This window comes from Callospermophilus lateralis, chromosome 19 (assembly GCF_048772815.1).
Source record: "Callospermophilus lateralis isolate mCalLat2 chromosome 19, mCalLat2.hap1, whole genome shotgun sequence".
NCBI classification, from domain to species: Eukaryota; Metazoa; Chordata; class Mammalia; order Rodentia; family Sciuridae; genus Callospermophilus; species Callospermophilus lateralis.
In genome coordinates, this window is record NC_135323.1 from 30,361,432 (window position 1) to 30,433,520 (window position 72,089).

The window sequence follows — 72,089 nt, forward strand, 5'->3', positions numbered from 1 at the left end:
GGAGACAATAGATCACTCCAACAAAGAGATAAGAGACAAAATACAGGTAGCAAAAGATTACTTCAAGAAACATAGAGATACTGGGGAAAACAACAGAATCCTCAAAATGAAGGAATCAGTAAACCAAATTATAAATTTAATAGAAAGCATCACCAACAGACTAGACCACTTGGAAAACAGAACCTCAGATGATGAAGACAAAACATATAATCTTGAAGATAGAGTTGAGTCTGCAGAGAAGATAGACAGAAACCATGAATAGAACATCCAAGATTTATGAGATAACATGAAAAGACCAAATTTAAGTGTCATAAGAATAGATGAAGGAGCAGAGATACAAACCAAAGGAATGCACAATAATTTAATGATATAATATCAGAAAATTTACCAAACCTAAAGAATGGAATGGAAAATCAAATACAAGAGGCTTACAGGACCCCAGATATACAAAATTACAGCAGACCCACACCAAGATATATTAGAACGAGAATGACTAACATAGAGAATAAAGGTAAAATCTTAAAGGCTGTGAGAGGATAAAAATTAAATTGCATATGGGGGAAATTAATGTGGATCTCAACTGGTTTCTCAACCCAGAGCCTGAAAGGTAGGAGTTCCTAGAATAAAATATTTCAAGATGTAAAAGAAAATGGATGCCAACCAAGAATTTTACACCCAGCAAAATTAAGTTTCAGATTTAAAGATGAAATTAAAACCTTCCATGATAACAAACATTGAAAGAATTCACAACTAGAAAGCCTGAGCTACAGAACATTCTCAACAAAATATTCCATGAGGATGAAGTTTTAAAAAAGTGGAAACCAGCAAAGGGAGAAACTACAAGAAAGTAATATTCAACCAAAGGAGAAACTAAGTCAAATTAAAACCAGAAGTAAAATGGCAGGGAATACAAATCATATCTCAATAATAACCTTGAATGTTAATGGCCTAAACTTATCAATCAAAAGACCTAGACTGGCAGATTGGATTAAAAAGCAAGACACGACAATATGCTCACCTCCTCTATGGGCATGCTTTCCTCTTACCTCATGAGCTCTCTCCTCGAGTTCTCATAGAATTAGGAACCTGAAGACACCAGTGGTCTGCTTAGACCAACAGACTTATGTACATCCCAGGCATAGTGTGGAGTAGAAAGTGAGTGAGCAAATATCAGAAAACTTGCCTCCTGAGTTCCCACTCAGCATGGAGAGATGGAGAACTGCCACCTCTACACAAGGACAGGGCAAGTTCAACACTTGCCCTGAGTTTTCCCTTCTGAAAGTTAAGAATAAATCTTTCCATTGTTAAAATGCAATCGAGAATTTTAACTATACAAAAGTAGGTCACAGAAATGTGGATTTTGGGATACATCTACTGAAAAGTTCATTTGGGATAAATGGAGAGGAAATTATTGCTTTTTCAGAGAGAAAATGCATGGAGTCCTTCACTGGAACAAACAAAATCCTCTTGATGTGCCAGAGATTTGGGCTGTGCACCTGAGGCAAACACTAAGCTCCAAAGTAATAAGGTTAGAGCCCCAGGGAAATCCTGGCTGTACTCTGTGGAGCCCACACACAGTTTCTGAAACCTCAGCACTTCTTCCAGCATTTAAATGGAACTAAGTGGATCTTTGCAACCAGGAGAAGCAAAACGGGAACTGAAGCAAGACTTACCTTGCAGCAAGCCAGAATAGTTCCCCCAAACAACAGAAGTTTTGGTCCCAGAATCCCCAGCTCCTTAAAAAGTCCACATAAAGAGGTCCCATAGCTATACTGTAAAAGAGAAAGCCAGGTCACAGGAATTGTGAAAGTATGTGGGGCTTGCCTGTCACAGACTCAGGAACCAGAGCATGTCATATCCTGATACCCACAGCTGTGGGTTCTGGATCCTGCAAACCTCTTTACCAAGGAAAATGGGTATCATTCACTGTTATGTCCCTAGTGCCTAGCAGAATACTTGATACAGAGTTGGCATCCAGAAACTTTGGTTGAGTTGAATTGAGTGTGATGGCTGGGCACCTGCATGTCTTCCCTTGTAAGCCCTGGGCATCCATTCTACCTATTTAACAGAAGGTATCACCTATGCCTCATTCTTTGTCCCTGTAAGTTCAGGTGGATCCAGCAGGGTTCTCTTGACAAAGGGCCCTTGAAGAAGGGACTGGACATGGTTGAGTTGGAGTTGATAGCTGAGTGAGCACCATCAATTCATGGTGCTCTTTGGGAAGTCCCTCAAAGGTGTCTGCCACAGAAAGGAATTAAGAGTGATTTTGGAACAAAGAATGGCCCTATCTCTCTGGCATAATGAGAAAATGGACAGAAAAGAAGAATGATCTGTGTGGCCACTTGGACCCCAAACACCTTAGCTACCAATGCTGTGGAAGATGTCATTACAGGCAGCCTATACAGCACCTTGTAATCCATAAATGATTCTAGGTTAGGTGAGGGGTCCATGGGTCAGAGACAGTGGGTTCCAGTTTTTGATGAATGGTGATCACTCAATGGGTGATTAAGAGACCTGGGAAACTGGTCAGGGGACGTTGTGTAATTGATATCTCTGTCACTTGTGAGCTTCTACCACATCTCCAATGGTACAGACCCCACAAGTGAGTGTTTGGAGATCACACAAGCTCATTATTATCATTCTGACTTATGTCCTGAATAAGTTTATTCTGAAAAAAACATGATTCATGACAAGGAAAAAAACCTTCATAGTTCTTAATACATAACAAATTTGAAGACACTTGAGCTGCACTTAGCATGTCTCTTCCTCTTTATCTTTTCTCATCATTGTCAGACTTTCCACAGAAAACTATAGGTTATGCATGACCTATACTTAGAGAAACCAAGTTCCCTCCCCACATTGGTAATTGGAAAAGAATTATGTACACATTCAGTCTGACCTCCTTTTAGTGCTTATTCTGTGGGAAGTCAATAAACACCTCAATCAGTGTTATTGGTAAGTTCAGTGGTTACAGATCACCACTTCCATTTCATCCCATTATTCTGGGTTTAAGTATATGGGCTGCTGAACAGTGGCCTGTGTAGGTGGACATCTCAATACTAAATATCGGCCACCTCCTTTCTTTGCTTTGGAGCTTATAAAGCAGCCTGAAATGTTGAAGATCGTAGTTTGTCACTTTTGAGTGAAAGATTTCTTCAGGAGACACTAGATAGACACTACAGCTCCTCATTTAAAGTGCGATAAGGAAATACATCTATTTATCCATGCATTGATTCAAGGCCAAGGGAAGGTGTTGTACCAGGTAGAGTCTCCTGGCATGCAGTCTCCTTACCCAGGAATAGCTTTAGGTGAGCAGAAGACACATAAATGGGCTCAGATAGAGCCATACCTGTGGTATTCCTGTGGGATGTCTGAAAAAAATGACACTCTGCAGAGATGTGATTAAGGATAGATGTGGCAGAGATCTTTACAGACAAGGAAAAGGACAGGAAAGGAAAGCTGGCAGGCAATCACCAGGCATGGTGGGATTGATAGCCCAGGAAATTCTTACACATGCCTGACTTCTCTCCTTGACTTTAATGGACTCTGTTTCATAGAGTGAGGGTACTATCCCTGGTTCACAGAGGTTGAAACTGAGGCTCAGTGACTTCAAATGGCTTCACAACAGCTGTGGATCACAACAAAGTAGGATAGATAGAGCTAACATGAAGGGAGTTTGAAAAGTCTTCTGCTTGTCATTCTCAGTACTTGCCATTCCCTGACAGAGTCAATATCAGACATAGCCAGATCCATGACTGCAACAGCTAATCAGTTGAGATTAGGTTTCTAACCCATAGTTATTCCCACAGCAGCTCCCCTGTGGCATTTTTAGAAGTATGAACACCTCTCCCCCTTTCTCTCTCTCTCTCTCTCTCTCTCTCTCTCTCTCTGCCTTCCTCCCTCCCTCCCTCCCTTCCTCCCTCCCTACTTCCCTCCCTCAGCAGGGATAAAGAGGGAGGAAACTCAGGGAGATACTGAAGGTATTGATGAGTAGGATCGTCCTCTATGATCCCCACCAGAGGGGTTCACAGAATGCATTCAAACAAGGTCAGAGTGTCATCTCATAACCACTGGCAACTTAATCCCAATGCCTTCCTTATTCTTTTTGGAAATAAATCCCCTGTAGAAATTCATGTTTTCATTTTCCTCCAAAGCATATAATTACAAATACTGTGTAATTACCAAGTCCAATGTAATAGTTCCTCTGCCCTTGTCATTTTAGGCCCTAACCAGGGTGCTTAGACTTCATATACAATGGAATATTACTCAGCATTAAAAAATAACAAAATCATGGCATTTGCAGGGAAATGGATGGCATTAGAGCAGATTATGCTAAGTGAATTTAGACAATCCCTAAAAAACAAATACCAAATGTCTTCTCTGATATAAGGGGGGCAACTCAAAACAGAGCAGGGAGGAAGAGCATGAGAAGAAGATTACCATCAAACAGGGATGAGAGGTGGGGAGGGAATGGGAGACAGAAGGGGAATTACATGGAAGATGAAAGGAGACCCACATTGTTATACAAAAATACATATAAGAGGATGTGAGGGGAAGGGGATAAAAAGAGAGAGAGAAAAAATGAGTTATTGTAGAGGGGGTGGAGAGAGGTGAGGTGAGGGGAGGGGAGGGGAGGGGAGAGGGGATAGGAAGGGGATAGGAAGGGCAGCAGAATACAACAGACACTAGTATGGCAGTATGTATAAACGTGGCTGTATAACCAATGTGATCCTGCAATATGTACACGTGGGAATAATAAGAATTCATACCCCATTTGAATCAACTGTATGATATATGATATGTCAAGATCAATGTAATGTTTTGAGCAACTAATAAATTTCTGATGTTTTTTAAAAAAGCAATAGCTATCATTACTTGGGATGAAATGTAGTCAGAACTATTTCCCAAATGGTGCAAATGGTCTTACTCTACAGAGGGTAATAATAAGAGACATGTTCTTTGTGCCATTTGATTTCCCAGCATGTTTTCTAACATAAAAAGTTTGCAAACTGACAATTTATTTGAACATATACAGAAAGCACCCAAACCACCCCTTGTCTCCCATCTACTCTTTGTTGTATTGAAGCATCTCCATGTACTTTTAGAGGTCTGCTGTAAGTGCTGAGATTACAAAGATGACTAAGATTTAGGTGTTCTGTCCAAAAATGATGACAAACAGATAACTACACCAATCATGCAAGTATAATAAATGTCTTTGTCAACATTGAATATCTGAGTTTCTGTCTCAGTGTTCTTCATATACTATCAATAGTGGAGTCTCAAATAATATTCACAGGGTATTAGGCTCAGATTCCATCACTGGATTCAGAGTATTGTAAGGATCTCTGTGAATCTGATATTATATCTTACATTGTTAGCCCAAGTTTCTCCTCTTATGGGAAACCTGTCCTGATTTCCATTGTTTAAGTATTTGCTCTCATTGCAGGGAGGCAGTGTTGTGCTGAAATGATTTGAGTGTTAGATTCAATTTTCGCAATTTCTAATCTTGACTGTGCAAAAAGAGAGTAATTTTTTAAATGCAAACAAGATTTTTTCTAACTCTGTTCTCAAGAGCCTACACTTCTCAGTAGGGGCAAACTTGATTAGGTCTATTTGGGAAACAGGGTGGTATCTGGCTTTGATTGCTGAAGAAGGGGAACAACCAACTCTTGTGGGCCTCATGGTTGGATGTTGTAGGGAAAGTGGCAGGTCCCATGGCATTCTCTCTTGGCATTGGAGGAGGTGTGTTCCTTACCTCAGTGACACTGTGAATTGGCATGGCTGCATGCCTGCTGTGTTTGGGACATGCACCAGCACTGCACATAAAGGTCAGAATTATTGCTCTCATGGAGTTTAACATGTAACAGGAAAAAGATGCAAATCCTACAAGCACACAACAAATATTGAATTAGAAATAGAACTACTATATGATTCAGCATCCCACTTCTGGATATTTATCTAGATGAAATATGAATCAGAGAGGCAAGTGTACTCCCATGTTTATTGCAATATTATTCATGATAACCAAGAATAAAAATCAACTTTAGTGTCCATGAATTAGTGAATGCATAAAAGGAAAGGTGGAATGTATATAAGAGATAACACTATTCAGCCTTAAAAATGATGAATTTCTATCATTTGGGACAGCACGGATGTGACTGAATGGCATCACTTCTTTACAAAATATCCTGCCTCAAATTCTTCATTTTAGTAATAAAATACAGATTTATAGAGAAATTGGTAGTGAGGCATATGGTCATTACTGTAACTAAACTGAAAAAGTGGAAGCATTTTTAGAATTGAAAAATGCCCATAGGTTGGGAGAGTTGGGAAACAGCCAGATCAAAACATACATGGAATTTTAGAAAAAAGAGGAAGAAATAGTAACAGTATCGAGGGGAAATCATTTCAGGAATCCAGACACCATAGACACAAATCTATCACTCACACACCTGACCATGGGAATAAATCTATATTCTTCTTAGTCTAAACCTTTCAACTACATGTTCTTAGAGAAAGTAAGTGAGGTGACTGAGACTTGCAGCCAGCTGGAAGATGTCACAATTCCAACAAAGTCAGCAAGGATGACATGTATCCAATAGCTTTTTACAACACTATCTCACTAGCAAAACTCTGGTTGAATATTAAACACCAACCTCAGGTGACCACAAAAACCTCAGAAAGTGTAGACAATAACCAGTTCAGGAAGGGTAAGAATGGGAATTTGTGTCACCCAGGAACATGCTGTTAGGCATTGCTTTAGAGCCTGTCACTAAAAGTCAAGATTTCATTAACAATTTTTCACAGATAATATATATCAAAGTGAGTCCTAAAAGGCAGACCTTGACTGCCACCAATCATGACATGCACCTAATGTTTTTCTACCTTGTAGATATAATCCTGATTGACTATTAACTAACAACCTCAACTTACACATAAACCTTAGGAAGTTCATATTTTAATCACCCTAATCAGGCCCATTGAGATTGTGAAATCAGAAGACTGATTAACTGGTCACCTTACAAGACACCAGTTTGGGCCCAGATTCCACTTGTCATAAAGAACAGTTGAAACTCAAATCTTATTTGCTACGGAGAAGGCCCTGAAGAATTATAAATAATTCACACTCATTAAATTTTCTAGGATATTTAATCAATAAAACCCAAGGGTGATGAATTATTTTAGCAACAGCAAAGTCAGAAAGTTTCAGATACTTTACCAGAAAGAGAGAAGGGCTGCATAGCCTTCTGAGACTACTATAATGATATAGATAGTATTCTTTTTTTTGCTAAATATTAACATGAAACCATATGAAAATATCCAGAATTTTGGTAAAAGTAAGTATATGAACAACACTAAAAATCTATAAAATAGTCATTTTTGTTGGTAGATCTTTGCTCCTTTCTGTTATAGGTTATCAAAGCTAAAAGGTTAAAATGAAGATAAGTCATGTTAAGTGAAATAATCCAGTTCAAAAACATTAAACTTCAAATGTTTTCTCTACTAAGGGGAAGCTAATCCAAAGTAAGGCAAGTAAGGTGGAGATAAAAAAATACAAGAAGAAAAAGAGAGAGGGAACAAAAGAAGGGAGAGGTAATTTCATCAAAATAGAGGAAAGCTCAGTAGAATAAATGGAGGGGTTGAGGAGGAAAAAGAAGGGACAGAAAAAGGGAAGAAGAGTGGAATGAATCTCACTGAACATGGAATGTGCATGCATGGGTGTGGCACAGTGGGTCCCAGCATCACATGTTTCCACAGGACATTAATAAAAAAAATTGTAAATGGATTTGTTATGGAATGATTGGAAATTAAGTCAGTCTGACCCAATTTTGTTCAGACAATTCACCCTGGGCAGAATTGGCTCCCATTTCTGCATGGGCCACCCTTACCAACTTGATCCCTGAGAACAATGTCCTTAACTGTAGAACTAATGCAAGTTTACTTCCTGACTATGCACAAAAGGTGCCAATTCTGAGAACTTGGTGCTTTCCACTTTATGAAATATGTCTTATGATTGAACTTGCCTCTCCTGCCTCCCTTCTTTGTGCTTTTTTGTGTTTTTAAGCTGCCCCCCACCAGCATTCAATTCTTGGGCTGCAGAACTGGCCGCTTTGTGTTCCCTTGGCCCTGGCCAGAATAAATTCTTTATCTTTACTTCAAAAAGACACAGAGTTTTATTTGGGATTTTGGAATAGTGCCTTAACATTTGGAAGCCCCAGAGAGATATTCTCTGGAGTCTAGGCTGTGGCTCTTGGCCACCTGAGCCCCCAATGCCACAAACACAGAGAGAAGATCCTGGAACCACATATATCAAGCTCTGAAAAAAATGGGTGCCATTTGCAGGGAAATGGATGGCACTAGAGCAGATTATGCTAAGCGAAGTTAGCTAATCCCTAAAAAACAAATGCCGAATGTCTTCCCTGATATAAGGGAGGTGACTCAAAACAGAGTAGGAAGGAAGAGCATGAGAATGAGATTACCACAAAACAAGGAAAAGAGGTGGGAGGGAATGGGAGGGAGAAGGGGAATTGCACGGAAGATGGAAGGAGACCCTCATGGTTTCACAAAATACATATACAATGGTGTGAGGGGGAAGGGAAGGAAAAAAAAAGAGAGATAAGTGTCACAGTAGAATGAGAAGAGAGAGGTGATGGGAGGGGAGGGGGGATAGGGAGGGCCACAGAATACAACTGTATGTATACCCATAGAAGTATAGCCAATGTGATCCTGTGATCTGTACACGTGGAAAAATGAGAATTCATACCCTTTTTTGAATCAAATGTATGATATGTCAAGATCATTGTATTGGATTGAGCAAATAATAAAAAAAATTACAAATAAAAAATGGGTGCCAATCAAGAAACTTGTATCCAGCAAAATTAAACTTTAGATTTGAAGATGCAATAAAAACCTTCCTTGATAAACAAAAGTTAAAAGAATTTATAGCCAGAAAATTGGCTTTACAAAATATCCTTGGCAAAATATTCCATGAAGAGGAAATGAAAAACAACAATGAAAATCAGCAGAGGGAGGTAGTACCCTAAAAGAAAAACTAATCAAAGAAGAAAATCAAGTCAAGTTAAATAACCAAAATAAACAAACATGGCTGGGAATACCATACCTCAATAGTAACCCTGAATTTTAATGGCTTAAACTCACCAATTAAAAGACATAGGCTAGACTGGAGCTCAAACGCGAGAGATTTGTCCGCACGGAGGGTCATGCTGCGTATGCAGCAAATCGCCCTGCGGCCAGAGTCTGCGGCGCTCGCTGGGAAACGACGGTAAGATAACAATGCAAAGATACAGTGCTACGGATTCTGCAGGCTCCCGCCAGCTGTGCAAATACTGTACTCAGAGCTGAATTCTGGGCTTGAGACGGGGAAGGAAGCCATCCAATTCGGTTCTCCACATCGGTCAGACCACAGAGGAAGCCAGCGGCCACCATCTTGGAGAGCTGACGTCATCATCTCTGGTTTTTTTTTTTTTTTTTTTTTTTGACTGATCACAGCTCTTTCAGCTATAGATCAGCGGGGAAAACTTAAGGGCCCCTCCCAGCTCTCCTGTGAGTGCAATAGCCAGACCGAGGGCGGCACGGAGCCGGCGGGAGCCGCGGCTTTGGCGAGGGAGCCGGCGGCAGCGGCGGCTGCGGCGAGGGAGCCGGCGGGAGCTGGGGATGCGGCGAGGGAGCCGGCGGCAGCCGGGGCAGCGGCACAGGAGCCGGCCGGAACCGGCGGGAGCCGCAGCAGCGGCGCGGGAGCCGGTGGGAGCCGCGGCGGTGCTGGCACAGGAGCCGGCGGGAACCGCGCGGCGCGGGACTCCCAGCTACCGCTCCCACCAGTGCTGACAACTGAGGTCTCTTGCACCGACTCGCCTTGGCATGGGACTCATGGCTACAGCTCCCACCGGTGCTGACAACTGAGGTCTCTTGCATCAGATACGGGGGCGTGGCTACCAGAAGGTAAGCAAGTTTGCTGGGGGTGCTCAGCCCCAAGCTCTACAAACTAAGGGCCTGAGGGAGGCAAACAAGGAGAGTGTGCCCAGGCACTAATGAAACAGCTGCTCCACGCGTGTGCAAGGTAGGCAGAACTGTGACCACCGACAAAACAGGCCCAGTGGACTGCCAGACACATCGCTCAGGTTGGGGGAGGGGCAGAGCCGCCGGGCGCCTGCAAGTTACGCAGACCTGCGAATCACCAGCAGATCAGACCCAGCAACCGCGGAGCGGCAGAGCCACCCCCGGGCCTGCAAGGAAGGCGCACTTGCCACACACCAGCAGGTCAGGCCCGACAAACTGCGGAGGGGCACAGCTGCCCCACGAGCCTGCTAGGTAGGCAGTACCCTGACCACCAACAGAACAAGCTCAGAGGACGGCCAGACACATCGCCCCGCCCCAGTTGGGGGAGGGGCAGAGCCACCGGGCGCCTGCAAGTTACACAGACCTGAGACTCACCAACAGATCAGGCCCAGCAACCGCGGAGCGGCAGAGCCACCCCCGGGCCTGCAAGGAAGGCACACTTGCCACACACCAGCAGGTCAGGCCCGACAAACTGCGGAGGGGCACAGCTGCCCCACGAGCCTGCTAGGTAGGCAGTACCCTGACCACCAACAGAACAGGCTCAGAGGACGGCCAGACACATCGCCCCGCCCCGGTTGGGGGAGGGGCAGAGCCGCCAGGCGCCTGCAAGGTAGGCAAACCTGCGTCTCACCAGCATATCAGGCCCAGCAACCCGCGGAGCGGCAGAGCTACCCCCGGGCCTGCAAGGTAGGCGCACTTGCCACCCATTGGCAGGTTAGGCCCAGCAACTCTCGGAGGGACACAGCTGCTCCACGCACGTGCAAGGTAGGCGGAACCGTGACCACTGACAAAACAGGCCCAGTGGCCCGCCAGATACATCGCCCCGGTTGGGGGAGGGGCAGAGCTGCCACCAGCGCCTTTTAGGTAGACAGACCTGCAACCAACAGACAGAACAGGCCTAGTGGCCAGCGGAGGGGCAAAGCCGCTGCTCACGCCTGCAAGGTAGGCGGACCTGTGACCACCGAAAGAACAGGCCCATCGAAAGTACAGGCACAGCGGCCTCCCGGCGTGGTAGGCACATTGCCTCATTTGGAGGAGGGGGAGAACCACCGCCAAAGCCTGCGAGGGAGACTTTGCAGCTATACAAGAGCAATATAAATATATAGGGGGAAAAATCAATAACACAACAGTTTCACCAAGCAGAAAGAAACGCGATCAATATGAAAAGACAAGGAAAGAAAGGACCACAAGCAATGCAGGTCAACTCAACTTTAGAAGAGGTAATTTCTGCAGCAGATGGAATGTCAGATAAAGAATTCAGGATATACATGCTTCAGATGATCTGGAGTCTCAAGGAAGACATTAGACAGCAAAATCAGTCAATGAAAGACCACTTCGACCACTTTGACAATCAATTACATAAACAAATCCAAGAAGCAAAAGATCAATTATACAGGGAGATAGAGGTTATAAAAAACAAACAAACAGAAATCCTGGAAATGCAGGAAACAATAAACCAACTTAAAAACTCAATTGAGAATACTACCAGCAGAGTAGAACACTTAGAAGATAGAACATCAGACAATGAAGACAAAGTATTTCAACTGGAGAAGAACATAGACAGCTCAGCAAAGCTGTTAAGAAACCATGAGCAGAACATTCAAGAAATATGGGATAACATAAAGAGACCAAACTTAAGAGTCATTGGGATACAGGAAGGTACTGAGGTCCAAACCAAAGGAATGAGCAATCTATTCAACGAAATAATACGAGAAAACTTCCCAGACTTGAAGAATGAGACAGAATCCCAAATCCTAGAAGCCTACAGGACGCCGAATGTGCAAAATCATAAGAGATCCACACCTAGACACATTATAATGAAGATGCCCAACATACAGAATAAGGAGAGAATTTTAAAAGCTACAAGAGAAAGGAAGCAGATTACATTTAGGGGTAAACCAATCAGGATAACAGCTGATCTTTCAACACAGACTCTGAAAGCTAGAAGATCCTGGAATAACATATTTCAAACACTGAAAGAAAAGGGGTTCCAACCAAGAATTGTGTATCCCGCGAAATTAAGCTTCAGGATGGAAGATGAAATTAAAACTTTCCATGATAAACAAAAGTTAAAAGAATTTGCAGCTAGAAAACCATCTCTTCAAAACATCCTCGGCAAAATATTACAAGAAGAGGAAATGGAAAATATCAATGAAAACCAACAGCGGGAGGTAGTACAGTAAAGGGGGGGGGAATAATCAAAGAGGAAAACAAACCATGTTTAGTAACATAAATAAACAAATATGGCTGGAAGAACAACCCATATCTCAATAATAACCCTAAATGTTAATGGCTTAAACTCACCAATTAAGAGACACAGGCTAGTAGAATGGATCACAAAACAAGACCCAACAATATGCTGCCTTCAGGAGACGCATTTGATAGGAAAAGACATACATAGACTGAAGGTGAAAGGTTGGGAAAAATCATATCACTCATATGGACTTCGGAAACAAGCAGGAGTGTTCATACTCATATCAAATAAAATAGATTTCAAGCCAAAGTTAATCAAAAGGGATGAAGAGGGACACTACATACTTCTTAAGGGAACCATACACCAACAAGACATAACAATCATAAATATATATGCCCCAAACAATGGTGCAGCTATGTTCATCAAACAAACTCTTCTCAAGTTCAAGAGTCTAATAGACCACCATACAATAATCATGGGAGACTTCAACACACCTCTCTCACCACTGGACAGATCTTCCAAACAAAAGTTGAATAAGGAAACTATAGAGCTCAATAACACAATTAATAACCTAGACTTAATTGACATATATAGAATATACCACCCAACATCAAGCAGTTACACTTTTTTCTCAGCAGCACATGGATCCTTCTCAAAAATAGATCATATATTATGTCACAGGGCAACTCTTAGACAATATAAAGGAGTAGAGATAATACCATGCATCTTATCTGACCATAATGGAATGAAATTGAAAATTAACGATAAAAGAAGTAAGGAAAAATCATGCATCACTTGGAGAATGAACAATAGGTTACTGAATGATCAATGGGTTATAGAAGACATCAAGGAGGAAATTAAAAAATTCTTAGAGATAAATGAAAACACAGACACAACATATCGGAATCTATGGGACACATTGAAAGCAGTTCTAAGGGGAAAATTTATTGCTTGGAGTTCATTCCTTAGAAAAAGAAAAAACCAACAAATAAATGATCTAATACTTCAACTCAAAATCCTAGAAAAAGAAGAGCAAAACAACAGCAAAAGAAGTAGAAGACAAGAAATAATTAAAATCAGAGCTGAAATTAATGAAATCGAAACGAAAGAAACAATTGAAAAAATTGACAAAACTAAAAGTTGGTTCTTTGAGAAAATAAATAAAATCGACAGACCCTTAGCCACGCTAACGAAGAGAAGAAGAGAGAGAACTCAAATTACCAGCATACGGGATGAAAAAGGCAATATCACAACAGACACTTCAGAAATACAGAAGATTATCAGAAACTATTTTGAATCCTTATACTCCAATAAAATAGAAGATAGTGAAGGCATCGATAAATTTCTTAAGTCATATGATTTGCCCAGATTGAGTCAGGAGGATATTGACAACCTAAACAGACCAATATCAATTGAGGAAATAGAAGATACCATCAAAAGACTACCAACTAAGAAAAGCCCAGGACCGGATGGGTATACAGCAGAGTTTTACAAAACCTTTAAAGAGGAACTAATACCAATACTTTTCAAGCTATTTCAGGAAATAGAAAAAGAGGGAGAGCTACCAAATTCATTCTATGAGGCCAACATCACCCTGATTCCTAAACCAGACAAAGACACTTCAAAGAAAGAAAACTACAGACCAATATCTCTAATGAACCTAGATGCAAAAATCCTCAATAAACTTCTGGCGAACCGGATACAAAAACATATCAAAAAAATTGTGCACCATGATCAGGTAGGATTTATCCCTGGGATGCAAGGCTGGTTCAATATACGGAAATCAATAAATGTTATTCACAACATCAATAGGCTTAAAAATAAGAACCATATGATCATCTCGATAGATGCGGAAAAAGCATTCGACAAAGTACAGCATCCCTTTATGTTCAAAACTCTAGAAAAAATAGGGATAACAGGAACATACCTCAATATTGTAAAAGCAATCTATGCTAAGCCTCAGGCTAGCATCATTCTGAATGGAGAAAAACTGAAGGCATTCCCTCTAAAATCTGGAACAAGACAGGGATGCCCTCTCTCACCACTTCTGTTCAACATAGTTCTCGAATCACTGGCCAGAGCAATTAGACAGACGAAAGAAATTAAAGGCATAAAAATAGGAAAAGAAGAACTCAAATTATCACTATTTGCAGATGACATGATTCTATACCTAGCAGACCCAAAAGGGTCTACAAAGAAACTATTAGAGCTAATAAATGAATTCAGCAAAGTGGCAGGCTATAAAATCAACACGCATAAATCAAAGGCATTCCTGTATATCAGCGACAAATCCTCTGAAATGGAAATGAGGACAACCACCCCATTCACAATATCCTCAAAAAAAATAAAATACTTGGGAATCAACCTAACAAAAGAGGTGAAAGACTTATACAATGAAAACTACAGAACCCTAAAGAGAGAAATAGAAGAAGATCTTAGAAGATGGAAAAATATACCCTGTTCATGGATAGGTAGAAGTAACATCATCAAAATGGCGATATTACCAAAAGTTCTCTATAGGTTTAATGCAATGCCAATCAAAATCCCAATGGCATTTCTTGTAGAAATAGAGAAAGCAATCATGAAATTCATATGGAAAAATAAAAGACCCAGAATAGCAAAAACAATGCTAAGCAGGAAGTGTGAATCAGGCGGTATAGCTATACCAGACTTCAAACTATACTACAGAGCAATAGTAACAAAAACAGCATGGTACTGGTACCAAAACAGGCGGTTGGACCAATGGTACAGAATAGAGGACACAGAAACCAACCCACAAAACTACAACTATCTTATATTCGATAAAGGGGCTAAAAGCATGCAATGGAAGAAGGATAGCATCTTCAACAAATGGTGTTGGGAAAACTGGAAATCCATTTGCAACAAAATGAAACTGAATCCCTTTCTCTCGCCATGCACAAAAGTTAACTCAAAGTGGATCAAGGAACTTGATATCAAATCAGAGACATGGCGTCTGATAGAAGAAAAAGTTGGCTATGATCTACATACTGTGGGGTCGGGCTCCAAATTCCTCAATAGGACACCCATAGCACAACAGTTAATAACTAGAATCAACAAATGGGACTTACTCAAACTAAAAAGTTTTTTCTCAGCAAAAGAAACAATAAGAGAGGTAAATAGGGAGCCTACGTCCTGGGAACAAATCTTTACTCCTCACACTTCAGACAGAGCCCTAATATCCAGAATATACAAAGAACTAAAAAAATTAGACAAGGAGATAACGAATAACCCAATCAACAAATGGGCCAAGGACCTGAACAGAAATTTCTCAGAGGAGGACATACAATCAATCAACAAGTATATGAAAAAATGCTCACCATCTCTAGCAGTCAGAGAAATGCAAATCAAAACCACCCTAAGATACCATCTCACTCCAGTAAGATTGGCAGCCATTAGGAAGTCAAACAGCAACAAGTGCTGGCGAGGATGTGGGGAAAAGGGTACTCTTGTACATTGCTGGTGGGACTGCAAATTGGTGCGGCCAATTTGGAAAGCAGTATGGAGATTTCTTGGAAAGCTCGGAATGGAACCACCATTTGATCCAGCTATTCCCCTACTCGGTCTATTCCCTAAAGACCTAAAAAGAGCACACTATAGGGACACTGCTACATCCATGTTCATAGCAGCACAATTCACAATAGCAAGACTGTGGAACCAACCTAGATGCCCTTCAATAGACGAATGGATAAAAAAAATGTGGCATTTATACACAATGGAGTATTACTCTGCATTAAGAAATGACAAAATCATAGAATTTGGAGGGAAATGGATGGCATTAGAGCAGATTATGCTAAGTGAAGCCAGCCAATCCCTTAAAAACAAATGCCAAATGTCTTCTTTGATATAAGGAGAGTAGCTAAGAACAGAGTAGGGACAAAGAGCATGAGAAGAAGATTAACATTAAACAGGGATGAGAGGTGGGAGGGAAAGGGAGAGAGAAGGGAAATTGCATGTAAATGGAAGGAGACCCTCAGGGGTATACAAAATTACATACAAGAGGAAGTGAGGGGAAAGGAGGAAAAATATAAGGGGGAGAAATGAATTACAGTAGAGGGGGTAGAGAGAGAAGAGGGGAGGGGAGGGGGGAGGGGGGATAGTAGAGGATAGGAAAGGCAGCAGAATACAACAGACACCAGAATGGCAATATGTAAATCAATTGTTGTGCAAATGATGTGATTCTGCAATCTGTATATGGGGTAAAAATGGGAGCGCATATCCCACTTGAATCAAAGTGTGAAATATGATATATCAAGAACTATGTAATGTTTTGAACAACCTACAATAAAAATTAATTAAAAAAAAATAAAAGACATAGGCTAGCACACTGGATTAAAAAAAGAACAATATGCTGCCTCAAGGAGACTCATCTGATAGGAAAAGACATAAAGAGACTGAAGGTGAAAGGTTGGGAAAAATCATACCACTCACATGGACTGCAGAAGCAAGCAGGGGTGTCCATCCTCATTAAATAAAGTAGACTTCAAGCCAAAGTTAATCAAAAGGGATAAAGATGGACATTATCTACTGCTGAAGGGAAGCATATACCAATATGACATAACAATCATAAACATATATGTCCCAAACAATGGTGCAGCTATGATCATCAAACAAACTCTTCTCAAGTTCAAATTGAACACAACACAATAATTTTGGGTGACTTTAACACACCTCTCTCACCATTAGATATATCTTCCAAACAAAAATTGAATAAGGAAACTCTAGAACTCAATAATACAATCAATAACTTAGATTTAACTGACATATATAGAATATTTCAACCTGCATCAAACAGGTACACTTTCTTCTCAGCAATACATGGATCCTTCTCCAAAATAGACAATATGCCACAAAGCAACTCTTAGCAAATACAAAAAAGTAGAGAGATACAATCATGCATTTTATCAGATCATAATGGAATGAAATTGGAAATCAACAACAAAGTAAAAAATAAAAATTTCTCCATCACCTTGAGACTGAACATTATGCTACTGAATGAACAATGGGTTGCAAAAGACATAAAGAAGGAGATCAAAAAATTCTTAGAGGTAAATGAGAACATAGACAAAACATATTGAAATCTGGGACACTATGAAAGCAGTACTAAGAGGAAGATTCACTGCATGGAGTTCATTCCTTAAAAGAAGAAAAAGCTAATAAATAAATGACCTCATATTACATTTCAAATCCTAGAAAAAGAGGAACAAATCAGCAGCAAAAGCAGTAGAAGGCAAGAAGTAATTAAAATTAGAGCTGAAACCAATGAAATCGAAACAAAAGAAACAATTGAAAAAATTGACAAAACAAAGAGTTGGTTCTTTGAAAAAATAAATACAATTGACAAGCCCTTAGCTATGCTAATGAAGAGAAGCAGAGAGAAAACTCAAATTACCAACATACACGATGAAAAAGGTAATATCACAACAGACACTACAGAAATTCAGAGGATAATTAGAAATTATTTTGAAACTTATACTCCAATAAAATAGAAGACATTGAAGGCATCGATAAATTTCTTTTTAAATTTTTTTTTTTAGTTGTGAATGGATCTTTTTATTTATTTGTATGTGGTGCTGGGAATCAAACCCTTGCTTCAGGCATGCTAGGCAAGTGAGCTACAACCCCAATCCCAATAAATTTCTTAAGTCATACGATTTGCCCATTTGAATCAGGAAGATATACACAATTTAAACAGACCAATATCAAGTGATGAAATAGAAGACGCCATCAGAAGCTTACCAACCAAGAAAAGCCCAGTTCTAGATGGATACACAGCCGAGTTCTACAAGAACTTTAAAGAAGAACTAATACCAATCCTCTTCAAGTTATTTCAGGAAATAGAAAAAAAGTTAAAACTTTTTAGACAAAATTTCACCTATTGTATCAATCATCCACCTCATGCTTTGAATACAGTCTTTGGCTGCTTTGCTACTGAGGCTTATTTTAAAATGGACAGGATTTTATTTTCCTCTTCTCCCTCTCTGTCTTCATAACCTGGGGGTGAGGAACAAGATTATCTTTTTCCCATCCTAGGCTGAGTAATCCATCTGTTTTGAGCATGCACCCACCACAGGAACAAAGTAATTCAGATTTCAGGACTGGCGCCATAAGAATGGTTATCTTCCAAATTAACAGGTGAATTGAACTCTCACAGGGAACACCTGGAATGGATTGTGTCTTTAAAAACCATCTGTTCTTGGGTTGAGTCAGAGCACTTGCCTAGCATATATGAGGCACTGCGTTCAGTTCTTGGCACCACATAAAAATAAATAAATAAAATAAAGGCATTCTGTCCATCTACCACTACCAAAAAAACAAAACAAAACAAAACAAAAAAACAAACAAAGAGCAAACAAACAAACAAAAAAGGAACCCTCTGTTCTCCCTGATGGGTAGAATCACAGCCTCTGGGAAAGGAGTCCCCTGTGCTTCTCCTTCCTCAGTAGAACAATAAAACTTTCTCCTTTTCTCAAAACTGTCCTTTTTATTGAATTGACATCAGGGACAAGACTGAGCTTTCAGTAACACTATTGTTGCTTGAGGTACATTATGTGTGTGTGTTGGGCACAGTGATGCACATCTGTAATCCCAGGGGGTCTGGAGGAGGATCATGTGCTTGAAGGTTTAAAGGCCGATTCAGCAAGGTTGTAAGCAACATAGTGAGACCCTGTCTCAAAATAAAAAAAATAAAGTGTGCTGGGGATGTGGCTGGATGTTTAAGCAACCTTAGGTTCAATCACTGCTACTAAATCACCCCCAAATTGGGGTATGTGTGTGTGTGTGTGTGTGTGTATGCATGTGTGTTTGTGGGCAAATATGTGTTTGTGTGCATGTGTATGATGCCCTTTACTCTGTAATCCTAGTTGAGAAACCACTTTAGAATTTTAAAGCTAGGACCTCCTTGGCAGATGTCTTCTTCAAGGTCCAGTCTATTCCGCTGTCTTTGTGCTTCATCCTGTCCTCAGGAGTTCTTGGTTTCTGGCTGAACTGGAGGACCTGGGGGACTCTCATGATATGCAAAATAAAGAGAATAATGTGGAGGTGGAATATTTTTAAATACAAGAGAATCATAGAGGTAGGGAGAGGCAGGTGATCCTTGGGATCCTGTGATTTGAAGGATATTTACTGAGCCCCTTCTACAGTCAGATGAGAAATTAGAGCTAAGCATACCAAGTTCTCACACAACCAACCCCTCAAGTCCTGTGGATTCTGATTTCATAACTTACAAAGTAGGAGAGAGTTAAGGGGTAAAGGAGAAATCATGATATGGTTTGACTCTGGAATGTTCCCAAAGGCTCAAGGATTAACAGCTTGGTTCCCAGTGCAGCAATGTGCGGAGGTGGAGATTTGGGGGAGGTGATTTGATCATGAGCTTCCCTAACCTCATCTGTGAATGATCCATAGATGGATTCACAATTTTATGGCATTATCAGCAGGTGGTAGAGAGGACAGAGCCTAGGGCCTAGTTGGAGTTAGGTCACTGGGTGCAGATCCTGGAAGAGCTTATCAAATCCCTGGCCCCTATCTTGCCCTCCTTATGCTTCCCAGTCACCATGAGGGGAGCAACTTTGCTCTATGGTGCACTTCTGTCATGGCAATCTGCCTCACCACAGCCCAGAATCAATGGATCCAAGTGATTATGGACTGAAATCTCTCAAACTGGGAGTCCAAATATATCTTTTCTTCTTTATTTAATATGTTTCAGTTATTTTTTCTCTTATGGTTTTTAAATTTTTATTTGTGCATTATGATTAGATAGATGAGTGATTTTCATTGTGATATATTTACATATACACATAGCATACACTGTCTATTTCATTCTCAGATCCCTCTCTTTGCTCCCCCTTTTCCCTCCACTGTTTCCATTTCTCTACTGGTCCCTCTTCTGTTTACCTGAGTTCCCTTTCTTTCCTTTATTTCTCTCTAGCTTCCACATATGATAAAAAACAAAGAACCCTTAGCTTTCTGAATCTGGCTTATATTACTTAGTATGATGTTCTCTGTTATGGTTTGGGTGTATAGTGTTCCCCAAAGGTTGAGGAGTGAGACAATGCACGAAGGTATGGAGGAGAAATGATTGGGTTATATAGCATAGTCTTAACCTAATCAGTGAATTAGTCCCTGATTGGATTAACTGAATGAGAACTGTAGGCAGGTGGAGTGGGACTGGAGGAAGTGATTCATTAGGGGCATGGCTTTGGGGTATATATTTGTATCTGGCAAGTGAAGACCTCTCTCTCTCTCTCTCTCTCTCTCTCTCTCTCTCCTTTCTGATCATCATTGAGCTGGTTCCCTCTGTCACAATTTTACACCATGATGTTCTGCCTCACCTTGAGCTCCCATGGAATGGAGCTGGCCTTCTATGAAATAAGAAATCTAAAACGATGAGCCCTTAGATAAACTTTTCCTCCCCATACAATTGTGCTAGCTGGGTCCTTTAGTCACAGAAGAAAAAATGCTGACCAAATAATTCTCTGTTTCTATTAATTTTCTTGCAAATGGCATAACTCTTTGTGTTTATGGCTGAGTAAAACTCCACTGAGTACATATACCATATTTTCTTTATCCAGTTGATGGACACCTAGATTGCTTCTATAACCTAGTTATTGTAAAGTATGCTACCAAAAACATGGTTAGGCATGTGTTGATATAGTATGCTGATTAATTCTGTTGGATAAATATGGGGGATGATATAGCTGGGTCATATATTGATTTAATTTCTCATCTCTTGTCACATCAAACACCTATGTCAAACACTGCTGGGAAGTTCAACAAATTTTCTTTTAAATTTGTAATTTAATATTATTTGTGTATTTATTTGATTAACATTGCTCTCCTTTAAGGTTAAATTTCATAAGGGCAAGGATTCTGACCTGCTTATAGGTAGAATTTAACACAAGTCCTGAACACAGTAGCCAGACAGTCCTGCCAATCTACAGTGATACTCATGCTCCTCAACCTTCCCATCCATTAGCCCAGAAGAGTTGGTTATTTCCTCTTCTAGCCACCAAAGCTTAGATACCGCCTGATTCCCCAAATTAGCAAGATCAAGTTTTACCCAACTGAGAAGAATGGGCACTTAACTAAGTTAAATAATCTTGCTTGCATTTTTTTCATAATTGTAATTATAAATTGTGGAATTTGAACCTGAAACACAAATCATTCCAGAGCACTTCTGTGTCTTTCTACACCAAGAGAAATTTAGTCAGACAATTCCAGTCAAGACAGGCTTTCCATGGGAATAACAACTTGGGCTACCATTATGAAAGGATGGAAATATCATAATGATGGGGACCCTTACATCACTAAGTTTGTGGATCACCTGTTCATTTATATTATATCAGCCTGATGTTTTCCTGAATGTAATCTGAGATTGGACTTTTATCTGTTGTATATGAAAATAAGAAAGAAGATAAACGATTCATATTGATAAGGACTGTATGTTTTTCATTCTTGTATGATTAATTTTATGAGGCTGAACCATCCTTATTTATACTATGTCCTCATTTTTTGCTATCACTATCTGCAACCAAAATAATAACTGGGAATTAAACATCTGAATACTTAAATATATAGAACAGATCTTTAAAGTATGTGGTTAGTGCTTCACTAAATGTATAGAGGAGATGCCAGAGTCATGAGGGCAGTCTTCTGGCACATAATGCTTTCCTGGACATGCACAGCAAAAATTTAGTATGCAAATATCTTTGTGTTTGATGATATTACCTTCTATGGAATTAAGTTCATGAGGAACATGCCTCTCTCTCTCTCTCTCTCTCTCTCTCTCTCTCTCTGTGTGTGTGTGTGTGTGTGAGATGACTTCTCCCTGTGTTACCTGGCCTTGAACTCCTGGGCTCAAGTGAATCTCTAGCCTCATCCTCTTGAACAACTAGGACTACAGAAGTCTGCCACCCTGCCTGGCTAGAGCTTGGCTTCTTTGATTGCCCTTTGCAGAAAAAGAACTTTTGCATAGATTGGGGTCCAGCACTGGATGCATTTTTCATCTCAAGGAATGTCTAACCCATCTTTGTTGGTACAAATCCCAACCAGTCCAACCAGCCTCAGAGCTATGAAAGACGGGGAAAATAATAATAGCCCTGGATATTTTATTATAGTAGTCAAATACATGATTTGAAGGAAGATGAAATTATATTAGTTCCATAGAGGTTTTATATACAGAAAATATAAAAAAGATTTTGGGTTATGGTAAGATTGTTACTGACAACCTAACCCTGGGACCTGCCTTGATCCTAGCTGGCTGGATTTGGCTTCCTGCCCACATAATAAATAGACAAAAGATGGTAAAATGAGTATTGAACTTGATGCAGTTCTATCAACCCAGGAGGAAGTGGTTAGATTACTTCTCCTTACCTATCCCACAGACACAATTATAATTTACAGAAACAAAAGCCAGGTGATAGACATGTGTATATTTGGTTGATCTGAAGAGGGAGCATCTGGAAAAAAAAGACAGGAAATGCACAGATGCAGATTTAGTCTATGTTGTCCCAGATAGAATGAAATCTCCATTTCCATCCTCTTTGGTGCCTGTCAGGGTGGGAGGTGGAAGCCCCATGGCCCCCAGCTTCAACTCTCAACATAAGGAAGTCATTCCCAATTTCAGATGGGGTGCCTCTGAATTCAGTCTGTTTCAAGATTTTAATTGTCAATAGTTTATCAAATGACACCATAATCTCTCCTTGTTTGAATGCATGCCAGAGATGTAGGAAAGGTTGGTGAAGGGGGAGTATCGGTTTGCACAGAGTCAGAAGAAAGAGAGAAGGAAGCACACAAGCACAGCTTGAATGTCTTCTCATTCTGTTATGTTTTGAAAACTTGGAGGCTTTGTTACCTAAACCGCTCTTTCTCAGGCTAATCAGACAAAGAATTTGACTCAGACTTGAGATAATGAGCTGGTATAATTTCCAAACACTCAGACATGGCATCCTCACATCAGGAATCTGTTGAGAGTCTCACAAGTGACAATTGTTTTTATAAGACTCCTCCTACACCAGCTCCCAGGGTCTGCTCTCCATCCACAACCACCCATTTACCGAAAAGCAGGGAGCCACCTGCTCAGATACCTCTTGGCCTAACGAAAAACCTGGGATCATCTTTTTGGAGTTCTGGTGCTGGATGTGCTCTCTGTGGTGATATCTGCCATGAGATGGGTGGGTAGAGATTTGTGGTTCACTGGTCATGCAGGCTGCTGTTCTCCTCTTCTGTCCTTTCACACCCATTGATCATGGACATGCATTATTTTCAGAGACAGAGGTTATTTTTTGCTCTAAAATCTGTCTAACTTGCTGACTACTGCAGGGATCTCTTAATGGTGGCACAGGAAGTAGCCTGGATTGACATTACTCAGTGCATCCATCAGTGTCATCTTGTTCATCCCCATTTTTTTAGGGGACTTCTGGCCATCAGGGTACTGGCACACAGCCTGAATGTGCTGGGAAGGTGGCTGTGGCCCAATCAAGTCAAATCATCTTTCTGTATTAATAAACCAGGAAGATGAAGTGATCAGCAAAGACACACAGGGAAAGAACCTGAAGAGGCCCAGCAATCTCACCTGACTCAATGACCAAATGTCCCAGATACCAGCTCTTTGTAAAGAACTCTGCTAGGGACTAGGGGCGTAATAGTGGATAGTACAGAGATCTCGCTCCAGAGAAGTTCACATTCTGGAAAGTTAAACAAAGGTGGAATCCAACAATGTTGTAGGACAGTAAAGAGAACAACAACAAGAGAAATGTGTTCCAGGGAAAATAAGAGGTTGTCCAGGGGAGGAAGTGGCTCCGTGTGAAGAGGTGGTGTTGAAAGCCTTTACCAGATGAAGTTTTTCTTTGAGCTGGGTTTTGATGGATGATTAAGAATCTTCTGGGCTGGGGCTGTGACTCAGTGGTAGAGTGCTTGCCTTGGGTGTAAGGCCCTGGGTTTGATTCTCAGCACTGCATAGAAATAAATAAGGAAAGAGAGAAAGAAGGAAAAAAAGGTCCATCAACAACTAAAAAAAATTAAAAAAAAGTCTTCTATGAGCAAGAGGGCATTGTAAGCAGAGGAAAGTGCATGAGTAGTTATTTAGATATAACTTTTTTTGGGTGGAATTCAAGGATTTTGTAATGAGAAGACCCAAGGAGACAAAAACTGATTAGAGGACATTTAATTCCAATGTTTCACTTGAGTTTCTGATAAGAAGCAATAACCTTTGGGTGTAATGATAACTCTGATCGAATTTTTATTAATAATTTCATAAACCTGAGCTCAAAGATCAAAAAGGGCATGTCTCATGACTCATTGCCAACTGCCAAGGTGGAGGGGGCACCTGGCTTCTGCAATAGTGGGTGGGGCACAGGTGGTTTTTTCTACTGGCTGTATACCCAGCTCCACTTCCTTTCCCAGCCTATAAATATGCCAGACTGACTTCATTGACTCACAGCTGCTCACAGAAGGCAAGTTTGGCACCTTCCCCTGTGAAAAGATAGCTCACATAGCTGGAAGTCAAACTCAGAGGAGAAAATTTTGGAAGGAAAGTAGTGATGGATCTGATCCCAAACTTTTCCATGGAAACCTGAGTTCTCCTGGGAATCAGCCTGGTGCTCCTCTACCTGTGAGTAACTGTCCCAGTTCCTCTCCTCTTGAAACCTCCCATTTCTGTGACTAGGAGGTTTAGTGATATCATTTGATTTGGGGGATGAACTTCTGATTGAGTCTCAGTTTGTACCTAGATTAATCAGCCAGAGTTCTGTAGAGGCAGATTACAAACAACTGGACACCTTCTGAAAAGTGATGCACCCTCTGCAAATTTTCATAATTCTGGGAGTAAAGAGGAGTCTTCACAAGTTTCTGTGTCATTGTTTATCTTTTGTGTTCTATGTGCACTACAAGAGATGTGTAGGAGGCTTGTCTCCTGTGGAGCAGGTGGTTCTTGCTCCTTCTCCCCACGTCCTAGCACCATTCGTAAAATGCACCAATTGCACCCCAGGTGCTACCACAGGCTCAGACTCAGTTCTTCCCTCTGTTCTCTTCCCTTTCCCTGGAATAGCCCTCCCTCCAAAAACTAAATTCCTTCTCCCTGAAATATGCAACTACTGCTGAATGATGAAACTATTGAGCAAAGACCTGGGAGAAATTCTGAACTTTTATTCCTTAAGTTAGCATCAGTGTAGAGATTTGTTTCTTTCTTGATTTGAAATCTAATGGCAGCTTCAAGAGACAGAAGTTAACAAGCCCATTTTGTATTTTAAATATTTTCCCATGATATTCCAGTACAGGAGCATGAATAAAATAATCTAGTAAAAGAAGTCCTTTAAATAGTGGGATTCCTGGGCTGGGGTTGTGGCTCAGTGGTAGAGAGCTCGTCTGGCATGTGTGAGGCACTGGGTTTGATCCTCAACACCACATAAAAATAAATAAATAAAATAAAGGTATTGTGTCTGCCTACAACTAAAAAAATATTAAAAAATAGTGGGATTCCTGGTTTCATGGAGCATGGGAAGAGAGCAGTTATTTCTGACTGAGGGTAGAAGACATTGCCCCAAGGAGACCTTTGACTTCTATCTTAAATCCACTTTTATAAGTAGGGATTCATAATGATGTGAAAATAGAAAATATAAACCTGGTTGTAACAATTGAAGTAAAGGGTAATATTCAGGCTTTTGTTGGATCTATTTTCCCTTCAATGGCATTTTAAAATTAATGGAAATGTTTTAATTTCATTCTGTTCAATAGTAGAATTTTTTTGAGGTAAGTTCCTCACGTTCCTTCTGAAGGTCAAAATAGGACCCTTGGATTTTGTATTTGTGAAAACCAACTTTTTTAAAAACCCATCTTTTTTGAACAGTTGAAGGAATATTAATCTAATACATACATCCATGACATAGATTGCACATGTCTTTAAATATACCTGCTCAGCAGGTTATTCTTACTCAACAGTTTCCCATATGCCAGTGTTCTTAATTTCTCACATTAGATGAGTAAGAGAGAATGTGGACCAGGGATGCAATAAAAGGCATCCAGATAGGAGTTATGAAAAAGTGGGAGATTATTCCTCTCTGCTGAGGGAAGAAGGCCCACTGGAGGCCACTAGAGAGGCCAACATGATGGTATCAAGTCAACTTCCTAAACTGACACCAGTGAGTGAAATGACCTGGACGAAATTTAGGCTGAATTGCTCAGGAATTTTCAAGTTCATGTTTGGGGACTTATATCAGATATTTACTGTAGCATTGGGAGCCTAATGATGGAATTAGCTGCTCTGAGCTAAGTATTATGACTTTTGGAGTCTCTCAGGGAATGTGAGAGAGGAGATGATGAGCAGATGTAATTAGGGCCATTGGAGTTTTTGTTGTTATTTATGGCCTACATGTTACCTGCCTGGCTTCATGGTTCCCATTCTTGATCAGTGACTCATGAGCCACTATATACTCACAGTCACAATCCCTTGACCTGGGTTTCTCTTCCACTTTATAGATATGGGGCCTATTCACATGGATATTTTAAGAAGCTGGGAATTCCTGGGCCAACACCTCTGCCTTTTTTGGGAACTCTTCTTAATTACCGCTGGGTGATTGTCATTTGAGCTCCCAGTTTTGTCTCTTTTGGTTGCAAACATCTGCTTAGTTACATCAGTAGGAATTCAGCTCCATGAGAGAAGTTTCAAGATTTCTAAGCTTCAGAAACTGTGTGAGGGCCTCATCCAAAGCATAGTCAGGTTTACCCTGGGGCTCTGTTTACACCTCCTCCTGGCCTCAGGTTCACTTCTGTTGATGGGCTCAGGACTCTGGCACATCCACACTGTAAGCTGTGGACTTTATGTTCAGCAGACTGTGAGCATTCTCAGAGGATTTTCATTTTTCTCAGTGCAGATTCTAGGAAGACACACTCAAACCTCTGGGATGCTTTATTTGCACACTTAAAATATTACAAATAAAACCTAGCCTGAGGAAGATTAATTGCTTAGTTTCTATGATGAAAACTCAGAGCCAGTGTCTAACTATATGTGTCCTATGTGCAGAGAGGTAGCAATTTCCCTTTTCCAAGTTGAGCTACAACACAGGAAGGCAAGTCCACTTTTTATTTGCTCACTATGTCACTTACTTACTCAACAACATGATTGTAACAACATAAATCTCCTAGGCTAGAAGAGGTTGCTGGTGTCCTTAACTCCCTAATTCTACTAGAATTCTAGTTAAAACACGAGATAAATTAAAATGATACTCAATGAGGAGATAAAAGATCATGCGTGGCCCTGGGAAACACTCACTTTTCCTCACCCTGGGTTTCCTCATGTGCCCATGGAGGTGATAATTCAGAAGGTCCCAGTATTTCTGAGACAACATAAGTAGAAGAAAAAATATTGCAGAAGAGAAGCATGTTGTATTCATAGACAAGGGAAATTGGTTGATTATGTATAAAAGAAAATTCAAGTGACTTTACATATTTTATTTCAAACATTGCATATTTTCTCTTTTCTCCTCAGAAGCCTCTGAATAAGAGCTTCTCTCTAACCACCTGTGAGGAACAACAAGCCTGATTTCATGGGATTTGGGTCATTTGATGCAATGTCTGTACATTTGCAACAATAATGTAATTTCATTTTGTTCTTCTTCCTAGGGTTTGTCTAATTTTGACACAGAATGTTATAAAAAGTATGGGAAAACATGGGGGTGAGTATTCTGGAACTTTCTCTTTGGTAGACTTGTTATGATGTGGCGCCCCAACGCATGAGAACAACCTCAGCCCTGAGCTTTTGGATGCAACCCTCTGTGCTGCAAAGTCCTTGGAGTCTTGCCCTGCCAAAGGTTCTGCATGTCACCAGGAGTCTGGGTCTACAGTCTGACTTAGATTGAGAATGTTGCATGTTTTGGCTTTTCTCTTGCTTTTGATGACCCAGAGTCTCCAGCCTTACTTTGTGTCCAATGTCTGGCTATTTCTATCTTCCCCATTTTTCTTTCTTTTTGACCCCTTTGGCTGAATAAAATGTATTATTTGAGAATTGTTTTTTAAAATCATGGGCTTATAAATTTATGACATCATCTATTTCCTCCATTGATTTCCTTTTAATTTAAAGACAAAATTCTCTTATTTAAATTTCAGATTTAATGTATGCTTTTGAACAAAAGGCTGGGAGGTACTGGGAAGCAGATGGGAAACCATTTCTGCTCAGATTTTTTCATTTACTTAACTTTATTTCTTCTTTTTTATTGTCATCATTATTGTTGCTCATATGCCATTTTTAAGTTTTCAGCATTGACTTTTCAATGAAGCATTTCTTTCTCTCCTTCACCCATTTTATGTTAAGACCAGACATAGGATGTAGTTACACCAGTGAGTTCCCTGGTGAATTGATAGGGTTTATATTGGAGGGTGGCCACAGCTAACTGTAGCAAGTATTCCCTTTTAGAGCTGGTGGGGGGTTGGTGGGAGCCGTAGAAGAGGTGTAATCATTTTGCTCTACACTAAAAATAGTGGTAAAAGACATTGACTCTTCTTCTCCATCTTCTCTCATCAATCCCCATAAAGCCACAGGCCTGGCCAGAGTGTTCTGCTCAGTTGACATGGCCCAAGGACACAACATGTGATCCAAGGATACAACATGTCCCACTGGATCTCCAAATCCCCCATTCTAGCTACCACTTGCAAAACTTAGTAATTGTGAGAAGTTATTCAATTGTCTGCCTTCAATTTTTTCACAAACCTATATTTTGCTATGTAAAAATTTATGGAGACTATGGGTTGAGGCTGTAGCTCAGCGGCAGAGCGCTTGCTTAGCACGTGTGAGGCACTGGGTTTGGTCCTTAGCACCATATGAAAATAAACAAATAAAGGCATTCTGTCCACCAACAATTACAATAAATAATAAATAAATAAGTTATGGAAAGTAGTGTACGCAATACTATTGTATTCATCATCTAGATTTAACAAGTGTTCCAATGCTATTTCTAACTATGATCTCTTAGGTGGTGTATTTTGTCTCTTTCTACCTACTTTATCTACATTACCCTTTATGCTATGAAGACTGCAGTGGCTTCTGTGGTCAGAATCCCCAACTAGAACTTCATGTTGCTATGTATTGTAGGACTAGGCAGATAGAATAGGTAACATCAGGATCGAAGTCTGGATTTCTGCTGCAGAATCAGGCCTGTTAGATTTAATCAGCCCGATTTTTCTAACACAGCATATATGATGGTCGACAGCCTGTTTTGTTTATTACGGAGCCAAGCATTATCAAAACAGTGCTCATCAAAGAATGTTATTCTGTCTTCACTAACTGGCGGGTAAGCATTCACTTTTCAACAATTTTCACATTTAATTAGTCATATTTAAGTTTTAATTTATTCTTTTCATTTATACATGAACTAGAATGTATTTTGACATATTATACTTACATGACGTACAACTTCCCAAGCCTGTGTTTGGACATAATGTGGAGTTTCTCTAGTTGTGTATTCATATATGAAGATAGGAAAGTTATGTGTGATTCATTCTACAGTCTTTCCTATTCTCATCACCTCACCCTTCCCTTTGTTCCCCTTTGACTAATTCAAAGTAACATTTATTTATTTATTAACTCGATTTTTATCCTGAGATATTTATAGGTTCAGAGGGCATTCCTTGCCAAACAAATTATCAGGCAGTTGCATGTATAATTTATTCTGTTTTACCCAATGATAATTTCTTACATGACTATAAATTTATTAAGTTCCTATTTCTATAGTAACAGGAAATTGATACAATCTAGGCTTTTTATTTTCATTTTTCCTGTTTTGTGTGCCTATATGTATGAGTGTGCAGCTCTGTGCAAATGTATCACATGCCTATATTTGTGCATATTTAGATTGTGTTTTTAATATGTTTTCACAAATTCTTCATTAACCTTAGAAATGTGCCTGGTTTCTTGTGTGTTGACCACATTGGTCAACGTTTGCACATACAAATAGGGAAAATCCTGTCTGTATGCTTTTTATTTGTTTGTTTTTCTTTTCCTCTGACATTAGCTCAGAGTTCCAGTGTGAGATTGAATAAGAGCCAGGAGAGTGAACATTTCTTTTGAAGGATATAGACTTTAATCTTCCAAAGTTTACCCCAATTTTAGATGAGGCTGATGTGTGTGTGTGGATTCCCATACAATCTCTATATTCACTTTTTAAAAACTTTGGGGGCTAGATTTAGGTCAGTTGGTAGAGTGCTTGCCTTGCAGGCACAAAGTCTGGAGTTCAATCCTCAGCATCACAAAAAATTTTTTAAAAACTTTGATTAGTGTATGATAATTGTGGATGATAATAGAACTTGCTGCTATGTTCAATAATACATCTACACTCAGATGAACGTTTTTACTTGTATTTCTGTATATGACTGAGCAGACATTGTAGAATTGTTCCTGATGCTTGGGAGAAAGCATTCAGTTTGCCACCAGTAAGTGTATAGTTAGCTGAAAATGGATTTTTTATAGAATCTCTTTATCAAGTTGAAGAAACTTCCCTCTGTTCCTAATCTCCTAAATTTTTACAGTGAATGAGTGCTGGAAGCATATATTTATTTTTGGGTGCAGTGGGACTGAACATTGAACTCAGGGGCACTCAACCACTGAGCCACATCCCTGGTCCTATGTTGCACTTTATTTAGAGACAGGGTCTCACTGAATTGCTTAGCACCTCACCGTTGCCAAGGCTGGCTTTGAACTTGTGATCATCCTGTCCCAGACTCCCGAGCTGCTGGGATTACAGGCATGACCACTGTGCCTGGCTGGAAGCATACATTTTAATACAAAAATATATTTTATATGATGGAACTAAATTTCAGGGATTTTGCTTTGGTGGGCTAGCTCCCAGGTGAAAAATATAATTATCTTCCTTTCGCCCTCTGCCCTTGTAGAAAATATTGGAAGAACTTCCATTAATAACTTGTGTTTTTTTCTATATGTCTTTTATTTATTTGTTTTTCTTTTCCTCTGACATTAGCTGGGAGTTTTATGTAGACAAAATCTTTTAAGTTTCAAATATTATTATTTTTAAAATTATCATACCTAAGCACCCCTTTATCAAGATGCTTATGCTGTAAATGCATGTAAAGACAGAACTGGTCTTAGGAAACATACAGTTGACCGAACGTCTGGTATCTGTCACCAACCCATTTCTGCTCTGCATAGCCCTGGGGGTTATGCTAGGTTTTCTTAAGTCTTCTTCCTGTCTATTCCCCTGGAAAAAGCTTCCAACCAAGGGAAATTTTACATCTAAACAAGGGTTGGAATATAAAGTCCAAAAATGATGTGAGGTACTTGGTGTCTCTTCCAAACTCTCAGGTGGTTAGGCATTTGGAATAAATACTATTGAGTGTCTGACATAGAACTAGCTACCTAGTAGGCAGTCAATGTTATAGATAAAGCTTCATCCCAGGGTTTCATAAGCTGACTTCCAGACCACTCACGTATAATCGAATCAAGCCTTTATTGAGGCACACCGGTGGTGGCTGACCAGAACATAAATTCTTCCCCTGATCAGCCCCGAACAATTGCAAGTGCACTCCTTATAAGTTTGAAAACTGCAAAACGGGTGTTCAGGGGGTCTATCCAATGCAAGCAAACTAGTTTACAGAAGCGGGACAGTGTAGTCAAGTGGAGGGAAATCTAGCCAATCACAGTTAACCCAGTCACCCCAGTTACAGAAACAGAACCCTGTTACCCTAGTTATAGAAACAATACCCCATTAGGTAGTTCCATGTTCTTAAAGGTTTCTATAGTAAAAGGAAAAGAACATCTTGCCCCAGTCATGACTCTTCTACTTGGCATGGTTGTTTTACAGGATGAGGTCATAAAACAAAATGGAGTCACATTTATTCCTACTATCACATTCCCCACTGGTTTTAGTAGGTTTGATGTCAATGTTGCACATCATTAGGCTTAAGTCCAGGTGTTCTTTTTTTACTATCACATTCCCCACTGGTTTTAGTAGGTTTGATGTCAATCTTGCACATCATTAGACTTATGTCCAGGTGTTCTTTTTCTACTATTACACACTAAACATTTTTTTAAATAAATAAAGCTGTTTAACAAACTTTTGCACCTGTGGAGACCTCCACATTTGTGTAGACAAAATCTCTTTTTTCTTTGGACTCTAGAATTTGGTTCCAGTGGGATTTATGAAAAAAGCCATCAGCGTGTCTGAGGACGAAGAATGGAAGAGAATAAGAACACTGCTGTCTCCAACCTTCACCAGTGGAAAACTCAAAGAGGTAATAAAGTAGGAAGGCTTTTCATTGGAAACTTAAAGGATTAATCTGGGTATGGGTAGAAAGTGTGATAGATAGTTGTCCCTTTCAAACGGATAGTCCTCTGAATTTTAACTTCCTAAAAATATTCTTTTGTCTTTATGTTTTAGAAGAGATATAATGAGATTCATTATAAATGTCTCATACTTCTTCATCCTGGGAAAGCCATAGCGTTGGGGACTGAGTCTCCTCACTTAACTATGGGTGATCTTGTGTTTTGTGCTAGATGTTCCCCATCATTAACCAGTATGGAGATGTGTTGGTGAAAAACATGAGACTGGAATCAGAGAAGGGCAAGTTTATCAACTTGAAAGAGTAAGTAGCAGGGCAGCTCTGGCATTCCAAGCTCCAATAGGAGCCCGTCCAACTGCCTGCCACAGAACCGAATTCCAAATGTTGAGCTAGTGCAATGAGCAGACAAAAGCAAGGGTTTGGAGTCACAACTCCAACTGTTAATCCAAGAAGGAGCTGCTCCCAGAAGGAGACAGGGCAGCTGGGGGAGAAAGGATCTCTACTGTATCCACCAAGGTTTGTTTGGCTGCAAATATTTGTGACTTTGGATATACTAGAAGACAAAATACTGTCAAGGTCAAGGTCACCTGTTGTGAGTCCTCTAGGAAGACTTAGTTATTCCTCCCTTGTCCTGATGAAGCTCAGTTTGTACACAACTATTATTATTCACATTCTATTTGTGCTACTGTAGTGTGTCTGATTATGGATCTTATCCCTGTGTGGGTGAGCTTCTTGAGTTCAGAGGTGAGTCTAACTCACCTCACTGTCCCCATCACTCCTGGAACAAGGGCAGTACCTCATTTGCAACTCATAAAGGCCTCATAGTCAGTGTGAAGGGATCATGGACTCATCTGATAGTTCAGCAGATAACCGTGAGTGTGTGGCTCTCTGCTTGTCTTGCCTGGGCATGTGAACTTACTCCTACTTCTTGCTGCATGTATAGTGGAAGGATTGGGAAGAGGCACTGGTTTTATCTTTCCATATCTTTCTCTATTCAGCATCTTTGGGGCCTACAGCATGGATGTGATCACTGCTACATCATTTGGAGTGAACATCGATTCCCTCAACAACCCACAAGATCCCTTTGTGGAGAAAGTCAAGAAGCTCTTAAAATTTAATTTCTTTGACCCTTTGCTTCTCTCAATAAGTATGTGGAATACCATGTTATTTGTTCCCTTTCTTTATTTAAATAAGATCATTATTGATACATAATTAATAATCTTTTAATCACCCCACTTAATTATACAATTAAATTGTTTTCAGTACAAAGATATACTCAGCCACTAGTGACCATTTATCAACTCAGAAACAGGCTACCATTTCATTATCAACTCTCTATTCCCCAAGCCTAAGCAATCATGGATCTATTTTCTGACTCTATAGATTTGCTGATAGTGTGAATTTTCTTTTTTTCAAGAGATAGAGATAGAGATAGAGATGAGAGAGAGAGAGAGAGAGAGAGAGAGAGAGAGAGAGAGAGAGAGAGAGAATTTTTTTAATATTTATTTTTTAGTTTTTGGTGGACACAACATGTTTATTTTATGTGGTACTGAGGGTCAAACCCAGCACCCTGCGCATGCCAGGCGAGCACATTACTGCTTGAGCCACATCCCCAGGCCTTGTGAATTTTGTATTAATGAATCCTACAATACGTGGCTTCTTTCATTTATCATTGTATTTTCAAATTCTTCCATCCTGAAGCATGTGTGAGTACTTCATTTATTTTTTTAAAAAATTATTTATTTATTTGTTCTAATGAATTATAGATGACAGCAGAATGCATTCCACTACATAAAACACAAAGGGAGCACAACTTTTCACTCACTTCTGTACTTGTAGATGAAGTAGATTCACACCATTTGTGTCATCATACATGTTCCTAGGGTAATGATGTCCATCTCATTCCACCATCAATCCTACACCCTTCTCCCCTCCATTTCCCTTGCCCTATCCAAAGTTCCTCCATTCCTTGGATGAACCCCCCACCCCCCATTATGGATCAGCATCCACTTATGAGAGAAAACATTTGGCTTTTTGTGTTTTGGGATTGGCTTACTTCACTTAGCATGTTATTCTCCAACTCCATCCATTTATCTGAAAATTCCATGATTTTACTCTCTTTTAATGCTGAATAATATTCCATTGTGTATATGTAACACATTTTCCATCTATTCAACTGTTGATGGGCATCTAGTTTGGTTCTAAAGTTTAGCTATTGTGAATTGAGCTGCTATAAACACTGATGTGGCTGCATCACTGTATTATGCTGATTTTTAATCCTTTGGGTATAAACCAAGAAGTTGGATAGCTGGGTCAAATGGTGGTTTCATTCCAGTTTCTCTGAGGAATCTCCATACTGCTTTCCAAAGTGGTTGCACCAATTTGCAGTCCCACCAGCAATGTAAGTGCCTTTCCCCTCACATTCACACCAACATATATTTCTGCTTGTATTCTTCATAACTGCCATTCTGACTGGAGTGAGATGAAATCTTAGAGTAGTTTTGATTTGCATTTCTCTAATTACTAGAGATATTGAACATTTTTTCATATATTTATTGATCAATTGTATATCTTCTTCTGAGAAATGTCTGTTCAATTCCTTAGCCCATTTATTGATAGGGTTATTTGCTGGTGTGTGTGTGTGTGTGTGTGTGTGTGTGTGTGTGTGTGTGTGTGTTTGGTGTTAAGTTTTTTGAGTTCTTTATATATCCTGGAGATTAGTGCTCTATATGATGTGCATATTGTCAAAATTTGCTCCCATTTTTTAGGCTCTCTCTTCATCTTATTGATTGTTTCTTTTGTTGATAAGAAGCTTTTCAGTTTGAATCCATCCCATTTATTGTTTATTGATTTTATTTCTTGCACTTTAGGAGTCTTGTTAAGGAAGTCAGAGTCTAATCTGACTTAATAAAGTTTGGGCCTACTTTTTCTTCTATTAGGTGCAGGGTCTCTGGCCTAATTCCTAGGTCCTTGATTCACTGTGAGTTAAGTTTTATGCAGGGTGAGAGGTAGGGACTTAATTTTATTTTGCTACATATGGATTTCCAGTTTTCCCAGAATCATTTGATGAAGAGGTTTTTTTCCCCAGTGAATGTTTTTGGCACCTTTGTCTAGCATGAGATAACTGTATTTGTGTAGGTTTGTCTCTGTATCTTCTGTTCTGTATCATTGGTCTACATGTCTGTTTTGGTGCCAATATGGATGTCCAGTTTTGCCAGCACCATTTGTTGAATAGGCTCTTTTCCCCAGTAAATGTTTTTGGCACCTTTGTCTAGTATGATATAACCATACTCATGTGGGTTGGTCTCTGTGTCCTCTATTCTGTACCATTGGTCAACAAGTCTATTTTGGTGCAGATACCATGCTGTTTTGTTACTATAGCTCTGTAGTATAGTTTAAGGTCTGGTATAGTGATGCTTCCTGCTTCACTTTCTTGCTAAGGATTGCTAGATATTCTGGGTCTCTTATTTTTCCAAATAAATTTTATGATTGCCTTTTCTATTTCTATGAAGAATGTCATTGGGATTTTAATGGGGATTACATTAAATCTGTATAACACTTTTGATAGTATAAATTTGCCAGAATTTAACTGAGACTTTTTGCATCTAGGTTCATCAAAGATATTGGTCTGAAATTTTCTTTTATTGATGTGTCTTTGGCTGGTTTTGGAATCAGAGTGATTGATTGAGTTTGGAAATGTCCCCTCTTTTGCTATTTCATGGAATAATTTAAGGAGTATTGGTATTAGGTCTTCTTTGAAGGTCTTGTGATAATCTGACTGGTTGAGCTCTTCTTCGTATGTAGGCTTTTGATGGTGTCTTCTATTTACTTTCTTGAAATTGATCTGTTTAACTTGGTGTATATTAGCTTGATTCAGTTTGGATAGATTATGACTCTAGAAATTTGTCGATGTCTTTGATATTTTCTATTTAATTGGAGTATAAATTTTTAAAATAGTTTTAATTATCTTCTGTATTTCAGATGTGTCCATCATGATATTTCCTTTTTCATCACAGATTTTAGTAATTTAAGTTTTCTCTTTCTTTATTAGTGTGGCTAATTGTTTATGAATTTTATTTATTTTTTCAAAGAACAAACTTTGTGTTTTGTCAATTTTTTCAATTGTTTCTTTTGTTTCAGTTTCATTGATTTCAGCTCTGATTTTAATTATTCCCTATCTTCTACTACTTTTGGTGTTGATTGTTCTTTTTTGGGGGGCTTTGAGATGTAATTTTAGGTCCTTCATTTATTGATTTTTTGTTCTTTAAAGAAATGAACTCCATGTAATGAACTTTCCTCTTAGTACCTTCTTCATAGTGTCCCAGAGATTTCAATATGTTGTATCAGTGGTCTCATTTACCTCTAAGAATTTTTTAATCTCTTCTCTGATGTTTTCTGCTATCCCTGGCTCATTAAGTAGCATATTATTTAGTCTCCAGGTGTTGGAGTAGCTTCTGTTTTTCATTTTATCATTAATTTCTAATTTCATTCCATTATAATCTGATGGCATGCAGGGTAGTATCTCTATTTGTATTTGCTAAGAGTTGTTTTGTGGCATAATATATGGCCTATTTTAGAGAAGGATCCATGTGCTGCTGAGAAGAAATTGTATTCACTCATTGATGGATGAAATATTCTCTATATGTCTGTTAAGTCTAAGTTATTGATTGTATTATTGAATTCTATAGTTTCTTTGTTTAGATTTTGTTTGGAAGGTCTATCCAATGGTGAATGTGTTGTGTTAAAGTCACCCAGTATTATTGTATTGTGGTCTATTTTACTCTTAAAATTGAGAAGAGTTTGATGAATGTAGACGGCCATTACATTTGTCCTTTTCTTGCTAGCCCATAATTCATTGTTTGGTGCATAAGTATTTATAATTGTTATTTCTTGTTTATTTCATTCAATCTTGTTGATGAATGGTTTTCTTAAGCAGTATAAAATGTCCTTCTTTTTTCCTTATGATTAACTTTGTCTTGATGTCTACTTTATTTGATATGAGGATGGAAACCTGTGCTTGTTTACACAGTCCATGTGAGTAGTATATTTATTCCCAACCTTTCACCTTCAGTTTGTGGTTGTCTTTTCCTATGAGATAAGTCTCTTGAAGCCAGCATATTGTTGGTTTTTTAAAAAATCCATTCTGCCAGTCTATGTCTTTTGATTGATGAGTTTAGGCCATTAACATTCAGGGTTATTATTGAAACATGGTTCATATTTCCAGTCATTTTGCTTTATTTTTTGTTTTTAACTTGACTTGGTTTCTCCTTTGATTGGCTTTTCCTTTAGTGTACTTCCTCCCTTTGCTGATTTTCATTGTTGTTTTTCATTTTTTCTTCATGGAATATTTTGCTAAGGTTGTACTCTGTAGTCCAGGCTTTCTAGTTTTAAATTCTTTCAATTTTTGTTTATTATGGAAGGTTTTCACTTTATTATGAAATCTAAAGCTTAATATTGCTGAATGTAAGATTCTTGATTGGCATCATTTTCTTTCAGAGTTTGGTATATATTGTTCCCAGACCCTCTAGCTTTGAAGGTCTGGGTTTAGAAATCTGCAGAGATCCTAATTGATTTCCTTCTGTATGTAATCTGATTCCTTTCTCTTGGGGCTTTAAAATTTCTTTCTTTATTCTGTATGTTAGGCATTTTCATTATTATGTGCCTTGGTGTAGAATCTGTCGTGATTTTGTACACTTGGTGTCCTGTAAGCCTTTTGTATTTGATTGTCCAATTCATTATTCAGGTTTGGAAAAGTTACTGATATTATTTCATCAAATAAATTGTTCATTCCTTTGTTTTGGAACTCTATGCCTTCTTCTATCTCAATAATTCTTACATTTGGCCTTTTCATAATTCATGAATGTTCTGTTCATGGCTGTTCAGGGTTTCCTACCATCTTCACTGTGTGGTCAACTTTACTTTCAAGATTATATATTTTGTCTTCATTGTCTGAGGTCCTCTCTTTCAAGTGATTTAGTCTGTTGGTGATGATTTCTATGGAGTTTTTAATTTGCTTTATTGTTTCCTTCATTTCAATGATTTCTTTTCCTTTTTTTTTTTGGTAGAATCTCTATCTCCTTATTGAAGTAATCTTTTGCTTCCTGTATTTGGCTGTGTAGCTCTGTATTGAAATGACCTTTTGTTGCCTGTGTTTGCTCTCTTATATCATCCTTTCATTCACAGAACATTTTAATTACATACATCCTGAACTCCTCTTGGACATATCTTCTGCTGTGCTGGCCATTGGTTCTAGTAATGTATCTTGGTTTGTTTGGGGCACTTTCTTCCTTTGTTTTTTCACATTGTTTTTGTGTCTTTCCCTTTAGCAGTGTATATCTAAGGTATTACAGTTTATACCAATAGACTTATAGTGTCCCTGCAGAATTCCATGACCACTCCTTTAAGGAGGAGATCAATATTAACATATCCCAATGCAAACAATATTCAGGCTTAATTAAACCAAATAGCTTCTATTGAGATGTTTACAGTTTTGTCACAACAGACAGAAATGGTGAGTTTGATTATTATTAAGAATGTAAGCAGTAGGTTGCAAAAGGACCTACAGTTTATATTGGTGGGCAAAGAGAGAACGAGGGGGTGGGTTTAGGATGAGATGTTAAGGAGTTAGGAGATGAGGATATAGAGTTATTAGATCTTAGGAAGCATAAAAGAGGAATCCAAAGATGTTAGCTAGTAGCAGGAGAAAAGAGAGAAAGAGACTTTGGGGAGATAGATAAGTGGAGAGAGAGAGAGAGAGAGAGAGAGAGAGAGAGAGAGAGAGAGAGAAGAGAACACCAAATTATTTTGTTGAGATTTTGCATCCATAATTATAATATATATCAGTTTGTATTTCTCCTGTGTTATCTTTTTGTTAAGTCTTAGGATTAGGTTAACACAGGCATTTTAGGATCTTTTACAAGTGTTCACTATATTCGATATTTAGAAATACTAGGTATTTCTATGAATGTTTGTAAAGAGGTAAAGAATTGGTATTAGTTCTTTTAATGTTTGGTTAGAATTGTCCATGGAATATCTGGACCTGAGCTTCACTTTGTAGAAAAGTTCTTAATTTCAAATTTAGTCTCATCACATGCTGTATGTCAATATATATTTTGTATTAGTTTTTGTGTTAGTTTCTGTTGTTTGTGTCTTTTTAGGAATTTGTCTATTTCATTTATGTAATATGTATAATTGTTACGATAATCTGATTGTTACAATATCTTTATAATTCTTTCTATGTTTATAATGTCAGTATTTCCCCAGTTTTCATTTTGAATGCTACTAATGGTAGCCTTTCTATTTCTGGGTCAGTGTAGCTATTGTTTTGCAAATTTTGTTGTTTTTTTTTTCCCAAAGAATTGCATTTGTTTTTATTAATTTTTTCTATTGATTTTATTTTTTATTTGATTAGTTTCCACTTTGGTCCTTAATATTTTCTTCCTTCTGTTTCCTTTAAGTTTAATTTGCTTTTCTTTTTTTCATGATTTATTATGTAAAGTTTGATCATTGATTTGTGATCTTTGTTTTTATTTAATAGATAAGAATTTCCCTCTGAGCAATGATGGCTTTTTCTCCATTCCATAAGTTTGATATATTAATGTCTCCTTTTTCCTTTCAATACTTTATCTATTTCACTTTATTTTCTTCTTTCATCCAGTGTTTATTTATGTATATATTGATTAATTTGCCCATACTTTGAGTTTCCCAATTTTCTTTCTAATAATGCCTTCTGGATTCCTCCCATGGTGCTTGAGGAACACAGGCTCTGTTGGTCCCATCCTGACTGCTCTTTCTTGAAGAGCATGATTAACTGCAGCCTCAGACTAAAACCTAGTTTTATCCAAAGACACTCTATTCCAGTACATGAAGGGGAAAGCGGTCAGAGTTTTCATCTTGCTCCTTTGGTCACTCCACAGAGGCAGAAGGGGCCACTGATCTCACTGATTTGGTGGTGGCCATATATATGACATCCTCTTGCTCAGCCAGTGGCCTGGAGCTCAATCAGTTGTCCCAACAGGAACAGTTCCTCTTTAGGAACCCTTGTGACTTCCACTTTTCTGATAGTTAGAAAAGATGTAATTGCTCCAGGTAAATTTTACATTTTTCACTGAAGTGTCCTTTGTTTTTTCTTTTCCCTACAGCAATCTTTCCATTCCTTACTCCAATTTATGAGGCAATGAATATCTCTCTGTTTCCAAAGGATGTCACAAATTTTTGAAAGAAAGCTATAAAGAGAATGAAAGAAAGTCGCCTTCAAGAGAAACAACAGGTAAAATCTGGTGGTGGTTACAGAGGAGGTTCATTTTTGATAATTTATTTGCCTATGGATGTATGACTTCCATACTTTTTTGTATATTTTTAAAAGGTTCTCTCCTGGTTGAGAGTAGTAGAGGGTTTTCATTTGGGGAGAATAAAGAATTTAGCATCTGGTGATTGAGAAACAAGAATGAATTAGAGAGGGAACTGAATTAGAGTAAGATATACTCCATGCTTTTATAATTATGTCAAAATAGACTCTGCTCTAATATAACTTAAAAGAACTAATAAAAAAGACTTAAATAATAAATAAAATTATATATTCGAAATACTGAAAAAATAATGAACCAGAGAGAAAGCATTTACAATTAAATAATGGGCATGGAATTTAGTTTGTCAAGGCGTAAATATTGCTGATAGAAAAAGCCCAAATGCTCTAAAAAGGAGTCCTTGTACATTGCTGACTAGAATGCAAATTAGGACAGCCTTTATGGAAAACTGTGAGGAGGGCCCTCAGAAATCAAATACAGACCCACTGTATAATCCAGCAATCTCACTACTAGGTGTATAACCACAGGAAATGAAATCAGTATGTCAAAGAGACATCTGCACTCCCATGTTTATTGCAGCACTATGTTAAAATTGTTCTTATTAACTGAGCCTAATAGATTTTGAAAACATCCACCATCAGGAAATGATAAATGCAATTAAAGATGTTTCTAAACTGACATAAACATCAAACAGCATATACATATATCAAAGTAATCAGGTACATTGTTAATATGTACAGCTTAATGTTCTTATATATCAGTTGAAATGATTTTTTTAAATAGAGGAAAAATGTTTTATTATATCTCTTCTCTTCAATAGATAACATTTCAGCATAAAAATTATTTTCCTGGTGCTGTAATTTCATCAGATTTTATATGGTCAAGAATCATTGCATTTCCAAACCTCTCACTTTACAAACTCACCACAGAAGGCATCCTCAGGCTAGCTGGCACTGTCTGGCCCCTCATGGAGCAGGCATGGGGTTCTTTAGGTTTTGCCTCATGTCCAAAGGCCAGCACAAGGATGTGTGCAGGCCAGGGAGCCAGGATGGGCCCTCCAGGTGTCAGTACAAAGTTCATAGCTTCAAGCATGGTGGGATCTTTCAAGAAGCTTGCCCAAAATCTGATGAGGAACTCTAAAAATGTCAGGAGATTAATCTGTGGCATCTTTGGTGAAGAATTAAGGTAGTAAAACAAAATATTGAAGTCCAGGACTTCTCCCTAAGCAAACAAATGTAACAGGAGACAAAGCCAGCCACTCTCTGGCCAGGAGGCTATGTTCAGAATCCACAGGAGCACACACGCCCGGTGAGTGCGCTACCGCTTGAGCCACATCCCCAGCCCTCATCTAAACTTCTGATGTTGTGATTTGCTGGATTTACCTAAGTTGTGTTTCCTCTTCCATTAGCCCTGTCTGATCTGGAGCTTGTGGCTCAATCAATTATCTTAATTTTTGTTGGCTATGAGACCACTAGCAGTGCTCTTTCCTTCATTTTGTATGAACTGGCCACCCATCCTGATGCCCAGACCAAACTGCAGCAGGAGATTGATGCGGCTTTGCCCAATAAGATGAGAAGATGGTACCTGGAGAGAGAGAAGAGAGGCAGAGCCTCAACAAGACTCCCTCTTCATTACTTCCTAGGAGGCTTTGACCAAAATATATACACTGATTCTTTTCACCAGCTCTATTTGGAAAGGATCTGAAGAGACAAATGAAGGAGAAAACAGTATTTTTGGGAAAATTCTATTCCCAAAACTACAAGGAATTTTTAAAAGAGTAGTTTCAGTTGTATCCATTACCAGTTACCATGATGACACCCAGGAAGTGTAAGCATGTGTCACTCAAGTGTCCAGATCATTGGCTCTGCTGATCTGTGGCATGAGCTCCTGCCTGGCTGTCTCCTGAGTGATCCTGGGCTTGGTGGGCAGGCCGACTCTGCTCTGCTCCACACATCTTCACACTCTAGTCATGTATTAGAGAGAAGCAGCCAGGGGATGAGTCAGGTTTTCTGGCTCCTGAGCCAAACCTTTACTTCTATCTTGTATCCTCTCCAATGTCATACCAGGCATTAGCCACATGTTGTGCCTGCTGTCCTCAGACCTCTGCCTAAACAGGAAGTCTATTGAGTCTATTGGATATGAAGACACCTGGTCTCTGGGGCTGACATGGCTGGTTTGGCAGTGAAGTGGGCACAAAGCCTCTTCTTCAGAGCTCACAATGAAGCCATGAAATACAACTAGGAGATTGGTTCAGCAACAGAGGGTGGGGATGAGAGTGACTTCCTGTCCTCCTTAGAATGGTCTCTGAAACTGAAATTGTTTGACATGGTGCCATCGAATCTTAGCCTTCTTTTGGTGGTACTGGGATGGAAGTTACCAGTTTCTCCCAACATTTTTTACATGATGTAGTGTTATCTCTAAGTTTTACATATATATATATATATATATATATATATATATATATATATATATATATATATACACACACACACACACACACACACACACACACATACTCAAAGCAGGATTATTCAAGAAAAAACTGATACATAATGTGTTATTTCCTCTTTTCTATTTCCTTGAAATAGGCATGTGACTTTTCTAGAGAAAGGTAACAGTGACTTTCACATATTTTGCCTGAGTGTAATTGTCATATTCTATTAGTTACTTTTCCTCATATGAGGAAAAATTGTACATGATGATGCTGAGGATATTATACACTGAATTTGGTATTGTTCCATAGGCCTCTTATGTTCATAACTACTCTGCACTTCTCAATGGGCCATGGACATGGTTGTCAAATGGACATGATTGTTATTACAATGCTTAGTCAGTTGTAAGCATTACTCTCCTTCACCATTCTGTTATTCTTGGGACCTTCTAACACTTTAATAAAACTATGTAGATTGAGTTTAAAGTTAGTTCCAAACATGAATTTCCAAAAATCTCTTTTTTTCTCTTCAGGCACCTGCTACCTATGATACTGTGTTACAGATGGAGTACTTGGACATGGTGGTGAATGAAACTCTCAGATTGTACCCAATTGCTGGCAGACTTGAGAGGGTCTGTAAGAAAGATGTTGAAATCAATGGAGTGCCCATTAGCAAGGGGACAGTGGTGATGATATCAATCTTTGTTCTTCATCGAGACCCACAGCACTGGCCAGAGCCTGAGGAGTTCCGTCCTGAAAGGTACAGGGCCTCTGGGAAAGGCAACCACCCTGGGCTAGGGTTGTCCAAGCATGTCCTTGTATTTCTTATCATAGATGACATACAGGTAGCTATGTAATCATTTTTATATATGTCTTTGTATTTTAAGCAGTTTTCCTGTTATAAATATAACACTTTCTTGCAAAATGATATGAATTTGTGACAAGGAAACAAAACGAATGCTATGTCCATTCACTATCCTAAATTCTTTTTAAAAAATTTTAAATTGCTTTTTAAAAAATAAATATCAACAAAATGCATTACAATTCTTAGTACACATATGTAACACAATTTCTTATATCTCTGTATATAAAGTATGTTGACACCAATTTGTGTCTTCATACCTGTACTGTGGATAATGATGTCCATCACATTCCACCATCCTTGCTAATCCCCTGCCTCCTCCCTTCCCCTCCCACCCCTCTGCCCTATCTAGAGTTTGTCTATTCCTCCCATGCTACCCCTCCCTACCCCACTATGATTCAGCCTCCTTATATCAGAGAAAATATTCAGCATTTTTTTTTTGGAATTGGCTAACTTCACTTAGCATTATCTTCTCCAGCACCATCCATTTACCTGCAAATACCTTGATTTTATTCTCTTTTAATGCTGAGTAATATCCATTGTGCATATATGCCACATTTTTTTAATCCATTCATCTACTGAAGGGCATCTATGTTGTCTCCACAATTTATCTATTGTGAATTGTGCTGCTATAAACATTGATGTGGCTGTGTCCCTGTAGCATGTTTATACCTTTTAGGTATAAACCAAGGAGAGGGATATCTTGGTCAAATGGTGGTTCCATTCCCAGATTTCCAAGGAATCTCCATTCTGCTTTCCATATTGGCTGCACCAATTTACAGTCCCACCAGCAATGTATGAGTGTACTTTCCCCCCCACATCCTGCCAACACTTATAATGGCATCATAATAGCTGCCATTCTGACTGGAGTGAGATGATATCTTAGAGTAGTTTTGATTTGCTTTTCTCTAATTGCTAGAGATGATGAGCATTTTTTTATATATTTGTTGATTGATTGTATATCCTCTTCTGAGAAGTGTCTGTTAAGGTTCTTGGCCCATTTATTGATTGGGTTATTTGTTTTTTCGGTGCTTTGCTTTTGAGTTCTTTATATACCCTAGAGATTGATGTTCTATCTAATGTGTGAGGGGTAAAAATTTGCTCCCAAGCTGTAGGCTCTTATTCACCTCACAAATTGTTTCTTTTTTAGAGAAGAAACTTTTTAGCTTGTTAAATTCTTTAAATAATCATGAATTAATAATATGATCATGTTCTCATAAACATATTTCTAGGCATATACAGATATTTTTGCTAAACTAGATTGTATCATATTTGATTTTTGCTAGCACCTAATAATATATACATTCAACCTCTGCATGTATGATTTTTTTTTGCAGGGTACCACGAGTTGAAATCATGGGTGGTCAACCACTGACCCACATCCGTAGCCCTATTTTGTATTTTATTAGAGACAGGGTTTCACTGAGTTGTTTAGGGCCTCACTAATTTGGTGAAGCTGGCTTTGAACTTGGGATCCTGCTGTCTCCATCTCCCAAGTTGCTGGGATTACAGGTGTGTGCCGTGCTCAGCGTGTATGTATGATTTTTGCATCTATAATTTCAACTAACTTATAAATTTTTTTTCTTGTTAGTTTTCCCTAAACAGTGTAATACAATAAGTACTTATGTAGTATTTAAATATTATTAGTTATTATAAGCAATCCAGAGATGATTTAAAATATATTTCAGGATGTGCATAGGTTATACAAGTATTTTCCCATTATTTTTATTTTTTTTAAATTTTTTTATTGGTTATTCAAAACATTACAAAGATTGCAGAATCACATCGGTTACTCATCCACATTTTTACATAATACCATAATAGTAACTGTTGTATTCTACTACCTTTCCTATCCTCTACTATCCCCCCTCCCCTCCCCTCCCATCTTCTCTCTCTATCCCATCCACTGTAATTCATTTCTCTCCTTATTTTTTTCCCATTCCCCTCACAACCTCTTATATGTAATTTTGTATAACAATGATGGTCTCCTTCCATTTCCATGCAATTTCCCTTTTCTCTCCCTTTCCCTCCCACCTCATGTCTCTGTTTAATGTTAATCTTTTCCTCCTGCTCTTCCTCCCTGCTCTGTTCTTAGTTGCTCTCATTATATCAAAGAAGACATTTGGCATTTGTTTTTTAGGGATTGGCTAGCTTCACTTAGCATCATCTGCTCTAATGCCATCCATTTCCCTGCAAATTCCATGCTTTTGTCATTTCTTAGTGCTGCGTAGTACTCCACTGTGTATAAATGCCACATTTTTTTATCCATTCATCTATTAAGGGGCATCGGGGTTGGTTCCACATTCTAGCTATTGTGAATTGTGCTGCTATGAACATCGATGTGGCAGTATCCCTGTAGTACGCTCTTTTGAGGTCTTCAGGGAATAGTCCGAGAAGGGCAATAGCTGGGTCAAATGGTGGTTCCATTCCCAGCTTTCCCAGGAATCTCCATACTGCTTTCCATATTCGCCTCACCAATTTGCAGTCCCACCGGCAATGTACAAGAGTACCCTTTTCCCCACATCCTCGCCAGCACTTGTTATTGTTTGACTTCATAATGGCTGCCAATCTTACTGGAGTGAGATGGTATCTTAGGGTGGTTTTGATTTGCATTTCTCTGACTACTAGAGATGGTGAGCATTTTTTCATGTACTTGTTGATTGATTGTATGTCCTCCTCTGAGAAGTGTCTGTTCAGGTCTTTGGCCCATTTGTTGATTGGGTTATTTGTTTTCTTATTGTTTAATTTTTTGAGTTCTTTGTATACTCTGGATATTAGGGCTCTATCTGAAGTGTGAGGAGTAATAATTTGTTCCCATGATGTAGGCTCCCTATTTACCTCTCTTATTGTTTCTCTTGCTGAGAGAAAACTTTTTAGTTTAAGTAAGTCCCATTTGTTGATTCTTGTTATTAACTCTTGTGCTATGGGTGTCCTATTAAGGAATTTGGAGCCTGACCCCACAATATGTAGATCGGAGCCAACATTTTCATCTATCAGAAGCATAGTCTCTGATTTGATATCAAGGTCCTTGATCCATTTTGAGTTAACTTTTGTGCATGGCGAGAGGAGGGGATTTAGTTTCATTTTGTTGCATATGGATTTCCAGTTTTCCCAGCACCATTTGTTGAAGATGCTATCCTTCCTCCATTGCATGCTTTTAGCCCCTTTATCGAATGTAAGATAGTTGTAATTTTGTGGATTGGTTTCTGTGTCCTCTATTCTATACCATTGGTCCACCCGCCTGTTTTGGTACCAGTACCATGCTGTTTTTGTTACTATTGCTTTGTAGTACAGTTTGAAATCTGGTATCGCTACACCTCCTGATTCACACTTCCTGCTTAGAATTGCTTTTGCTATTCTGGGTCTTTTATTTTTCCATATGAATTTCATGATTGCTTTATCTATTTCTACAAGAAATGCCGTTGGGATTTTGATTGGCATTGCATTGAACCTATGGAGAACTTTTGGTAATATCGCCATTTTGATGATGTTAGTTCTGCCTATCCATGAACAGGGTATATTTTTCCATCTTCTAAGATCTTCTTCTATTTCTCTCTTTAGGGTTCTGTAGTTTTCATTGTATAAATCTTTCACCTCTTTTGTTAGGTTGATTCCCAAGTATTTTATTTTTTTTTGAGGATATTGTGAATGGGGTGGATTTCCTCATTTCCAGTTCAGAAGATTTGTCGCTGATATACAGGAATGCCTTTGATTTATGTGTGTTGATTTTATATCCAGCCACTTTGCTGAATTCATTTATTAGCTCTAGTAGTTTCTTTGTAGACCCTTTTGTGTCTTCTAGGTATAGGATCATATCATCCACAAATAGTGATAATTTAAGTTTTTCTTTTCCTATTTTTATGCCTTTAATTACTTTTGTCTGTCTAATTGCTCTGGCCAGTGTTTCGAGAACTCTATAGAATAGAAGTGGTGAGAGAGGGCATCCCTGTCTTGTTCCAGATTTTAGAGGGAATGCCTTCAGTTTTTTTCCATTTAGAATGATGCTAGCCTGAGGCTTAGCATATATAGCTTTTATAATTTTGAGGTAAGTTCCTGTTATCCCTAGTTTTTTTTAATGTTTTGAACATAAAGGGATGCTGTACTTTGTCGAATGCTTTTTCTGCATCCATCGAGATGATCATATGGTTCTTATCTTTAAGTCTATTGATGTGGTGAATAACGTTTATTGATTTCCATATATTGAACCAACCTTGCATCCCAGGGATGAATCCTACTTGATCATGGTGCACAATCTTTTTGATATGTTTTTGTATACGATTTGCCAGAATTTTATTGAGGATTTTTGCATCTAAATTCATTAGGGATATTGGTCTGTAGTTTTCTTTCTTTGAGGTGTCCTTCTCTGGTTTGGGAATCAGGGTGATATTGGCCTCATAGAATGAATTTGGGAGTTCTCCCTCTTTTTCTATCTCCTGAAATAGATTATGGAGTATTGGTATTAGTTCCTCTTTAAATGTTTTGTAAAACTCTGCTGTATATCCATCCGGTCCTGGGCTTTTCTTGGTTGGTAGTCTTTTGATGGCTTCTTCTATTTCCTCCCTTGATATTGATCTGTTTAGGTTGTTTATATCTTCCTGATTCAATCTGGGTAGTTCATATGTCTCAAGGAATTTATCTATGCCTTCACTATCTTCTATTTTATTAGAGTATAGGGTTTCAAAATAATTTCTAATTATCGTCTGTATTTCTGAATTGTCTGTTGTGATGTTGCCTTTTTCATCCCGTAAGCTAGTAATTTGGGTTCTCTCTCTTCTTCTCTTTGTTAGTGTGGCTAATGGTCTATCAATCTTATTTATTTTTTCAAAGAACCAACTTTTAGTTTTGTCAATTTTTTCGTTTGTTTCTTTTGTTTCGATTTCATTGATTTCTGCTCTAATTTTAATTATTTCTTGCCTTCTACTGTATTTGCTGCTGATTTGTTCTTCTTTTTCTAAGGCTTTGAGGTGTAGTATGAGGTCATTTATTTGTTGGCTTTTCCTTCTTTTAAGGAATGAACTCCATGAAATGAATTTTCCTCTTAGTACTGCTTTCATAGTGTCCCAAAGATTTCGATATGTTGTTTCTGAGTTTTCGTTTACCTCTAAGAATTTTTTAATTTCCTCTTTGATGTCTTCTGTAACCCTTTGTTCATTCAGTAGCATATTGTTTAATCTCCATGTGATGTAGGGTTTTTCCTTTCTCATTTTATTATTGATTTCCAATTTCATTCCATTATGATCAGATAAAATGCATGGTAGTATCTCAACTCCTTTGTAAATGCTAAGCTTTGCCCTGTGACATAATATATGGTCTATTTTTGAGAAGGATCCATGTGCTGCTGAGAAGAAAGTGTATCCGCTTGATGTTGGGTGGTATATTCTGTATATATCAATTAAGTCTAAGGTATTAATTGTATTATTGAGCTCTATGGTTTCTTTATTCAACTTTTGTTTGGAAGATCTGTCCATTGGTGAGAGAGGTGTGTTAAAATCTCCCATGATTATTGTGTTGTGGTCTATTAGACTCTTGAACTTGAGAAGAGTTTGTTTGATGAACGTAGCTGCACCATTGTTTGGGGCATATATATTAATGATCGTCAAGTCTTGATGGTGTATGGTTCCCTTGAGCAGTATGTAGTGTCCTTGTTTATCCCTTTTGATTAACTTTGGCTTGAAGTCTATTTTATTTGATACAAGTATGGACACCCCTGCTTGCTTCTATGGTCCGTTTGAGTGATATGATTTTTCCCAACCTTTCACCTTCAGTCTGTGTATGTCTTTTCCTATCAGATGAGTCTCCTGTAGGCAGCATATTGTTGGATCTTTTTTTTTAATCCATTCTACTAGCCTATGTCTTTTGATTGGTGCATTTAAGCCACTAACATTTAGGGTTACTATTGAGATATGGTTTGTATTTCCAGCCATATTTGGTTATGTATGATACTTAACATGATTTGTTTTTCCTCTATGCTTAGTTTTTCCTTTACTGTACTCCCTCCCATTGTTGGTTTTCATTGTTATTTTTCATTTCCTCTTCCTGTAATGTTTTGCCAAGGATGTTTTGAAGAGCTGGTTTTCTAGCTGCAAATTCTTTTAACTTTTGCTTATCATGGAAGATTTTTATTTCATCTTCAATCCTGAAGCTTAATTTTGCTGGATACATGATTCTTGGTTGGAACCCTTTTTCTTTCAGCGTTTGAAATATGTTGTTCCAGGATCTTTTAGCTTTCAGAGTCTGTGTTGAAAGATCAGCAGTTATCCTGATTGGTTTACCCCTAAATGTAATCTGCTTCCTCTCTCTTGTGGCTTTTAAGATTCTCTCCTTATTATATATGTTGGGCATCTTCATTATTATGTGTCTTGGTGTGGATCTCTTATGATTTTGTATATTCGGTGTCCTGTAGGCTTCTAGTATTTGCATTTCTTTTTTATTCTTTAAGTCTGGGAAGTTTTCTAGTATTATTTCATTGAATAGATTGCTCATTCCCTTGGTTTGGACCTCTGTACCCTCTTGTATCCCAATAACTCTTAGGTTTGGTTTCTTGATGTTATCCCATAATTCTTGGATGTTCTGCTCATGATTTCTTAACATTCTCGCTGAGCTGTCTATGTTCTTTTCAAGTTGAAAAACTTTGTCTTCGTTGTCTGAAGTTCTCTCTTCCAAGTGTTCTACTCTGCTGGTAATACTCTCATTTGAGTTTTTAATTTGGTTTATTGTTTCCTGCATTTCCAGGATTTCTGTTTGTTTGTTTTTTATATCCTCTAACTCCCTATAGAGTTGATCTTTTGCTTCTTGGATTTGTTTATGTAATTCATTGTCAAAGTGATTTTTCATTGTCTGAATTTGATGAATAATGTCTTTCTTGAGACTCCAGATCATCTGAAGCATGTATATCCTGAACTCTTTGTCTGACATTCCATCAGCTGCAGATATTACCTCATCTAATGTTGAATTGACCTGTATTGTTTGTGGTCCTTTCTTTTCTTGTCTTTTCATACAGATCATGATTCTTTCTAGCTTTGTGAAACTGTTGTGCTAAAGTTTTTCCCCTTATATATTTGTATTGTTCTTGTATAGCTCCAAAATCCCTCTTTTGCAGAGAAAGACAATGTTAACAGATCCCAATATCAACAGTACATTATCTAAGGACAAGTTTTCATTATTAATACATTTATAGTTAGATTCTAAGACTATAGATATTGGTTTTAATTATTACTTAAGAATATATTTGTTAGTTTCATAAAAGGCGTACCATATCTGGTGGCATATAGAAAACTTAATTTCAGATGAAGGATGTTATACTTAAAGGGAAAGGAGTGAGGGTATGAGGTTAAACTAACTTAGCACCTTTGGAGAACTCTAACCACTCGACTGGTAATTTATGAAAGAATGTATAGACTCATCCTCCTATTTAGATAGTCACCCTATGTATAGATAGCAAAAGTTATGAGATTGAAATTGGGATAGAGGGAATACGAATTTAAAAAAAAGAAAAAAAAACAAGGAAGAAAAGAGAAGAGAAGGGAAAGGGAAGTAAGATAGAAATAAAGAAAAAAATGGGGGGGAGTTGGGGCATATGCAATTCCTCTATATTATATTACTTTGGTAATTCAGTTGTTCATGCACAGTTCTTGGTTTCACATATGCTGAAGTTGTGGAAGAGAGAGAAGAAAAGAGAAAGAGAGGAAAAAAAAGTCTCTCAGAACACTGTTTTCCTTGCTTCCAGTAGGTGGTGTTGTCTATTCCTAGTTTGAGCCTCTGTATTCAGGGTGGTGGGTATAGCCAGTGTGAAGGGAAATGAGCTTCCACCTGTATCTTCCCTACTCTAGTCTCTGAGGTAGAAACCAGGTACCTGTACAGTTGTTGTTTTGTGTTGATAGCTACAATCCCCAAAAGCTTGTGGGAAATATTTTGAGTTATCGCAGCTTAGGGTGGGGGAGTTGGAAACCGGGTACCTGGATCAGCCGCACAACCGTGCTGGTAGCCACACCCACTTTGATGGGTTTTAAGGGTTGATGGGCTTCCTGGAGACTAGCACTCGGGGCGGGGCCGGACTTCCTCCTCCGGTCTGGCTGGGCGGCTGGCGCGTCTTCCTGCTCCGGTCTGGCTGGGCGGCTGGTGCGTCTTCCTACTCCAGTGTGGCTGGGCAGCTGGCGCATCTCCCTGCTCCAGTCTTCCCCATTATTTTTATAAGAGACTTGATCACCCAGGATTTTGTTTATTCCGATGCTAAAACTAATTCTCCTCAGATATGGCACCATGACTCTGTTTGTGTATATGCATGTGTGTGTGTGTGTGTGTGTGTGTCTGTGTCTGTGTTTCTGTTTTCAAATTTTATAGCATGTGCCATAACTGACATAATAACTATCTCATTTCAATGTATGTATTCACTCTTATACTCCTTATATTTCATGTGTGTTTTGTTTTCTTTACACTCTCAATTTACCATGATTTCCTTGGAAACAGCATTTATCTCATTTCAAAAAGACTGAAAGATCCTATAGGCTAAGGAGGAGAAAGGTGGAAAACTCCTATAGGCTAAGGAAGAGAAAGGTAGAAAAACTCCATAGCTTAACAATTCTGATAGCAAAACCACAGCTGGATTTCAATGACCAGCCCACGAAATCATTTTTTACACTATTGCTTGGGGGTGTCTAAGGCACAAACTGAAACAAGTAACTGTTGTGGTTTTAATATTTTTTGACTTCTCATCTATTGTGGAACCAGGTTCAGTAAGAATAACAAGGACAGCAACAATCCTTACGTGTACATGCCCTTTGGAAATGGACCCCAAAACTGCATTGGCATGAGGTTTGCTCTCATGAACATAAAACTTGCTCTTGTCAAAGTAATGTAGACCTTTTCTTTCCAAACTTGTAAGGAAACACAGATCTGTAGCTTTTCATATACATAATGTTTTATTTGAAGATATTTTTCCAAATAGAGGGGCTGAGTCACAGTAAAATATATGCTCATTCATCATTTAATTCTTAGATCTATAGTCCAGTGAGTCTCTTTTGCACCATCTTTGAGATTTAGAGTTCTTCACCATGGGGGCTCTAAATCTATGGCTTTATGAAGACCAAAATGTAAAAAACATATGGACTCAATGCAGATTAGTGTGACATGTGTATGTATGGACTGTGGACTTCAGCACAGTGTAAATTCAGCTCCAAGTCTCCTGGAGAGACCCTGTGCACAGTCTTGAGGTGTGGCGACCACAGGGTTCTGATGTTTGAGGGAAGTTCTCCTCGCCAGAACTTACAGAACCTCCCTGTCTCAGGCCTTGTACAGGATAAATGTTTATGAAATAATTTTTCAGATAAATGAATAATTTTACTATGCAATCATGACACACCTTAGAGAATGAGTAGGACGAATTCAAAGTACATGATACTAAAAATAGTTTTTTTGCTTGTGGAGCATCACTGGGCTTAATGTATCTTCTCTACTTTGCTGCTTTGGTTCCTGGTGTTTCATTCATTGCTTCTCCATGTGCTTATCTATACATTACAGATTCCCCTGAAATTAACTGATCAAGGACTTCTTCAACCTGAAAAGCCCATTATTTTAAAGGCTGTGTGCAGAGATGGGACAATAAGTGGAGCCTGAACTTCCCTAAGGATTTGTGCATTGTTGTCCTCAGAGCCTGGGAACCAGAACATCAGAGAACAAAAATTTATTTTGTGAAGAAAACTCAAAATGAAGATAGACTCTATATTCCTCAATTGATGAATGATAAGAGATGCTGGACCTTTGCTGAGCTTGCTCAGGGTCTGTGCAAAGTATTATGTATTTTCTGATGGAAGGGAGGTGCCCACTTCCATTCTGGATGTGAAGACTCACCCTTTCTGGGTGTAATGGGCTCTCTCCTCTCACTGCCAGTTAGTCCTGGCAGCTCCTCCTGAGCTCTGAACAGAGAATCAACAATTATCACCAAATTTGTCAATAATTTTTAATTAGAATGAGGGTGGTTGTGGTGGCTTTTGTAGTGACATTGATATATGATGTGTTCTTTGAAATATGTTGTGATAAATTTTATAATGAGAAAGTCAATAAACATATCCTTATAGATGTTTATCTGAAGCATTTATGTCTATTAAGGGGATATATAGTACTGAATCAGTGAGAGTCAAAATTCAATCTTTTGATCATCACAATCAGTGAATACATGGAGCTTTTTCAGAAATTCAAATTAAATAGTAAGATAGAGTTAATCCACTATGAATTTCCCCATTGCTGGAAAAGAATATTCATAGTGGCCTTGTGTCATTTTTGAAGCACAAAATTTGTAACACTATACTGAGGTAGGTATTACTATATCTCTAGCTTAGATTTCATACTCCCATCCTATCTCCCTTGTTGATTCTGAAAAGCAAGAAACAAATTTGTAGTCCATCTTCAACTCCTAATTTGATAACAAGCACAAGGAGCATTGAATTAGAAAGTGGTTGATAGTCAATTGTTTCCATAGCAGTGCTCCTCAGATTCAACTGGTATCAGGAGCTACACAGGATTTTTCCATCTTATGTCCTGTCCCTTCTCTTTCTTCCCTTTACTTCCCCTTCCCTTCTTGAATAATTCACTCCTAAAGCCATTAGATGTGGTCCAGCAATGTGAGGGCACACTTTGTGGTGGAGGAGGGAATAATGGTGGCTTCAAGTCAGATATGAGATACAATTGGGAAGGTGTCCTCAGAAGGGACAGCCTGGCCTGGGTATGGAAACCCAAGCAACCTGAGATGGACTCCACAGACAGAGGTAACCTGTCATAAACACTCATTGACAAAACAGGGTAAAAAACACCTAGGTGAGCTAAGGAGGGCATGTGGTTTTACAATAGGATGAATGGAATTTAGTTGTATAAAGAGAGACTGTTTAAATAAGTAAATACATCAAGGACAATGAAATCCATTTTTCATAAGAAATGTTGGTGAAGTGATTCTCTGGTTCAGGAAAGAAAATTGGGATGTGACCTGTTAAGTAGGACTGAAATGGAATGTATCACTGTGAATTCATGCTTTTCCAGATAGAAAAATAGAGAAACAAGTGTGTGTGTGTGTGTGTGTGTGTGTGTGTGTGTGTGTGTGTTTGAGTGTTTGAATGTAGAAAATTAAATTCATACTTGTCTGCACTAATGGGACTGGGTAACAGTGACATTTTAATAGCAAGACCACTGGATCAGTCTTGGTGACCAGATCCTGGAACAAAAATACCATATTTCACTATAGGAAGCAGGGCTGGTTAGACAAAAGACTGATTCCAGGTTAAAAATTGTAAGTCCAAGGTGAGCCTTTAACACCTTTTTATGTAAAATGCAAGAAAACATTCGAAAAAGGGTGGAAAAAATCCCAAGTCCACCCAGCTGCCTGGCAGACCTACAACAGAACTCAGGCCTAACCCCACCTCCATCTTGGGCCTCTATAAGCATCGCCATAACCTTCCTCATGCAGTAGTCTCCACCTTGGGAGAACAGGTAGGGCTTGGAGGCAGCTGCATCTCAGAACAGGCAGCTCAAAGTCACTGTAAGACCCACTTTTTGGCCCCATCTCTGAAAGTAGTTGCATCCATCTTAAGACAACCCCACAGCTATCTTGAGTTATCTCCACTATTGCCACCAACACATTTAGTTGCAGTAGCATTACCACGGGACATTGGCTGGGGGCCAGAAGTCCAAAACCAAGGTGAGGTACAAGTAATCTTCAGGGACACTATAAGATTATAGGGTAGAAACTGTAATAACTCAGATTTGCACTGCAAGAAAGGAAGACACATACACAACATGAAAAAAAAACAAGGGATAAAATTGCCCCAAACACACCAAGATACTATAATAATAGAATCCATGGACAGTACAGTTGATGAAATGTCAGAGAGGAATTAAGAATATACATAATTAAAATGACCCACAAAGTAAAGAATGACCTAATTGAGAAAATACAGGCAACCATTGATCATTGCACCAACAAAGAGATAAGGGGGCAAATACAGGTAGAAAATGAGTACTTCAAGAAAGAGAGATTCTGAAAATAAAATCAGAAATCAAGGAAACAATCAACAAACAAGCAAAAACTTAACAGAAAGCATAAACATCAGATTAGATCACTTGGAAGACAGAATGTTAGATAATGAAGAAAAAAAATATACAATCTTGAAAGTAAATCTGAGCACAGTGAAGATGGTAAGAAAGCATAAACAGAACACCCAATAATTATGGGATAACATCAAAAGATTAAATCTAAGATTTATTGGGATAGAGAAAGGGACAAAGATTCAAACAAAATTCAATGAAATAATATTAAAAAATTTCCCAAGTATGAAGAATAAATTGGAAAATCAAATACAAGAGGCCTATAGGAAACCAAAATTACAACAAATCTACACCAAGATGCATTATAATGAAAAGGTCTAGCATACAGAGTAAGGATAAAAATTTAAAAGCCACAGAGAAAGGAATGAGATCACATATACGGAAAACAAATTAGGGTCTCTGCAGATTTTTCAATCCAGACCCTGAAAGTTAGAAGATCCTGGAAAAATATATACCAAGCTATGAAAGAAAATTGATGCCAACCAAGAATCATATTCAGCAAAATTAAGCTTTAGATTTGATGATGAAATAAAAATCTTCCATGACAAACGTAAGTTAAAAGAATTTACAACTAGAAACACTGCACTACAGAACATTCTTGGCAAAATAGTCCATGAGAAGAAAATGAAAAACAGCAATGAAAATCAGCAAAGGGAGTTATTACACTAAAGGAAAAATCAGCCAAAAGAGAAACCAAGTCAATTTAAATACCAAAAATCAACATAAATGACTATTTATGATTATTTTTGGTATTTTAAAATACAAATCATGTCTGAATAGTAACCCTCAATATTAATGCCCTTAACTCACCAATCAAAAGACATATAGTGGCAGGTTGAATTTTTTAAAAAGGCCCAACAATATGCTGCATTCAAGAGGCTCATCTCATAGAAAAAAGCATCCACAGACCAAAGGTGAAAGGTTGGGAAAAAACACATGCACATGGACTGTGGATACAAGTAGGGGTTTCCACCCTCATATCAAATAGACTTCAAGCCAAAGTTAATCAAAAGGGATAAAGAAGAACATTTCATACTACTTAAGGAAACCATACATCAACAATACATAGAAATTATAAATATGTATGCCTCAAGCAGTAGAGCATCTATGCTCACCAATCAAACTCTTCTCAAATTCCAGAGTCAAATAGACCACAATACAGTAATTCTGGATGACTTTAACATGCCTCTTTCACCACTGGATAGATCTTCCAAACAAAAGCTAAACAAAGAAATTATAGAACTCAATAATACAACCAATAAGTTAGACTTAACAGACATATAGAGAATATTTCATCCACCAATGAGTGAATACACTTTCTTCTCAGCAGCACATAGATCCTTCTCTAAAATAGACCATATATTATGCCACAAAGCAACTCTTAGCAAATACAAAGAAGTAGAGACACTACCCTGCATTCTATCAGATTATAATGAAATAAAATTAGAAATCAATAACAAAATAAAAAATAGAAGATACTCCAAAACCTGGAGTGTAAATATTATGCTATTGAATGAAGAATGGGTTGTGAAAGACATCAAAGAGGAGATTAAAAATTATTAGAGGTTGTGGCTCAGTGGCAGAGTGCTTGCCTAGCATGTGTGAGTCTCTGGGCTCGATCCTTAGAACTGCTTATGAAAAAAAGTAAAATAAAGACATAATGTCCATGTACAACTACATAAAATATCTAAAATAATTTAAAAAATTCGTAGAGGTAAATGAGAACACTGACACAACATTTCAAAATCTCTGGGACACTATGAAGGACATACTAAGAGGAAAGTTCATTGCATGGAGTTCATTCCTTAAAAGAAAAAAAGTCTACAAATAAATGCCCTAAAATTACATCTGAACCACCCCCCCAAAAAGATCAACAAATCAAGACCAAAGCAGTAGAAGACAGGAAATAATTAAAATCAGATATGAAATCAATGAAACTGAAACAAAAGAAACAATTGAAAAAAATTGACAAAATAAAAAGTTGGTTCTTTGAAAAAAATAAATAAAATCAATAAACTGTTAGCCATGCTTACAAGGAAGAGAGAGTAAACTCAAATTACTAAACATCTGTCATGAAAAAGGTATTATAATGATGAACATGACAGAAATACACAAGATAATTACAAACTATTTTGAAAATTTGTACTCCAGTAAAATAGAAAATATCGAAGGTATTGACAAATTTCTAGGGTCATATGATTTGCTCAAAGTGAATTAGGATAATATTCACAAGTTAAATAGATACATTTTAAGGAAAGAAATAGAAGATGGCATCAGAATCCTCCTAACCAAGAAAAGCCCAGGACCAGACAGATACATAGCTGAGTTATACAAGACCTTCAAAGAACTAATACAAATACTCCTCAAACTATTTCATGAAGAAGAATAAGAGAGAGCACTTGAAAACTCATTCTATCATGCCAATATTACCCTGATTCCAAAATCAGACAAAGACACATCAAAGAAAGAAAGCTTCAGATCACTATCTCTAATATATATCATTATACTAATAAACATAGATGCAAAAATTCTCAATCAAATTCTGGCAAATAAAATACAAAAACATATTAGAAAGATAGTGAACTATGATCAAATAGGGTTCATCCCAGGGATGTAAGGTTGGTTCAACATAAATATAAATTTAATTCATCACATCAATACAATTCATTCATTATAAAATGTAATTTATTACATTAATAGACTTAAAGATAAGAATCCTATGATCATCTCAATAGATGCAGAAAAGACAAAATACAACACTCCTTTATGTTCAAAACACTAGAAATACTAGGGATAACAGGAACATTTTCAATAGTGTAAAAGTGATCTATGCTAAGCCACAGGCTAACATCATTCTAAATGGAGAAAAATTGAATGCATTCCCTCTAAAAACTGGAAGAAGACAGGAATGCCTTCTTTTGCCACTTCTATTTAACATAGTTCTTGAAAACATAGCCAGAGCAATTAGACAGATTAAAGAAATTAAATGGATATGGATTAGAAAATAAGAACTCAAACTATCACTGTTTTCCAACATGATTGAATGCCTAGAAGATCCAAAAAATTCCACCAGAAAAATTCTAGAACTAATAAATGAATTCAGCAACGTAGCAGGATGTAAAATCAACACCCATAAATCAAAGGCCTTTCTTTACATTGGTGACAAATCCTCTGAAAGAGAAACTAGGAAAATCATCCCATTTACAATAGCCTCAAAGTAAATAAATAAATAAAATACTTGTGAATCAACTTAATGAAAGAGGTGAAAGACCTCTAAAATAAAACTACAGAACTCTAAAGAAAGAAATTGAAGAAGCCTCAGAAGATGGAAGATCCTCCCATGCTTCTGGATGGACAGAATTAATATTTTCAAAATGATTATACTGCCAAAAGCACTATACAGATTTCATGCAATCCCAATCAAAATCCCAATGACATTCCTCATAGAAATAGAAAAAGCAATCATGAAACTCATCTGGAAAAATAAGAGAGCCAGAATACATAAAGCAAACTTTACCAAGAAGAGTGAAGCAGGTGGCATCATTATACCAGAACTTAAACTAAACTACAGAGCAACAGTAACAAAAACAGCATGGTATTGGCACCAATGGTACAAAATAGAGGACACAGAGACAATCCTACATAAATTAAGTTATCTCATACTAGACAAAGGAGCCAAAAAATTATATTGGAGAAAAGAGAGCCTTTTCAAAAAAATGGGGCAGGGGAAACTGGAAATCCACATGCAACAAAATGAATTTAAACCCCTATCTCTCACCATGCACAAAACTCAACTCAAAGTGGATCAAGGACCTAGGAATTAAACCAGAGACACTGTACCTAATAGACAAAAAAGTAGGTCCAAATCTTCATCATGTTGGATCAGGCCCTGAATTCCTTAATAAGACTTTTATAGCACAAGAATCAAAATCAAGAATCAATAAATGGGATGAATTCAAACTGAAAAGCTTCTTATCAATGAGGTGAATAGAGAGCCTATAGAATCGGAGCAAATTTTTAACCACATACACATCAGATAGAGCATTAATCTCTAGGACATATAAAGAACTGAAAAAATTTTAACACCAAAAAACACATAATCCTATTAATGAATGGGCCAATGCATTGGTTAAGACCTGGTACATATTACATTTCAGTCCTAAGCACAGATTAGCCTATTGATATTAATGTCAGTTTTTTAATGATTCTATTTGTGTGTTATATATAATATTGGGGTTTGTTTTGATGTAATCATACAAGCATAAAATATAATTTGCTTTACTTTGGTCCCCAGTGCATCCACTTTTTCTCCTCTCCTCCTTCCCCCTGTTGCACTTCATTTAATCTCTTGGTGTTCTATTTATTTATAGCTTTTTAAATTAGTGTTTGTAGATGTACATAAAGGTGAAATTCAATGTATGTAATACATTCATTTATGGACATAGCATAATTTGGCCAATTTAATTTTATTTTTTCTCTCTTTTTTCCCATTCCTCCTTCCTTCCCCTCAATCCCCTTTCTCTGCCCCACTGGTCTCCCTTTCATTTTCATGAGATTTCACTCCCATTTTTATTTCTTAGTTTGGTATAGCTTCTGCGTATGACAGAAAACATTCAACACTTGACTGTCTGAATCTGGTTTATTTCACTTATCCTGATGTTATGTGGTTCCACACGTTTCCTATCAGATGACATAATTTCATTACTCTTTATGGCTGAGTAAAACTCCATTATGTCCATTTTAACATGTGTGAGCTGTTCCTCATGTAAGCAGAGCAGGTGGAAAGTCAAATTAGATTTAGTCATAACATTATCTCAGAAAAACACATGTTTTTATAACATAGAAACATATAGTTTCCATAGGAATGTGTTTCCAAAAGAAAATAAAAATGTTTTGGGGTTTGGGTGGATTAATTAAATTGTTTATAGTTATGAAATGATATTCCAAACTTTCCTTGTTGAATGAATGTTGTTTTACATGCATTCAAACCTTATCATATTTTGCCAGGGAGAAGTTTACATTTTGAGACCAGAGGGATGGGAAGAGTTGCCTGGGGTGGTTATAAGTTTATACAGAAGGTTGACACTGAGAACAGATAAAAGAAGAATGACCTGCTTGTGCTGCTTAAATTTCTACTCTTTCTGTTGATTTTTAAGATCTTTGAAGATTTATCACCTAATTCTTAATTCCTCAGACCAAGTAGACACAGAATATTAGATAATGTTCCAATTAGATAGATAGTCCATCATATGGTGACATTAGATAATAAACTCGTGTTAGTTCCATACAATCAGGGGATGTCTTTCATCACTAAAGTGATGGGGGCTCACAGGTAGTAGTGACACCTGTTACAGAGCTGTTCCTCTCTTAGCTGCCAAAACTTGATGTCCACCCATTTGTTCCTCTATTCACCAAAAATCAGGAGGCCATATATTCTGACTTATCATCCCAAAGGAAAAGCTCAAATCATATTTTGGTGTTCCTAGACCTTGTATCTACTCTGGCATTGCACCAAGGGGTTTGGAGGTCTATGTGTCCATGCAGGCCATTGTTTTCTTTTTCTTTTCTTTCACATCCATTGGTTTGGGACATGTAGACTTTCCAGAAAGCATGAACCTCTCTTTTGTCAAGAATTTGGGTAACTTCTGTCTACTGCAATATTCTCGTAGGGACTGCACAGCAACATGAATACACACTGGTGGGACCATTAGCTCCATCTTGTCTATGTCCCATCTCTCCTTGAGAGGCCATCTTCTCAACAGAATTAGTACAGAATGGCCTGAAAGTACAGTGAAGGTGACTGACACAGAGACAACTTTTCTTGGTATATTAACAAAGCAGGAAGGTGAAGTGGTCACCAAAGACTCCCCAGAAAAGATCATGCAGAACCACAACAATCTCACCCAATTCAACTCAGCCAACTTTTCTTGATGCCAGGAATAAAGCCTTCTGCTGGATATCAGGCTACAATAGTGTATAATACCCAGACTGTGCCCTTGAGAAGCTCCATGTCTGTTCATGGAAACACTGGTGGAAACAAGCAATGTGCTAGAAGAGTAGAGAAGACAACAATGGAAGTGTGTACAGAGCACAGAAGTTGCTTCAGAGGAATAAGTGCTGTTGATGGTGGTGATGGTGGTGGTTTGTTCATTTCTTGGTTTGTGAGAATTTTTTTGTTTTGTTTTGAACTGGGATTTGAACCCAGAGGTGATTCTCCACTGAGGTGCAGCCTTTATTCATTTATTTTTATTTTTTGTTTATTTATTTTGGTACTGGGGATTGAATCCAGGGGTGCTTAATCACTGAGCCATATCCCCACCACTTCACTATTTGTTCTAATTAGTTATACATGACAGTAGAATGCATTTTGAGACATTATACAAAAATGGAGTATAACTTCTTATTCTTCTGGCTGTACATGATGCAGACATACACCAGTCATGTAACCATATAAGCACACAGGATAATGACCAGTTCTTTCTACTATCATTCATATATATATATATATATATATATATATATATATATACATATACACACACACACACACACACACACACACATATATAACATATATGATGCTTAGGGTTTCACTGCATTTCTGAAGCTGGTTTTGAACTCATGATCTTCCTGCCTCAGCCTATAGAGTCCTGAGGAGAACAGACAAGGAATAAGTTGCCCTACTCTTTGAGATTAGTAAGGAAAGACTCTACCAAAATAGGTGCTATAAGAGCTGGGTTTTGGAGGCTCAGCAGGAGTCTTTTATGAGGCACAAAATATTCTAGGCAGAGAAACCTGTGTGGGCAAAAATATATGGATGGAGCTTGTGTTGACAAAGGTCTCATGATTTGTACATACAGCAGCTATGGGACTGGGGCTATGCTCAGAGGTAGAACGCTCATCCACCATGTGTGAGACACTGGCTTTAATCCTCAGCATCACAGGAAAATAAAAATAATGATATTGTGTCCACTCATAACAATAACAACAACAACAGCAAAAAGAAAAGCAGCTAGGTTCCAGGAACATATAAGGAGATTAATTCCAGTGGCTTCACTTGAGTTTCTCATAATATCACATAACCTTTGGCATTATTGATTAAACAGTGATTTATTGATTTTCCACAAAATAAGAATTGAACGAATTATGGGAGTCCCATGCCAGGTTCAAAATCCATGTCTGACCACTCAGCCCCACCCCAAATTCAAAAAGTAATTGCAAAAATTAAGAAAAGAACTTTAGTCAGTGTAGCCACAACAGAGAGATGAGGGGATCCATGTTTTTAGTCATGTCTTCTGGGTGCTGGCATTATCTGAAGGTTTAAATAGAAGCAGAATTGGGACAGTGGGGAAGAGTTATGCATTGTTAAGCAGTTTTGTCCAAACTGAGGTCTGCAGGATCACTATCTCACTTCTAGCACTGTGAGGTGGCTCCTGAGAAGTCCTTATCACTTGAAAGAAATAAATTTTATTTATTGTTCAGGATGTTTATCTACCAGACCTGGAATCCTAAAAGGGGCAGTGTAGGTCCCATGGGATGATTGCTCCTGTTGAGGGAATAAACTCCTGTGTTTATCTGTCTACAAGGCTCTGCCTTTCCTGGAAGGAAAAAAGCAATGACTGGAGACTTCTGGGAACCACCCTGGGGTTCTGAAACAAGACACTGTAAAAGCTGACACTTGAGGGGCTGGGGTTGTGGCTCAGTTGTAGATCACTTGACTGTCATGTGTGAGGTACTGGGTTTGACCCTCAGCACTGCATAAAAATAAATAAATTAAACAAAGGTGTTTTGTTCATCTACAACTAAAAATAATATTTTTTAAAAAGCTGATAGTTGAATGTCCCTTCAATCTTGCCTCAATCTTCAAGGGGGATAAGATAGGTTAGATAAATTTGTAATCTATTGCTAGTTTTTATATAAGCACTCCTTAAATTATTAACATGTCTATGTGCAGAGCTGAGCAGTCACAAATATTAAGTTAGTAAAGGATATTGAATGAAGGAAGAATGCCAAGCTTTATCCTGCTTTTAGTTACTCATTGTACAGCTGCAGGCCCCAGAGTCAATGTCTTTCCACAAGGCAGTATCTGTAAGTCCCTGTTTTCAAACAAAGGTCAAAGTAGGAGAGTGCATGATTCTTTGCCAACTGCAAAGAGGACACTTGACCCCTCCAATTCCAGGAGATGGAAAGGTGGCCTTTCCACTGGATTCATCCCTGGCCCCACCTCCTTTCCCAGCACAAAAACTGGCCTCACTGAATCATAGCTTGTCACAGAAGGGACACTATGCAGGCAGTTCTTCAAAGGGCAGCCCATATAACTGTAAGAAAAGTACAGAATTCAAAACTGATGAAGGAAAGTGGTGAAGAACCTGACCCCGAATTCTTCCATAGAGACCCGGGTCTTCCTGGCTATCAGCCTTATGCTTTTCTATCTGTGAGTCATGTCCAGCCTTTTCTCCTCCAGAAGCCTGGAGTTGGTGGCCTAATCAGGTTCCTGTTTTCCTTAACTATTTGGAAGATCAAAATAGATGATGGAATTGAAATTGTTATGAACACTTAAGAATTTTCTATTGATCTTAGGTAGACTGCTTGAGCTTCTCCCTGTCCTGAAATCTATTTTACTATGGGTTTGGGGATTCATGGTGAGGTGTATTCCCAGGGATAATCTGATTGGCTCTGAGTTTGCACGTAGGGTGATGAACCAGAATTCACCATATACAGCTAATGCGTAAGTTCTTATCACATGCTGTGGGAACCTCACCCTTTCAAGCTTTGGGAATTCTGGGGAAAACCAGGTTCCTTGGGTTTTGCTCTTCATCTTCTGGGTTTTCTGCTAAAAATATTCTCGAGGACTGTACCTGTTTATATGGTGATTTCTGTGCCCTCCTGGCTGTAGAACCATTTGTACAATGCACCATAGCCCCTCAGACTCCCTGGGAGGCTGACTGAACAATTCCCTCTTTTCTGTGAACCTCTCCTAGCACATCCTTCCCTCCTAAAACTCAATTCTCCCACCCTGAAATTCACAGAAATGTCTAAATGATGAGTGTCTAGAACAGAAAATACCTGATAGAAATTTTAAGAAGTTTTATTCTTTTCTTTTGTGTTATCTTTCCTCTCTCTGGGAGATTAGCATCAGTAAAGACTTATTTACCCCCAATATAAAATCTACTAGCAACCTGACAAACACCCCAAACCCAATTGTGCTTTTCTTTTTTATTTCCCTCCACACTTCAGCATGAAAGAATGAATCTATACCATCTAGAAGTGATGTAATTTAGTTTTATTGTACTGTTATAGTTAAAGCTTTGTCCCAAGGTTTTAATAAACTAACTTCCATACCAGTCACATATAATTGAATCAAGCCTTTATTGAAGTGCACTAGTGGCCACTGACCAGAACTTAAAGCTTTCCCCCCCATGAGCCCTGAACAATTTCAAGGGTGCTCCTTATAAGCCTGAAAACCGCAAAAGGGATGTTTGGGGATATAGCCAATGCAAGCAAGCCAGGTTATAGAAGCAGGAGAGTAAAGTCAAATGATGGGAAGCCTAACCAATAACAGTGAGTCCAGTCACCCCAGTTATAGAAACAGAGCTCCGTTACCCTAGTTACAGAAACAATGCCCCACTAGGTAGTTCCATGTTCTTAAAGGTTTTGATAGCAAAAGGAAAAGAACATCTTGACCCAGTCATTACCCTTCTACTTGGCATGGTTGTTTTACAGAATTGAGTCACAAAACAAAATGGAGTCACATTTGCTTTTACTATCACATTCCCACTGGTTTTAGTAGGTTTGATGTGAATCTTGCACATCATTAGGCTTCAGTTTCTTTTTCATCCTTCTGTGTCTAAGGGACCATACTAGGCTCACAAGACCATAAGTTGGACCTCACCTACACTCTTGTGTAATAGGCAGAGCCCTATAGTAGTTTCAATCAGGAGAAGGACCAGGGACCCACCTATGGCTGAGATGATGGTAGTCAGCCAAGAAGACCATGAGAAATTGTTTTGGAACTAATTGCCTGAAGCTTCTTATGTTTTGTGTTTCTTTCTCACTAGCACCAAACTTTTTTTATTTTCCCAGAATGGTTTGCATAAAAACAACACATTTTTCCTAGGGCCATACAAAATCCTACTTGTTCTAGAAAGAGATGACTAGACCCCATCTGTTTGTAATACTATTTCTGTCAGAGAGTCTAGTGAAAATTCTAGTTTGGAGACTGACATTTTTAGTTCTCCTAAATCCGTATCTATTTGATGACTGAGGGACTTAAAATTTTTAGAGCCTGTGATAAGATCTGCAGTTCTCAAAGCAGTATACTGATCCAGCTATTCCCATACCAGCCAGGAGGGGAACTAAAATGGGGGCAGCCTGTCTATGTTGATAAAACAGTGGGCCCTGACCTTTCAATAAGCCCAGGTTCTTTTCCTTTTTCTCCATTAAAATAGTAGGTTACATAGTTCAGAGTTATTGATAGTTTTGAGATTTAGGCAAGGAGTTTGAAGTGGGACTCAGGAAGCACAATTTTTGGTGAACGGGGAGTTGTCCCACTTATAATTTGGGTTGTGGAAGCAAGTGTCTCTTTCTGGGAGATCACCCAGTGTAATCTTGTGGGTAGTTCCCCAGGTATATCTTCCTGAGATAGACATATTGGCAAACATCTATACTGATCATAATTTTTTCATTAATATTAGGGACCTACTACTAATGTAAGGGAAAAGGGTGATGACTGTTTTGACTGCTTTGTGCTGAGAGGGAGCGATGTGCAGTGGGCAAGCAGTTTGGAGTCCCTTTGTAGAAACTGAGAGGGTCAAGGAGTCCATGGTAAAAATCTGGTTCAGGAAGAACAGATTGTAAATTCACCTGGGGGTGGACACTTCTATGAGAGAAACAAAAAGACATGAGTACTGAAATAAGATTAATGCAAAATAGCAGTTATAACATCTGAAATCTTTTCATGAATATTATGAAAATGATAGAAATTAATAATTGCTTACTAGGAGGCAGAAGACCTGAGAAATTGTTCCCATAACAAGGCCTAAAAAAGCCTGATAAGGCCCCCCTTTTTTAGGGGCATAAATCTTTAATATTGTCAGAATTATCAGGAATGTAGACACAACATTTAGTTAAGTTAGTTAATGTCATCTTATTTTTGTAAAATATCTTTATTGGCATGAACTCTACATTCAGTAGAGATTTCTTTGTTACTTAGGGCTAGATAATTATACTAGCAAACACTGATTAAGTCTACTTGTGTATGAGGTTAGAAAAATATGTAGGCCTTAAACTGACTAAAAACTTCTGACTCTGGCAATTTTTATTATTAGGCATTCTTGCCTAAGAATTTTTCTTTTGTTGCCTCCAGTCTTACTTATTTTGGGGGGTGTTAACACAAGTGTACATTTTATGTTACATTAAAATAACTTGTTTATTTTAAATGCCCAGGAATGGCTGTGCTTTGAATTTTAACTGTTTTTGCTAGGTGTTTAAGACCAATCTGGTCAAACTGAACTCTTTCCTATTTATTGGTAAGAGTCAGCTGAGTTTCCTTGGAGGATACTCTTGGGGAACTTGGGAGCAGCATTTCAGCTCTGCTAGTGCCATCTGCATTAGGATGGGTCAAGGTCTTGCTGACCATGCGGCTTCCCTTGGAAGCATCAGGCTTGTCTCCCCTTTTTAATGATCCTCCTCTTTTGCAGCATGTACACTCATTGGCTTTCTGTTCCTCAGTGGTCTCATTACTCTCCCTTATCAGGAGGTTATGTGGCCCAGAGTTGCAAAGCTCTTCCCCCTATCCTGGGTTCAGGCTGACTCAGAGGGCAAGAGCCAAATATTGGTTTTCTTGGCCCCTTTATTTTAAACTTAATTTTTAAGTTTGACCTTTATCATCCAGCAAGTCAGTTTTATCAGTCTTAAACTGAGAATATTCTGTTTTAACTTTAATGTTTATAACTCTAGAGTTAATTTTTTTACATGACACAATATCTTTATTTTATTTATTAACTTATTTAATGTTGAGGATTGAACCCAGTGACTCACTCATGCAAGGCAAACACTCTACTGCTGAGCCATAACTTTAATCCCTTTAGAGTTAGTTTAATCCCTTTTAATTATTATCTGTCTACAGATTATGGCTTAATATTTCAAATTAACTTAGGTTGTGTGTTCATGATGTTTTACCTCTATAAAAAATTAACAGGCATCTGTTATTGTTAGTTGCAGAACAGGCTGAACAAATGTTAGCTTCACTTGTTTGCCTCAAGTCTGAACACTCAACCCCACTTAAGGTTGAACACTGGACTTTCACCCTTCTGGTATAATGGAAACCCACATCTGAGCCCTGCCTATTCTGCCTGAAGGCAGAAGATGACACCCTTAGCAACTACAGTGATATAATCACTCTACACCAACAAGGCAGCTTGTAGACCAGGAGAGCCCATTAGATTTTGGCTATAAAATATCTCTCTTGCCAGGTCTCTCTCTTATTCTCTCTTTCTTATCTCATTTTTGCTTTCTTTCATTCTCTCTCTCATTCTCTTTCTTTCTTTCCCTCTCTTGTACCCTTTGTTCCCCCCCCCTCGTTTGCACTTTCCTCTCTCTCTCTCTCTCTCTCTCTCTCTCTCTCTTTTTCCTATTAATCAGAGACTGCCACAATAAAGGTCTCTTTTTTGTTCTCAGTATCATGGTCACTTTTTTTAGTTATAATGAAAACACAAAGTGAAATTAACAATAGTAAAAACATATATAGCTTGTATATAATTTTGAGCCTTGGCTGAGTTATATATTATATTTTGATTTGAGATCATAGTAAGCTTTTTAATAAAATCGATCTTTGAATATAACTTTAAATTAACTGAAATATGTCCTACTTTGAAGTTATTTTGACATGCTGTAAGGTGGGAGGCAGAGCCTTATCTCAAGTAAGGCAGGGCTCTTCACAAATCTTAGGTAAAGTGTTTTAGTTCTAAAGCTGATCTTTGTCTCTCTTTTTAGATATTATTTTGTAAAGTTTACATATATTGTTTTCTGACTTTGTATGAATGTTAGCTAGCACAATATGATATACATCTGAAACATTAGCTTATTTTTTAAAACCTATTAGATTTTTACTAAATATATTTTTATATCAGAACCTTTTAATAATTTTTAATCCATTGATCCTTCTTTCTGTTTATACCTTGAAATAACCCTTATACATTCCTGAATTTAGATAATTTAATCTATTTTAATAAGATGAAATATTTGTTATTTATGGTACTTTAATTGAAGTGTAGTTGAAACCTCTTGACTCCTTGTATGTAGAATTATACCTGTTGGGACTTTTAATTTATAGTAGCCTTGTTTTTATGATAACACAAAGTATTTTTTTCAAGAGAGAGAGAGAATTTTTAAATATTTATTTTGAGGTTTTTGGTGGAGACAACATTGTTATTTTATTTTTTGTGGTGCTGAGCATCTAACCTAGTGCCCCGCATATGCCAGGCGAGCCACATCCCCTGTCCGACACAAATAATTTAAATTTATTTTTTTAATTTACCAACTTATAAAAACACCAACATTGTTTAGGTATTTTGCCTTATGAAATTTAAGGAGTTAAGAGTACTTGATATTATATTTAACAGTTAGCATTTTAACTTTGTAAAACAATTAGATGTCTCTAACAAACACATTCATGATTAATTTTATATATGTTTAGATGTAATTTATGTTTCTTTTTTTAAAAACAAGGTATCAGACAAGTGCATTCAATAGTGTTAGTAATCATTTTTTCCTGTTGAAGAAAAATCCTAGAGACAATGGATATCAGACACTTTATAAATAATAGCATTTTAACAGCTGTTTAATCATCTAGAAACAAAACTGTGCATTAGTAACTTTAAAGACATTTGTACTTTTATTTATTTGTCCATTTTAAATTGAACCTTTTAAATCATATTAAGAAAAGGTATTTGGATCTATTTTTAAAATTTTAATTTATGAGCTCAGATGTCAATTTTTTTTGTACCAAATATATGTTGACATGGCAATACATGTAGATGGACAGTTCACTGGTGCACCCACACAAAGCAAACAGACAAACAAAAGCCTTGTAGCTTATTTTTTAAAACCTATTAGATTGAGAGTTAGCCCTTGTAAATTGGCCTTAGGATAAACCAGAGTGTAATCAGAAAAACATATTAATCTAGGCATATTGGATCAAAATTATCAATTTGACAAATATAGAATTTTAAAAGTTTTTCTGACCTTTTCCTTAAGGAGGCCCTGTTCATCAAAGCTAAGAAAGGTTAAGGGGTTAAGGGAATATAGACAAATGAAAGGGTCTTATTTTTTTCCTGAAGGAACTTCCCAAAGATGCAGCTCCATTGGTCTCCTTGGGAGAGTCCCCCAGGTTGGGATCCCATTCTAACCTGGTTTTTCTGGTTTCTTGGAGAGTGGCCACCAAATTTTAGCCTGACATTAAAAAATCTTTGGACCACTTTTTTAATAGTTGGGAGTTATTCATGCTTGCAAATACTGAGAGACAAAATCCAAATTTCCTAGACACAATTATGCTTTTTGTTATACAATTTAGGAATAATAATTTTATAAAACACTTTAGTTTTAATCTGTCCTCTATAGGAACTGACATGATTTACCCAGTTAGCCACCTGGCCCAGTTCCTAAGTGAAGGCAATCTCCAGAATGCTTTTTTTTTTTTTTTACCTTTAACTTTTACTTTTGACAATTCTTTTAGTCCTGTTGGCAGCACTTTACATTTTAATGAAAGCTGTAGTGAGCAGAGTTAAAACCATTTTAAAAATTTTTTCTTATTAGAAACAAATTGAGGTAGAAATTAACACAGAACACAAATGGAACAAACAAAAACAAACCAACAAACAAAAGTTCTGAAAATTTTTAAGAAAATAGTTAAAGGGGTACAGGTAGAGATCTCTATAGAGCTTCCTTGTCCCATGATGATGGTGAAGGGAAGGAGTCCTGATGAAAGAAGAGCAGTAGTGAGAACAAAAAAAAGGGCCCATGCACAACACACGGACAGATACACACAAGACAGACGGCCGGCAAACAGACACTGGACAAATGACAAACAGAAAGGCAGAAGCTGGAGAAACGACAAACAGCAGAACAGACACAGGACAAGCAACAATTGGTAAGGTCACACAGGGAGATCTCTAATGGGGCAGAGACCACGTCTCATTCTGCCCCCAGGAACAGATGAGTCCCCACAGGGAGGCCTCCAGTGGGACAGAGACAATGTCTCCTCATGCCCCCAGATACAGATGAGGTTACACAGGGAGTCCTCCAATGGGGCAGAGACATGACTCATCCTGCCCCAAGGCACAATATCGGGGTTTCATAAACTGACTCTTGTATAATTGAATCAAGCCTTTATTGAAGCACACTAGTGGCCACTGAACAGAATACAAAGCTGTTCCCCCGATCAGCCCTGAACAATTGCAAGGGTGCTTCTTATAACTCTGAAAACCACAAAAGGGATGTTTTGGAGTCCAGCCAATGCAAGCAAGCCAGGTTACAGAAGCAGGAGAGTGCAGTCAAGCAGAGGGAAGCCTAACCAATCACAGTTGGCTCAGTCACCCCAGTTACAGAAACAGAGCCCCATTACCCTAGTTATAGAAACAATGCCCCATTAGGTAGTTCCATGTCTTTAAAGGTTTTGATAGCAAAAGGAAAATAACATCTTGACCCAGTCATGACCCTTCTACTTGGCATGGTCATTTTATAGAATGGAGGCACAAAACAAAATGGAGTCACATTTGCTTTTACTATCACAGTATTTAATGGCAGGATTTGTACAGAATATATGAAATCTCC

At 38.1% G+C, this 72,089-nt stretch overlaps 1 pseudogene; it reads left to right on the plus strand.

Moving 5' to 3' along the window:
* Window positions 1-24,828: 24,828 nt before the first annotated feature.
* LOC143384857 (cytochrome P450 3A9-like) lies at window positions 24,829-53,780 on the plus strand (annotated as a pseudogene).
* The last annotated feature ends 18,309 nt before the right edge of the window (window positions 53,781-72,089 follow it).